The sequence below is a fragment of the Cupressus sempervirens genome, chromosome 5, assembly GCF_028749045.1.
Source record: "Cupressus sempervirens isolate cs-2001-9-10 chromosome 5, ASM2874904v1, whole genome shotgun sequence".
Classification (NCBI taxonomy): domain Eukaryota; kingdom Viridiplantae; phylum Streptophyta; class Pinopsida; order Cupressales; family Cupressaceae; genus Cupressus; species Cupressus sempervirens.
The window spans coordinates 1040203413-1040275501 of NC_143122.1; the positions used below are offsets into that span (position 1 = coordinate 1040203413).

Below are 72089 nucleotides of genomic sequence, written 5' to 3' on the forward strand. Positions count from 1 at the left end.
AGAGAGTAAGAGATGGGAGAGAAGAGAGAGGGGGGTGGGTGTGTGTGTGTGTCTATGAATGAGAGAGTAGGGGATTGGAGAGAGTGTGAGAGTGTGAGAGAGAGTAGGGGATGGGAGAGAGTGGTGAGAGTGTGAGAGAGAGTAGGGGATGGTAGATAGAGAGTATAGGATGGGAGAGATAGAGTGAAAGAATGGGAAAGAGTGTGAGAGAGAGTAGGGGGTGGCACAGAGAGAGAGTACGAGATGGGAGAGACAGAGTGAAAGGATGGGAGAGAGTGTGAGAGAGAGTAGGGGATGGGAGAGAGAGAGAGAGAGAGAGAGAGAGAGAGAGAGAGTGTGTGTGAGAGAGAGAGAGAGAGAGAGATAGAGAGAGAGAGAGAGAGAGAGAGAGAGAGAGAGAACTTGAGAGAAAGATAGTAGGCAGTGGGAGAGGGAGTGGGAGAGGGGGAGAGAGAGGGGGGGGTGGGAGTGTGTGTGAGAGATCTAGAGAGTAAGGATGGGAGAGGGGATGGGAGTGTGTATCTATAAAAGAGAGAGTTTAGGGATGGAAGAGGGGGAGAGATAGAGAGAGAGAGAGTAGTAGATGGGAGAGAGAGACTAGGTGGTGGGAGAGGGAGAGAGAGGGGGGATGGGAGTGTGTGTAAGAGATAGTAGGGGATGGGAGAGAGTGAGAGAGAGAGTAGGAGGTGGCAGAGAGAGAGAATAGGATGGGAGGGAGAGTGAGAGTGAGAGTAGCGGATGGGAGAGAGTAGGGGGGTGGAAGAGAGAGAGAGAGAGAGAGAGAGAGAGAGAGAGAGAGAGAGAGAGAGAGAGAGAGAGAGATAGTAGGTAGTGGGAGAGGGAGGATGGGAGTGTTTTTGAGACATCTAAAGAGTAGGGGATGGGAGAGGAGAGACCATAAGAGAGGGAGAGAGAGTAGGCGGTGGGAGAGAGAGAGAGAGAGAGAGAGAGAGAGAGAGAGAGAGAGAGAGAGAGAGAGAGAGAGAGTAGGGGATGGGAGAGGGGAGAGAGATTAGGGGGAGAGAGAGAGTAGGGAGGATAGAGAGTAGGAAGGATGGAGAGTGATGTGTTTTGACATTGGGCGTATGCACTATAGTGCGTATGCGCTATGTGAAATCACCTAAAAATGGTCAAAAAGAAACTTTGGGGCCCATTTCATCTAGTCTCTACTTTTGGTCTATTGTACACTCTGTTAGTCTGAAAAAAATCATGGGTTTCAACATAGAAAACACTATTCCAACACTTTTTGAAGCTAGCAAACACCAAATTCAATCATTGGATATGTGATTTGAAGACTTTTTGAATATTCCTTGTATAGAAAAGGTTAGTGCAATCCATTTTAAATATTTTTTGTTGATATATAGATACAAATTTTATTATAATCTAACATGTTGTTTAATATATAGTGAATTCATTGAAAATTGTATGTTTGAATGAAATGTTATTTCAAAATGGTTAGAAATTTGACAAGTTTTTTGGTATATATTGTGTAGTCATTCAAATAATTATAATTTTTATATGTATTTGAATAATTTGTAATTTACACATTGTAAGTAATTCAAATGTTTGAATAATTTGAGAAATCATCATCATGCCAAGGAAGAAACCAAAAACTCAAACAAATGAAGATAGGGAGAGAGATTTGGCAATTAAAAGAGATAAAATGAAATTACTATGTGAACAAAGAAAATTGCAAAGCAATAATGAACAATTGAGTTTTGAAGAGGATCAAGAACCACCAGTACAAAGAAACAAGGAGGAAGAATTGGAAAGACAAAGAGAACGAATGAGACTATTACGCTCAAGAAGACAATTGAATTGTGAAGCTACACCATCTTCCAATGTTGAAGTCATATCTTCCGCTACACCATCTTCCAATGTTGTAGTCATATTGTCCTCTCATGTTGAAGAGACACTGATTTGTAGATCCAACAATATACACTCCATCATGTCATGTTGAAGGCACAACATCAACACATCGAGTAGGTGATATTCCATCTTTTGCATCTTATTGCCAAGGCACATCATATTTAGTTCAAGGTTTGCAATACACTCAACCTTATGTTGATGTTCAAAATGTTGAGGGAATTGAAGAGATTATAACACCTTCTAGAATTGGTTTTATAAGACCAAAATATTTGATTGATATTGATACTAACATTTTGAAATCAATGCTTGACAAGATTAGCAAGCATACTTGTCAAAGAAAAGTTAATCATGTGGAGATTATTTTTTGAAGAATTAAATATTATAGGTCAATGCCAATTATTTTTTGAAATGATGAGAAATTTCAAATTTAGGCCTATCATGAAGATTCTTGGGCTAAGTACAATGGACGATTCAAATGAAAAAAGCATTGTAAAGAATCTAATGAGTGCTTATGACAAAGTTGGAATGTTGGAAAGGGTTAATACTTGATTATGTATATTCATCCCATGTGTGTTCCATGAGGTTTGTACTATTGTAACATCCTCTAGTGTCATCTTCCCTAGCATCTTATGTGGAGATTTGTTGTATGTGTATACTATTGTACTACATGTCTCTTCCCATAGGTAACAAGGCATGTCCTGGTCATGTAGCATAACACTTTCTACCCAATATATAGAATGATTCTTTCTCTCAACAATTCCATTCTACTATATATTTTAAGGAATATTTCAATTTCTTTTGATTCCTTCCCTGGTATTCCCTTTGTACTAGATCAAGAACAACCTCAAATCTAGTGTCACCCATTAGAAAAGATGCTTTTGTAAACTTCCCCAAAAAATATCCTTTACATGCATTATAATGATCTATGCTTATCTCTAGAATACATGTCACTATCTCTTGAAGAAATTTAAGTTATCCATGATGAATAAGGCCCATCCTCCTATTCCATATCTCTCTCTAAGATCTCAAGGATTATTTTTACTCATGAGTGCCGTAGGAGTATACAATTGCAACCTATAAAGGAAATCACTCCTAACTCCAATATTTATGGGCAATATCCAATCCTTATACTTGATTAGAACATATTCCCCTCTAAAGAGTACATTATACCCTTTATCGTGAAAGGTAGATATAGAAATCAAATTCCTAGCTAAACTTGTAACATAAAACACACCATGAAGCAAATTATCTTTCCATTGTCCCTCTAAAACTAAACAATCTATTTCATAATTGGTTTGGAAAAGTTCCCATAGAAATATGGAGACATGTTTCCTCCTCTTTATTAATGGATAAGTACTCTCTAATTCATTTCATATGTTATACAATGACAATGACACCCAACTTCTACACTGTGATACAATGACAATGCTAATGGATCAGCATTAATTCATACAACTAGACACTTAGCAAAGGGCCACAATATATTTTTACCTCTTTAGACACCCTTTAATCACTTCTTAGAGATTCCAAAACATCAAACTCTGACTCTATTCCAACACCAACTAACACCCACATTGAGTCATAGACCTAACTGGCCAGATTAGGATGGGTTACAAAGGAAGTATGAGTAAATGAGTTCATAGATCTAACTCCACCCCTTGGAACTCTTCTTCACATCCAATAAATACTCCTACACCCTTCACCTAGGTCAAATCAATCAGTTTAGAAGCCTGGACCTTCTTTCTTCTTCAAATCTAGACTAGACATAATGCAATGTCCAGTTCAGTGCTGCTGGTAAAAATAGGTAACCTACACCTACAATTCTAAATATATGCCATCTTGAATTACCCTCTCCTAAATTGCATTCCCCAGAGTGGCATTGAAATTCCATGGTGGAATTGAAAGTTAGGAGGTCATCTTGAAGAAAACCTCAGATTTAGGGTAAATCTAACCAATCTCTACAAAAACTGATGTAACTTTTGTTGTAGATAAGGTAAAGACTTAAAACCAAATGCAATGGAATGCTAACTCAATCCTCTATCCAACCATTCTGAAATTTCACTACTACCAATCCATATAGACCATTCAAAATTGAAACAACAGAGAAAAGGTAGAAATTCTAAGTTTTATTCAATTTTTGCTGCTCATTGTTCAAGTTGATCACATATAAGTATGGATATCTAGTATGGTTGGATAGCTTTGTGAATCTTCTTTCTGTTGCACTTGGAATGTGGTTCTAATTCACTCTACAACTCAAGATATTCCCATTTTACTAACTGTTGTCCCCATTTTGTGCAATTTCCTAGGGTTTCATCTATTTTCCCTCATATCTTGAGATTCCACCATGGGAAATTAACAACCCATGGTGGAATCTGAGTTAGGACAATGTGTTTTATGTTTCTTTTGGTTTTAGGTCAGAAGAATGAGGCTAGAGAGAAAAACTTGATGCCCTAGGCATGCAAGATCCATGTGAATGCTAGAAATTCGTAGCAACATCTTCCATAACTCACTACAAAGAAGGTTTCAAGGCTTGAAAATTAGGATGTGATCATCTTACATGATCTGTTCAAATTTTTGGATTGAATTTTTGCTCAAGGGGTAGGGCATTTCCTTTGTTAATGGATGCCTAATTTCCTACATTCCTAAGTGAGCCTTAAAAATTTTAGTTGCTGCATACTTCTCTTGAGATCCCAAGGCTTTATTATGTTGTACAAAAACCCAAAAGGGTATCCAAATTAGTGATTCTTTTCTTTGTGTTGTGAGGAGATGTTTGCAATTTTCCATGTTCAAGGCTACAAGCCTAGTCTTGAGTTTGTGAAGCAACTAGCCAATGAAAGTCACATAGTTTGAATCTAAGGTTGGATTCATGTTAGTTTGCACCTAAATAGACCCTTTCCATGCTTGGAAGTCAGCCCTAGTCATTATTTGTATTTGTGGGGTTTTGTGTCAAATATGCCTATGGGCCACTTTTTATGCATATAAATGAGCAATATAGGTGATTTTTAAAGGTAAAAAAGAATTTTATCTTTCTTAGAAGGTTATAAATGTCCTTAGGATCATTAGGTTAAGTTATAGGCATCTAGGAGTTAAGATGTCAAAAATTGCAAAAAATTGCAAAAGTTGTGAAAGCAAAATTACAAAAATGCTAACAACTTTGAAGGAGCTTGGGAATTGGTGAAGGGCTAAGCATTTGGAAATAAGTTATTTTACTATTTTTGAACCTTTTCTAAGTCATAGAATTGAAATCAAGTGAAAAATGTAAGAATTGCACTTTTTGTGCAAAATTGCATTGTTGAAAGTTGTAAAAGTTGCACAAATTTGCAACTTAGTGGAAAAAGGGTCGTGGGATCGGACTATCTGCTCTGTTAGCTTCAGGTGGCTAGGTAAATCCTATCCCCAACCTCATCCCATCCCATTTAGCACTCGAACATTCTCGGGCACGCCCAACCAAAACATCCCTAAGGGTCACTAAATGCCAAAGGGCTGCGATCTTTGACAGGGCATATCTCATAGCTCGTCTGAGGTATGGATGTGATTCAAGTTCCTACAAGACCATGTTGTAGAGACCTATAATAACCTCTCTCTCTCTTTGGAGATCACACACCATTTTAATTTTATAATGCCATCTCAGGTGATGCTGAAACTTGTAGTGTTGGCCAATATAAAGTTGCCAACTGCCAAATCTCTCTCACCTTTCATCATGGGATCAAACTATCTACTCTATTAGCTCTAGATGGCTGGGTAAACCCTATCCCTAACCTTGTCCCATCCTATTCAGTGCTTGAACATTCTCGAGAATGCCCAACTAGAATGTCCCTAAGGGTCACTAAATGCCATAGGGTTGCGATCTTTAATGGGGCATATCTCAGAGCTTGTACGAGGTATGGATGCAATTCTAGTTCCTACAGGATCATGTTGCAGAGACCTACAATAATCTCTCTCACTTTTTAGAGATCACACTTCATTTTGATTTTACACTGCCATCTCAGGTGATGTTGAAACTTGTAGTATTGGCCAGTACAAAATTGCCAACTGCCAAATCTCTCTCACCTTTCATTGTGGGATCAAATTGTCAGCTCCATTAACTTTGAGTGGCTGGGTAAACCCTATCCACAACCTTGTCCCATCTTGTTCAGTGCTCGAACATTCTCGAGCATGCCCAACCAAAACGTCCCTAAGGGTCACTAAATACCATAGGGCTATGATCTTTGACGGGGCATATCTCAAAGCTCATGCGAGGTATGGATGTAGTTTTAGTTCCTACAGGACCATGTTACAGAGACCTACAATAACCTCTCTCACTTTTTGGAGAGCACGCTTTGTTTTAATTTTATGATGCCATCTCAGGTGATGCTGAAACTTATAGTGCTGGCTAGTACAAAGTTGCCAACTGCCAAATCTCTCTCACCTTTCATCGTGGGATCGAATTTTCTACTCTATTAGCTCTGGGTGGCCAAGTAAACCCTATCCCCAACCTCATCCCATCCCGTTTAGCACTCAAAAATTCTTGGGCACACCGAACTAGAACATCCCTAAGGGTCACTAAATGCCATAGGGCTGCGATATTTGATGGGGCATATCTTAGAGCTCATGCGAGGTATGGATGCAATTCTAGTTCCTATAGGACCATGTTTTAGAGACCTACAATAATCTCTCTTTCTTTTTGGAGATCACACGCCATTTTGATTTTACAATGCTATCTTGGGTGATGCTGAAACTTGTATTGTTGGCTAGTACAAAGTTGCCAACTGCCAAATCTCTCTCATCTTTTGTCATGGGATCAAACTGTTTGATCTGTTAGCTCCAGGTGGCTGGGTAAACCCTATCCCCAACCTCGTCCTATCCCCTTCAGCACTTGAACATTCTTGGGCTTGCCAAACTAGAACATCCCTAAGGGTCACTAAATGCCATAGGGCTATGATCTTTGACAGGGCATATCTTGGAGCTCATGTGAGGCATGGATGTGATTCCAGTTCCTATAGGACTGTGTTGCAGAGACCTAAAATAACCTCTCTCACTTTTTGGAGATCACACTTCATTTTGATTTTACGATGCCATCTCAAGTGATGCTAAAACTTGCAGTGTTGGTGAGTATAAAGTTGCCAACTGCCAAATCTCTCTCACCTTTCATCGTGGGATCGAACTGTTTACTCCATTTGTTCTGGGTGGTTGGGTAAACTATATCCCCAACTTTGTCCCATCCCATTTAGCACATCTCTAACCTCGTCCCATCCCATCAAGTAAATTGCATGATATATTAATCCATGGTGCAAGGAATATTCTTAATGAGCATGGACTTACTGCTACATATATTAAATACATAGGAGAAGATATAGAAAACCTACTTAATAGAGAGATTAATCTAAAATAAAAGGACATTTTATAAGAAAACAGTTATCTTGGTGCCATCTAGGGTATGTCAATTACTCAAGATGAAGAGACAAAACCTACTGTTAATGGGAAAGAGTGGGAAGACCTTCTTGGACCCATGAAAGAAGTTACAGATAATGAGGAAGAGCTAGGAAGGGGAAAGTGACAAAGGAAAGAAGTAACATATGCATGTAAGCCTATGTCATATGATGATAATGAACACTTACCATCTTCTTATAGCTCAAGTAGTGACATAAGCTCTTCAGTGCACATGTACATAGACACAAAAAATTTTAGACAAAGAAGTAACAAGTGCTATAGAATTATCCACTGAGCAATGTGAAGTGAAGCCTCAGATTGGATGATTATGCATTTCATTCTAGCACCACATATGTTCCAATTAGAAATGTCTATTCATCAATGCCCTTGCATTTATAGGACTTGGGAAGCTAGGATACTCAAGCTGGGCATAATCCCTCAAAGTTTTTGTCAAAATATATTAATGATCCTAATAGAACAACAAAAAGTTCATTGTCACCTTTGATGAGGCAGTCTCACTCATTTTACAATGAAGGTCAGCCATCTACAATCCAAGGTTTTAATTTAGCTAACAAATGGAGAGCTTCTCAAGCTACTAATTTCTTTCATGGAGTTCCTAATAAATCTTAAGGTTCTCATTTAGGTGACCAACTACTAGGAGGTCCACGAATAGAGCCACTGATTTCCCAATCTGGCAAAAGGATAGATGCAATTCTGGAAAAAGTATCCCAATCAAAGAGAAATGGAGATCTTATTGCAGATCAAATGGGTCTATCTCCTTCATTGACAAATATAATTGCTTCCAGAGACTTGAGTTTAAATGGAGATTTTTAGTTCCCAAACATATCCTAGTCAAGTAGATGACCCAGATGCTGCTTGAGTAAAGGGGATACTAGTTTATTAAGGTATCTTTCTGATCCCACTTGCTTTCAGTTACTATTTTTTGAGCACCTAGCCAATTGCTTCGGTGTGATTTTTGTAATATATAATCTCCTCATAAAAGTACATGTCATTTTTTGTAAACATTTTTTGTTGTAAAGGTTTAGTGAGAAATATCTCTAATGTTCCTTAGTGGGACTAAAGAATATAACTATTAAAATTGCAAAGCTTCCATGCTATTGTAATGGAGATTATGTACAATCATTTTGCTAATTCTGATTTGGTCAATAATATTGTAAGTGTATACATATGTAAGGATAATTTGGTTCAGTTTAGGATTGAAATTAGTTTAAATGTCAAAAAGTGCAAAAATTACAAAAGTTGCATTAGCAAATTTTTGCAACAAATTGACAACTTTTTCAAAAACCACTCCCAATGGCTAAAACTACCATGGGGTGGTTCTACCTTCCTAGTAAAGGCCTATAAAGGCTCTAAGCATCCGATGGATGAGATATAACATTTTACTTCTATTGTTTCTGAGTTATTCTGACTAGTTTTTTCATACACTATGGCTTGAAAGGACTGGAGGATGAAATATTTTTTCATTGGTTAGATAGTACAATTTATTTGTGGTGTTTTGGAGTTGGTTTTAGGGTTCCATCAATCCAAGAGTTCAAGTTATAGAATTTTTTTGGTCACTGCCTGAGAAACCCTCAAAACAAGGGTTTGGCCAAAGAAATGGTCCTAGTTTGAAACTCCACTGTTGGAAATTCTTCTAATTTTGCATGGAGTAGGCTAGGCTAGTGTACTATCATATTTCAAAGGCCTAGAGACAGGAGGTTGCAGCAAATGTTTATGAAGGCAAGCCCTAGGTCTAATATTGCCCATGTATTAGACCTTGTTTGTGCAATTTGATAGAGAAATATGAAGAATAGGAGTTAAGGACTTGATGAAATAGTGAAACACCTTCATTTGGGTTAGGAGAACACTTTGGAGTTGGAAGACTCATCCCATGAACCCATTTCTTGATCATTTCCTTGTAGACCATGCCTAAACTTGCTAATTAGGCCTGAGTGTATGGTTGGGATTAAGACATGATGGAATGGAGTAGGGTCTTGTAACTTTAGAGTCCTTTAATACTTCAAAAAGGGTATCTAAAATTGTCTTTGGCTTGCCAAGTCCTTTGAAATAGTTTTGTGTAAAATGGTGGAAAATAGTGATAAGAGACCTAATAGCCTACTAGGTCTGTTACAACAATTTGCATTGTAGGTTGTTAACAAGGGTTCTAATCAGTGTTTTACCTTATTTTGGTTTTATTGAACTTGCCCCAAACCACTTTTGGTGTTGGGAGGTCTTGGAACGTCAAAACCCACTTTATATCTATGTTGTCTTCATTTGGAAGTGAGTCAAAACCCTTGTTTAGTCCTTTTGGAGTTAGGAGAATTTGGGTAGTAGGTTGATTTTTTTGGTGCTTCCTTGTGCATACTTTGCATCATCCCCAATCTTGAATCCTTTCTATGACATGCAAGCGAAATATTACATAGTCCAATTCTAACTTTTTTAAATATTGAAATTGTTGATTGACACTCTTCTCTCATAGCAATTTCAAAGTTGACTCAATGCATGTTTGTGCAATAATTTGTTATATGTTGGTAATACAATATATTAATTTGATAATATTTAAGATTAACCTAAATAATTAAATTTACAATTTTTAAACATAGAAAGAATCATTTATGACCATTGCATTGTACTAAAATGAATCTAATCTACACATTAATCTAGGACACCTACATGGTTGATTATTGTTTGTATGAATACAAAGTTGGTGTAGTTGAAGAATTTGACCTTGGATAACACAAGATAACACAAGATAACACAACTCTTGCGATCTACTGATCCCTCTCAAGGTATTTTCCATACCACTAATCCTCACAGAAATCTTAAGACATAAAATATATGGGTGAAATAAAGGGTAGGAGCATAGTTATAATATCACTTTGCGCATTGGGTTAATACTATAAAGGGTAGGATTGGTGCAATGTTAATTTGTAGGTAATACCATTATAGATCTTGCATTGTTACTGTGCTTATTAGGGCCTGTATTATATTATCAGTTGTTTTATCTAATGCTTAGTGTATTTTGAATTTGATTGCTTTGATTTGGAATAAACTGGAAGTAGATATTTATTTTTTAAGGGAAGTGTTAGGTATATTACAGTAATGGATTTCTTTCTATGGCATTTGATCCTTTTGTGACTGCCTTAGAAACAAATCAAGCTATCAAGCAACGCCTCTTAAACTTTGTGAGATTGATCTTGATTGATAAAGTTTATTGCTGATCAATATTGTATCGAAAATTCAAACTAATTAAGTATTGAATTAAACTTGATAAAAAAATGACAGAGAAGGAAAACTTTAAACATGAACAAGATCATAAATCATATGATGATTACATATTGGAAATGATTAACTTATGCTTAAATAATGATAAAGTTTATTGTTAATCAATATTCTATCAAAGTTTTGACCATATTAGGTATAGAATTTAATGTCATACATGAACATATCAAATTTAATGTCATACATGCACATATCTAATTTAATGTCATACATGAACAAACATATCATATATTAACCAATAATGTCATAAGTCAAATAATGTCATGCATCAAATAAATGTCATATATCAAATATAAAATGTCATATATACATCAAATGTATATCAAATATGTCCACTAATGCCTATATATATACATTTCTATCAACTATATCTTTTCCTTTCCACTAGGGGAAGGAAACAAATCTCTCGAGGTCTTCTATCATCATGTGGAGGGAGATGGTGGAGATGATGGGGTCCTCCTGACACACTCTCTTGTCCTCTTGTTGAGTCTCTTCTCTAACTCGAACTGATATAAACAAAGTAGATATGAATCAATAATTATTATATGTTGAAATCAAATATATGTAGACACAAAATTAATTATTTTCTTACCGCCATCAAATAGTCACTCTACAAGTCCACCTCGAAGGCTCATGGAAAATCAAGAATAATGAGACCCTACAACAATTCAATCAATATAATCACTTATAAATAACATTAGAAATTTTGATACTAACTATTATAAACAACAACTAAAACCAAGAAAATTCTTTCATACCTCAGTCAATAGTTGTGAGCTAGCCATAGCTGCGGCCACTCCACAATCGATGGACTATCACAGATGAGGAGTTTCCAACATCAAGAGTTGCACATAATATAATACATGTTACATGTAACATGAAAAAAATGTACCTCTACATAGCTCATATGATGTCTATGTTGTGAGTTCGTAGTAAATGTTGATGGTCTTGTAGAGAATTGATGCACATGCATAATTTTTTTCATCAATCCTTAATATTATTACATAATAAATATATGTATTAATTTAAATGATTAAATTGATACATACCTCTGGAGTCATGGATAGGAAAAAATATAGGGCCAGAGGATCGTTGCTAGGCCCACCAACACTCTAACCCTAAATTTTGAACAATGTCTAGATGCTAATTAATGAATCATTCACTATCCATATAAAATGTGATCAAATTAGTAAATTATAATTGTAATTTACCTGTGTGTCAATGCCAAATGTGTCATTGAGGAACTGACCAATGATGAGCTCGTCATCGGCACCATCTCCAGCATGAGTGGCAAATGTGCTTAAGGATCTGCATGATGTGCACATGTGACCGTGATGCGTAGAAAGCTCCCCCTCAATTAATGGGCTCATGCAATGGATGAGGGTTTGCATCAAAGAATTAATGGTCCTTGGAGTGTTGGCCTCTACATGTTCCTTCAAAACTGAAGGAATAGTCACATGCTCACCCTATGGCTTGACCATAGGTGCCTATTATATATTGTGCCCCTCGCCAAATATTTGAATTTTAAATATTTGCCTGCCCAACGGTCACTTCCTAGTTTAATGTTATTTTAAACATCCTAGGAATATTAAAAAAAAAATGATCAAACCTTATGATATTCCTTATTTCCTAGGTTTATTTCTATGGGTCCGCAAGTCCCCATGGTGAAATCTTGAAATATCCACGGTCGGTGCTATCTCACTATGGGAAGTTGCACGTTGTTTTACCATAGTGACATAGCGCCTATTGCTCGTGTGGCCAGTGGGTCCTCCTTTTCCTTGTTGTTTCTCTGGCACTGGGTTTTGATAGATCCACGGTGGGCGCTAATGCGCTATCAAAAAATCTGTGTTCCTCACTGTTAGCGACATAATGCCCAAATGGAAAGTGATACTATGGTGACATCAAAAGAAAGGTGGGTCCCAAGCATGCCCTGTCAAATATCAGTGATGAAATTTGGCACACACAGTGGGACCTTAGGAAATGTGGAAGGATGACTATGCTTGGAACGAGGATTTGATTCATCACCAGCTGGGTAGTTCGTTGATGTCAGCAGTTACCTGGACTCACACCCCTTTCGAACGCATGAAGATTTCCTCACCCTTAGATCAGTCTAGATCAATGGTGGGCGCTATCTCGCTATGGGAAGCTGCGAGGATATTATCCATAGTGACATAGCGCCTTAGCGACACATGACACAGATGACATCATGGGCCCGCCCTTCTCCAAAGTAATATTATGGCTCATTCTTGGTGGTAGTTGTTAGGTGGGTCATAGTACAGTGGTGATATTTCATTGGTCCACTCAGCCAACTCGGTGTGTAGTCATGCAATTTTGTTGATCACCATAGATCTAAGGAAAATCGACGGTGGGTGCTATCTTGCTATGGAAAACTATGAGGATATTACCCATAGCGACATAGTGCCATTATGCCACATGGATCGGTGGGGCCAGGTCACACCGAGATGAAGATGCTAGGTGGTTGCTAAGTGGTTTGTGGGCCCAAGTTTTCAAGTTTCTTTTAGGGAGATAGCACAGTAATATAGCAAGTCTTCATGATTGTTAGATCAGTCTAAATCCACGGTGGGCGCTATCTTGCTATGGGAAATTGCTCGAAGAATATGTATAACGACATAGTGCCTTGGTGATGCATGGCAGGGTGGGGCTGAGTTTTATGTGACCGTCGGTTGGTGCTAGTTAGGATCACGGGGTCTGGCCAGGGTACAAGCAATTAAGGCACTGGCGGTTAGCAGTCGACGGTTAGTATAACATCGTGGTCAAGGTTTGCAAGGTGGCATGATCAGTTTGAATATCTAGTCAAATTTGGGGAGACTCGCAAGGTGGCATAAAGAAATAATACTATTGGTCCACGTGGTGCATTTTCATTGTAAGATTCGGCTGACTCGCTAACTCTACTGATTCATGCACCAAAATGATAAGAGGTTAGGTTTTCTGCACGATTTGATATTTATGATCAATCCCAACCACCTTTGAATGAATGTTGAATGCCAGAGAACACTCCACCACCTTTGATCCTATCTATCTACTTGGTCAGAGTACAGTTATGGTGCTACTTTTATCTTCTCAAGGCACTATTTTAGTTAACAGTCAGATTTCGTGGTACCTAAAGCTATACTTAGATCAAATTTCTTCAGATGCCCATGATTGTTCTTGGCAGAGCCTTGATGGCAGTGGTTGCAAGATAGTTTAGAGGGAAAATATCAGTTATGCCTGAACTATAAAGGAAATTTTTGTAAATTTTGTAGAGGTTGACCTTTCTTTGTTTTCTCTGTTATTGCTCTACAGATTCTCAGTGTAAATTCCCCCGTGCCTCTGAACTACATAATTTTTTGCCTTATCTCTTTCAGCCATTGGTATGAAAGTGCAAGAACTCTTTGCCTCTTACTAGTGTTTTGTAGAGATCTATGATCTACATAATTGTATCTCCTTGGCCTATGAATGATAATATAAGTGAATCTCTCTTTCCTTGTGTCATTCATCTTAGTCTTCTGATTTGCATGTGATTACTAGATTAAAGCAAGTCTGAATGTGTATATCCTTAGTTTCATTCTGGTTCAAAAGTGCATATATGGACAGAGATTGGTCTGAACACTCTATTTTGGTGCATCACCTCTTTAGATTAGATTAGGTAGATTTTCTTTCATGCTCTCCTTCTCCCTTTTCCTCTCCAAGAGTAGTTAGGTGCATCCTGATAGTAAGAGGAAGCCGGCCTTCTTCGGAGACTCAACCTCATAGTTCAAGTCCCACAACTTGGAGGTTGTTTCCATGTTTCACAAGGTCATGCTTAGGTAACAACTTTGGGCAAGGGTTCAGACTTCAATGACAACAGTTCCCTAACTACATTAGGGTTATGACGTGCTCCTAACCTCTCAAATAATGACCCTCCACCTCTACCCTAAGAGTCTAATTTATCAAAATAATTGGGGATCTCCCCAAGGAAAAACTCACAATACAATTTCTTCAAAAAATACATGGGGACCTCGTGATTGTTGCAAGGAGGGGCATCTAAAACCATCCACCATCTATCCCAAAAGTTATTCCTAATAGCATCATGTATGCACCAATAGATGGGGAACTTTTTAGTACCCTCTCTAATAGTATTTTGCTCACCAGGTTTTCTAAATAATGCACATATTCTACCTTTTGGTATTTCTTTTTTTTTAACATTTTGATATGACAATTTATTTGCATAAAATCTTTTTTGTTCATCCCTCTTGACCTGCCAAACATCTAACTGACCACTAACTGAGGCTATCTAGGTCTTAATGGATTCAAGGGATGATGCCAATTGAGCCCTCATTGGATTGGTTTGTCTAGATTCTTTCAACCTACCAATGAGTCCTTCTAATTCACTTTTGCCTCTTTCTATTTCATTTATTATATTTTCTTGTGTGCCAAGCAGAGCTCTTCCAATTGGTTTAGGATACGAAATTTGTTGTTCTTCTTGGGGAGGGTTTTGGTTTTGATTTTCTTAAGGGTTTTGAGGTTCTTGGGGATTTTCCAGTTGATTATTGACATTTCCTAATAAAAAATCAATTGAAATGTAAATAAATAAACAAATTTAAAGAAAAATTGTAAAAGCCCTACAAAACAATATTAAAAAAATCAAACAATGCAAAATAAGATTTAGATCACATACGGCATGCTCGTGATCATGAATTTCGTTGGTGAGGAGGCATATCAGCAAGGTGGGTGGTGAAAAGCTTTGTTTTGTCCAATTCGCATATGCCCTGCTGTTGGAAGAAGGTTAAAAACAGAGATAAAATAAATGGGATGTGGGTATGTAGCCCATTTATAAAAAAAATCTTTTCTTAAAGTGTGTATGTATGCTATAGCACGTACACATTATAGCGCATACGCGCTATGGCTTAGGTTACCCAAGCCATAGAACGTACGCATTATAGGGCGTATGTGCTATTGAAAATGGAAAAATAAAATAAAATAAAAGGTTGTCACCTTTTTGGGACTACAACTCAGTGCATATACTTGGGTATGATAAAACTCAAATATAGCTTGCATACACTGCTTTCTCATTCTTGAAATTATAGTGAGTGTAGAGTTCATTTGGGATACATATAGATTCATACTTTTGAAAAGATATATTGTTTATGTTGGTGTAAATAAGTATTTACTATTTACACTTGAGTTTACTTAGCTTAATGCATATTTTTATTTTTTAGCCACCTAGGAGTATGCATACTCTTGTGAGTTGTCATGTTAACAACACAGGAGTTCGCACCTTTTTTATGCACATGGTGTCTACAACATAGGAGTTAGTACACTAATTAAGCACATGGTGTCTACAACCTTGTCATTCTTATCCACTCATCTAAAATGATGGATAAGGCATGTGCTTAGTTGTCATAATGTTGTCGTAATGCTTATCTTATCTCCTGGTTTCTTCTAGAGACATTCTAGGTGCTTCCTAAGAGGCCTTTATATACAGGCACTCCTAGTGTGTTTGTACATATTGAAAAGAGAAATGTATTAGGACATACTCTAATTAATTGATAATATCCATTTTTGGTCTATAGCTATGCTTGTGTTGAGTTCTACAATCTTGGGTGAATCTTACCCTAAAGAAAATTCTTACATGGTATCAGAGCTCGAAAGATTCTCATCACTATCCATTCGAGACCATAATTTCTTCAACACCTTGACCCAAATCTGGAGAATCTGTAGAAATTGGGAGCATCTAGAGCCAGATCTAACCTTGCCATTGCATCCTTTGCCTTAGAGAAAAATTCATCCAAGATCAAGGAGCACAGGAACAAGCACACAATAGACCAAAGAGTATGATCAATATAAAAATGCTTACTATTATCATAAGCATGTAGAAACATGTACATTTTGAGAAAAGTTCACCCAGCTTGTCCTCTACTCCTCTCCACACCTCATACACTGTGGAGACTAATAGTGACACCAGCGATAGGTTTTCAATAGATTTAGACACATGGGGTTTTATCGACAGTTGTAGTGAGTGGTCATGACATTAGTTTAGTCCACATGCATATATTGGCTCAATGATATTGTCTTTTAGCTTTAGCTTCAAATGATGACTTCCTAGCAGACATTGCAAGTTTGTTTGTGGAGTCACATACCGCAAAATTGAGAGACAGTCTTACTAATTTGCATCTTCTCTTTGATGAGGTAGATCCTTCTACAGTTGTTGTGAGGGCTTACTCTGACCCTCATTTCCATTCTCTACATGATCAATCTTCACAAGTTGGTATGATTGTGGATACTTATGTATAGTAGTTGGAGGAGGTCTCTTTGTTAGTAGAGGAGACAGTTCTAGAACAGGTTCTACATACTCTTGAGTAGGTTCTAGCACCACCATACATCTTCAGGGTTGTACCTTTGTCTTGGTTTATTCCAAAGGAGAGGAATGTCATTCTGCACTCTTGGACCAGCTTCTACCTTGGAGTGGCTTTCACTGACATACATTCTTCATTTGGGGGTGGGGGGACTACCTTGTCTCTCTTCCTCTTCTCTCTTATTGGGGGGACTTTTTCCTCTTATGAGGTTTTTTTCTTCTCATTTCTCTCTCGTATATACTTGATGCATGTCTTAATGGGAGGGTCTTGATTACTCCATCCATCCATGCATCCCTTTTCATCTCTCTTTTTGGGGAAAGGTTTTTTCCATGAGGTTTTCCCTTTTTCTCCACTTTATGAGAGATTTGCATTTTCATTATGTACATGGGTACCTAACATGGCCTAGTAGCTAGGACCCAGCATGCATTTCATCCTAGTTTTTGTAAGCTTAAGGGCATTCCCCTAAGTTGCACTTAAGGGGGGGTGTTGGTGTAAATAAGTATTTACTATTTACACATACTTAAGTTTACTTAGGTTAATGCATATTTTTATTTTCTAGCCACCTAGGAGTATGTGTACTCTTTTGAGTTGTCATGTTGACAATGCAAGAGTTCGCACCTCTTTTATGCACATGGTGTCTATAATACAGGACTTAGTACACTAATTAAGCACATGGTGTCTACAACCTTGTCATTATTATCCAGTCATCTAGAATGATGGATAAGGCATGTGCTTAGTTGTCATAATGCTTATCTTATCTCTTAGTTTCTTCTAGAGAAATTCCAGGTGCTTCCTGAGAGGCCTTTATATACAGACACTCCTAGTGTGTTTGTACATACTGAACAGAGCAATATATTAGGATTTAATCTAATCATATCCATTTTTGGTGTACAATTGTGCTTGTATTGAGTTCTACGATCTTGGGTGAATCTTGCCCTAAGGAAAATTCTTATAGTTTAGATACGTATAATATTTTCATAAACCTCATTTATATCTTGTTGTGTGTTTGACATTCAACTTATATTTTAAAAATATTGATGCACTACTACATAAAATGGTAGCTAAAGACAATTATTGTGGCCATTGCCTAGTTAATTATCTTAATTTGAGATGAATTTTTTGTTGTTTATTGTCTCAAATGTTATTGTTAACCCTTTGTATTTAATTGTCATATTTAAATATTTTCTTTTAAAGACAATATAAAATGAATTTTTTTATTGACTCTTTAAGACAATATCACTTTTGTCTTTCGAGAGACAACTATTCTTTATTTGTAACTATTATCTCTAAAAAGACAATATGTTTTTAAATCTCAACTAATGACTCTTTAGAGACAATGTGAAAATATGTATTAAAAAATAGCTCCATATTATTTTTAATGATTTTTAAATATAATTTTTAACATTTAATATTTCTAAACATCAACAATTATTCAAATATTCACTATATCATAATATTTAATTGTTGTAAAGTACTCAAAAAAATAGTATAAGATTGGATTTACTTGAATACCATATTTATTGTATTTATTCTCAATATTGTGCCATAAAATAATGTGGGATTTTCCCAACAAAAAAATAAATACATCATGGACACAATATTAAATATAATTGAATAATGAATCAATTTCTCAAAAACTTGGCAGTTCTTTCCAAAAAAAACTCCATACTATATATTTCCATGAATTTCAATGGTGTAGTAGAAATGTTTCTTGATTTAACATATTTTAGAGCAAACCAAAAGTTTTTCATTTTCAACATGTAAATGCAATTGCCCAAAAAAACATTTCAACCGAACAAGAAGCATATCTATTCTTCATTTTTTTTTCGATACCCACAGAGATTAAAAAAGAGAGTGTAAGAATGAAACATAACTAATCAAATGATGCTCCTTCTATGTGCAAAATTTGTAAATAGAATTAACATCTTATAAACTGCACAAATAACTACAAATAACTAAAATACCTTCATAAACTAAAATTTGGGATCAAACCAGAACAATTTCAAGGACTTAGACAAAAAAATGTATCTAATGTTTACTATTTATTTGTATATATTATCAAATAAAATTATGAATGGAAAAAAAAATATTTATTTTGAATAAAACTATAAAAAATTTCAAGTATTGAGTTTTAATGCAAGATTCTCAAAAGTGATGATTTAGTTGTGAGTTCAAGAAAATTGTCTTCTCTTATTTGATATGGGTACCAAAGACACTCTCGTAGATATTCTATGTTGCAAATACACCTTCTCAAAGGCTTTTTGATAAATAGGTAGCAAGTTAGAGCATTTAAGTGGAGAGTTTCTTTTGTACAGGTCTGCATCAGAATTCATCATCTTACTTTTGCTAAATAAAAGCCCTTAAGTCAAAACAAGTGAATATTTTTTTAACAATTTCTTTTTGCGAGTCAAACTAATTTTAAAACCATGGCTAATAATTGGGATAAACAAACCACCCATGGTTTAAACTTACCAAATTTGTGTTAATAAAAGATATAAGATTTGTAGAATCTATAAGGATTCTTGTTATAGTTAATATATTTGGTCATGTGTGTTCATTTTTACATATAATTCTAATTCACTAATAACAACAAGGAATATTTTGCCAGTCTGAAAGAAGACATCAAGTGTTGGTGAATATTTAGCTTGAAATTTTATTTTTAATTTAAATTGATTTCAAATCCACAACTACTAAATGGGAAAAACATACCTATGTGTGGTTTAAATATGCTAATATTATGCCAATATGGATTAGAAGCCATGTGAAAGACATGATAGTTACTCAAGAAAACCCTCATATTTGATTAAATTGGATATGAAGTTAGGGAAACAAATCATATTTAACCAATCTATATGTCAAGAATGCAAAGCTTAAACCATAAAACAATCTTGGAAGAAGTTAGAAAGGGACTATGAATTTCATAATCAAATCCTAAACCCTATAAAAATTTAATCTCTCTTTTTAGAAATTTGTACAACACATCATTTTTCATCACAGAGTTAAAAAAGTGTCCATGTATAATATGTTGCTTGGAAAATCTCCAACCTTCTTATAATTTTGTGTACTTCACAAGTAATTCTTTTTAAAAAATAAATCAACCACTTCAGTGATCTATAGTTGTTATGAAATTAATTTCACAATTTTTTTTTTGAAATTTTAGCTTTAGTCCTCTTTTTCACAAGGTAGGTTTTTTTGGACTCTATTAGAATTATTTCCCTCAATCCAAGTCAACCTGGGTCAGTAGTCATGTCTTTTGGAATCCATGACCATATAAGAGAGAATCAAACTACCTTAGTACAAGAACAAAAACAAATCTAATCCACCATTTGTAGAGAATATCAAACTTCTGGGACCAAAAATAATGTTTTAGTAATTCAAATTTGGAAAAAATCTTGAATTTTTTGCAAGGGTAGAATTATATAGAGGAATTAAAGGGATCGATTTGATAAGAAAATTAGGTTTTCTCATTTATAACCATAGGGGGTGGCTATATAAAGTTCCATGTCATAGTAGGTAGAGGTTGAAAAAGGCATTGAGAACTCTTCAAACTAAACAAATTTAGGTTGTTTATACTTCAATTTTCACGAAATTTATAATATCTCAAGATTATTTTGGTTGCCATCATGTGGTTTTCTCTGGGTTTAGCTAAGAATCTTGCGACTATTCCAACTGCCAAGGCAATATCAGGCCTTGTGTGAACTACATACTGTAATTTCCCAATCATTGATCTATATAAGGTCTGATCTACTTCTTTGGAGTCATCATCTTTGGTAAGCTTTAGTCCAGTACACATGGGGGTACTGACTAGTTTTGAATTTTCCATTCCAAACTTCTTGAGTATCTCTTCGATATACTTAGATTGAGTAATATAGATACCATTTTTGTTTGTTGTATCTGTAATTCAACAAATAATTTTATCTCACCAAACATGGACATCTCAAACTCTTTGTTCATTTGTTCTAAAAATGCTTTACATAGGTCATCATTCCCTAATATACAGACTACTATTATTGTTAGTGTAGTTTTTTATTTTTTCTATTTTGGTAGGTTTTTCCTACACTTTTAATAATCTCGCTTAGGTTAATAAAGCATGTCTTATTAGGTGAATGGTTGTGAGGTGTCACCTTCTTACATGTGAGCATCCATTAGTTATCTTGGGAAGATACTTTGCTATCTTTAGTCCAATAGATGGTTGCTCCTCATTGGTCGGTGTTGCCACCTCCTCCCTCTTCCTAGCCTATATAAGCATGCTACCTAGCTTGTATTTGCATCTCTTTTTTTTAGCATCCTCTTAATGCTATTTTGCTTCTTGCATTTGCATTACTCTCTTGGAGACTAACTCTATGTTGTTATTTTGATTTTGTATCATTTGTGTTCACAGTTTAGATATTTATTCTTTCCACTAGTTTTCTGGGTTATCAATCTTTTCAGATTCTAACATGGTATCAGAGTTTTTCTATGTGCAAGAGTAAATTTTAGTTTCCTTATTTGAGAGATTCGGAGGGGGGGGCTAATAAACTTTATTATAATTTTTTGAAAAACAAAGTATGCTCTTCTCTTGCATCTTTGGACAATCTTGAGAATCAAAAAAGTTTTGACAAAAATAGTTTTTCTCTGGGGTTTCAATCTCAAATCTAACAACCAACTTGTATATTTGGAGTTTTCAATCAATTTTGCAGGTTCCAGCATGCCATTGATGGACTTAAGAAGCTGATCTAGCATTTGAATGTCATATTCTAGTTGTTGGGGTCATTTTTTTATTTTTGGAGCCATTTTTTACTGTTAAAGGCATCTAATTTACACTACAGCAACATCTTCTTTTCATCATCAAGATAAACGCTTTCTAGGTTTTGTTCGCAGCCCTGAAAAACCATTTGGGTATCTTTTAGACTTTGCATGCAACCTGTATATTTTGTAGAATCGAGCATGCAAAGCTACAGCCATACCCCTCTCCATTGGCAGTTACAGATTTGAACACAGTTTTCAAATGTCTCGTTCTTGCTCATACGGACTCTAATTTTGATGATTCTTTTTATGAACTTGGCTATATTTTTGTGCTCTATCCACTAGTGGAGTTTTTTTTTTTATTTTCATGCATGAATTCTTCAGAAATTGTAGATTCTCAGTCGTGACTGTGCACAGTTCTTGTTTCGAAAACTTCGGAGGATCATAACTTTCTCATACGACCTCGTATCAAGGCGATTCTTTTTTTGAAAGTGCATGATTTTTTGAGTAGATCACAATGGTGCTATTTTTTTCCTTGATTATTGTGCCCAGGTTTCACTTTTAGCATATGCTCTTCATGAGGGTTTGTAATGCATTGAAATCAAGAACACTAAGTATTTCTTTCTAGTGGTAGTTGTAAACGCACTAAAATAAAGTGCCAAATCATATTTCTTTGCGGGGGTTCTTTGATTGAGTAAAAATGGGGGGGAATTATTGTGGCTGGGTTCTCTTCTTTTTAGCATTTTTCATCATGGATCAAACAAATATGCCCATCCTAACTCCATACAATTACTTTGAGTGGAAATCATGCATGAAAATTCACTTTTAAGGAAAGCTAGATTAAATAGGATAACTATGGGACTTGAAACTGAACCTGCTAAAGATGAAGACAAACCTAAGTGGTTTAACAAATGTGATGAGGCATATGGAACATTGTGTTTGTTTGTTTCTCCTAACTTGTTATTTCACATTGAGTCTTTGGATACACCAAATAAAGTATGGACAAAGCTAGAAACACTATTTGGCACACAAGATTCAATGAGGGGTCATATGTTGGAAAATGAATTAATTAGTTTGACTCCAGGCAATTTCAACACAATCCAAGATTTCTTCACCAAATTGAAATCACTAAGGTTGCAGTTAAAACGATGTGGAATTGAAAAGAAAGAGGAACAACTAATTCTCAGTATTCTCTCTAAGCTAAGTTCAGAATATTATGTGTTTGTCTCTACCTTCTATGCTACTAAGGGTGCACTTGGTACTCAATTCACCATGCCATCTTTAGATGATTTTGCTGTCAATCTCACTTGAGAATAGGACAAGCTAATCCAGATGGGCACTCTTAAGTCCTCTAAGTCACATGCCTTGGTTGCCAACCAAGGCACAAAAGAACAAAAAGGAAAAAGTAGTAACAACAATAGTAAGGACAAAAAACAAAAGAATAGCCAGGAGAAGAAGGATTAGATATCGATTTCTTCAAAAGAAACTATTGATACACCATCTTCCAAGGGCAATAAGCCTAAGAAAGAAAAGGTCAAATGTGCCTATTGTGAAAGACCTGGTCATGATGAACATAAATGTTTGCAGAAATAACTTGATTACTTGACATACATTCTTGAGAAGAATAATATCAGTGTTCCTGAGTCTATCAAACAAAGTTCTAATGAAGGGTCTAACAAAGAAAAAGAAAATAGCAAGGGGAAAGGAAAGGGCAAGGCTCTTTTTGCAGTTGCTTCCTCACCATCCACTTGGGTTCTTGGTTCGAGTACTTCACACCACATGGCTTCATCTAAGGAAGAAATTGCATCCTTGGAGCCATGTACTATGCCTTCTATGTTGATGGATGATAACACTCCTATTGAGGTGTGTGGGAGAGGGTCTGTTGATGTGGGGGATGACACATTCCATGATGTTCCTTGTGTACCCTCATTGTCAACTAATCTCCTATCGGTATACTAGATCACTCACACAAGTTTAGGAAAGCAGGTTGAGTTCACTCCTCGTTCAGTGGAGATATGTGAGTTGCACAATGATTCTACAGTTGCAGTTGGGAGAGAAAATCATTAGCCACGACTCTATATGTTTTCTCACTTTGTTCCTGATCCTCCTTTGACTATTTTTCTCACTCACTCTAATCATGTGAGCAGATTATGGCATGAGTGGTTTGGCCATCTTAACTTCCACTACTTGCATCAGCTTAACCAGCAAAGCATGGTCACAAGGTTGCCTTCTACTTTGACATTGGACTCACTTGGAATACATGATAGATCTTCTAATGGGTCAGATTCACTTGAGCAGTCTTCTACCTCCACTTTTGATGCAGAGAGTGATTCATAGGACTCACCTCCTTCCTCTCCTAGTCATCATTCACAGGTTGATGATTCTCCTCTAGATTCTCCATCTTCTGGTCCACTTTGGGCTAGACAAACCTTGCAGTTTGCAGGTGATTGGGTTGGGGATCCATCAGACACCAAGCAGACTCGTTCACAATTCCAGGATGCTCTACATATCTTCATTACTACTTCCTCAAATCCATAGTCCTTTCATGAGGCTTCTAGTATTTTTGAGTGGGATACATCGATGCAGGAGGAGTATAGTTCCTTGATGAGGAACCACACTTGGGATCTTGTCCCTTTTCCTAAGGGAAGAAAACTTGTTCGATGTAAGTGGATCTACTAGACAAAATTTGCAAGCTTTGTCGGGGGTGTGGGATGCTTCATGTTTTGGGGGGGCCTCTTCCTCTCACTTGGAGTCTTAATTTTCTTTGGGGAGTCTCTTTTCTCTCTCTTTTGCGGGAATTTTATGTACATGGATACCTCATTAGGCTTGACTTGCCGGGACCCATTTCAACATCCACCTAAGCTTCGCTTATGTGGGGGTGTTAGTGTAGTTTTTTATTTTTCCTATTTTGGTAGATTTTTCCTACACTTTTAATAATCTCGCTTAGGTTAATAAAGTATGTCTTATTAGGTGAATGGTTGTGAGGTGTCACCTTCCTATATGTGAGCATCCATTAGTTATCTTGGGAAGATACTTTTCTATCTTTAGTTCGATAGATGGTTGCTCCTCATTGGTTGGTGTTGCCACCTCCTCCCTCTTCCTAGCCTATATAAGCATGCTACCTAGCTTGTATTTGCATCTCTTATTTTTAGCATCCTCTTAATGCTATTTTGCTTCTTGCATTTGCATTAGTCTCTTGGAGACTAACTCTGTGTTGCTATTTTGATTTTGTATCATTTGTATTCACAGTTTAGATATTTATTCTTTGCACTAGTTTTCTGGGTTATCAATCTTTTCAGATTCTAACAGTTATCACTTGTTCTTTGAAAATCAATTTGTATCAGATAGTTATGTAATCTTTCATACCAAGCTTTAGGAGCTTGCTTGAGACCATACAATGCTTTGTGCAATTTGAAGATCATGTCCCTTTTGTCAAGATCAACAAAACCTTCTAGTTATTCAATGTAGACTTCTTCATCAAGAATGTAGATTTAACATGATCCATCTGATAGACTTTGAATCCTCCGTGTGTAGCATATGCAAGTAAGGTTCTAGCACGTTCTAGTCTTGCAACAAGGGTGAAAGTTTCACCATAATCAACACCTTCTTCTTGAGAGTAACCCTTACATACTAGTCTTGCTTTGTTTCTTGATACTTGAAGGATAAGTAGGTATCCTTATGGAGCAGAAAATTAATATTCGATCAGGAAGGATCAAATATAAGCAGAACAGAGATCTGAATTTAGCAATTCAGTTGCATCACAATCAGGTCATTTCATTTTTACTCTCTAACCAATGTAGCATTGATCTAAAATCTCTTAACCGAGTTGGTTTAACAGCTAGTTGTAAATCCTCTAACAAGGTGGCAATTCCATTGAATTGTTTTAAGACCTCTTACAAGGCCACTCCTAACAGGGTGATTAAATCCTCTAACAAGGTCAAATCTAATAGTTTTTTTTGTAACCTATAACCGGGTTGGCTCCTAATAGGGCTCACTTCAGAAGAGTGAAAAATAGTAACTAGCTACATTGGTGGTTTTTCCCATATTGGGTTTCCAGGTTAAATCCTGTTGTCTTATGTCTTTATTTCTTTTCTCTCATGAATGCTCAATAAGGTTAAGTAATTACTGATAACATCTTAAGGATAATTGATTACCAAGTTACAATATTTATGTTTGCTTACCAAGCATCAATAGTAATCAGTTTTGTTAGTCTGAATTTTAATTGACATCTAAGGGATCTGGGATTTATTTTATTGGTAATTGATTCACAACCGCTCTCAATTACTCCTCTTATATTTTCAACACGCTTGAGACAGGTTAGCAAAATTAAATTAAAAAAACCCTTGGTAAGGTTTTGCACAGCATCAATTCAAACACCGTGAGGAGTCCAACTCTTGTTAACCAATTCACGAAGCATGGCTTTAGGAGGAGTCCTACCCACAAAATATCCTATCAAGGTATGTTGTTCTAACCAATCAGAAGTAGCATCAAATTCTTGTAGAGGATAGATAATATCAAGATTACCTCGTGAAAGACCTTTGGGATGAATTTGTGAGGAAGTTTGTTTAATGGAGGTGCCATGGCCTTCCGAATCAATAGTGTGACTTCCAGTATCAACAACTGGGTCACCACTGGCCAGGGCCATTATAAACTAGCCCTAAAATAAATCCCGCACTAAATGTGGTATGACAAGTGGTGAACATAGAGCTCAGACAGAGAGTCGTGCGCAAGGAAATTGAAAGAATGCATGAAACCCTAGTAGAGCGAAAAAACTCCTCACATATGCCAGCGTTTCTCATCTCTAATTTAATATTTAAAATCATTATATTAATCCCAATCAGTTTTCTTATTAGAATAACTTGTTTATATGTGATTATTCTTCTTTTTAATATAGGAACACTTAAGAAGAATTGAAAGGAAATATATACAAATAGTCATTATTTTAAATAATTATTAAAAATTTAAATTTTCTTTGTTTTTATTAGTTTATATTGCAACCTATTAGTACAAAAATTAATTTTATTTAAAAAAAAAAAAATTTAACTTGTATATTTTAATGTATTCAACAAAAGTTACATCACATCAAATGTTAAATGATATATATTATTTTTAAAAAAATCTAAATTGAAATGCCTAATATTCTAAAATTAAAACTATTTTTGTCATTGGTAGCTCCTAACTCTCAATACTCGATCAAATAAGAAAATTCATGAAAAACAAGAAAGAACATAAAATTATTGCATTGTTAAAAAAGTTTATTTCTTTTAATTCAAATTTAATATGCAATCTCCCAACCCTAAGGAGCTCAAAGTTTTTAACAATAGAACAACCTTGATTGGAAGCGCCATAATAACCAAAAATTGGCTACAAATCTAAAGTTCAGAGAAATCTCAGCTTGTTCATTTTTCGAGGCAATCAAAAGCAAACACTTGTGTCGGAAATTTTGAGCTATATTTATTTGTTGTATAACATTGCATTTTGTAAGTAGGACTATAAACATCGAGGAAATGGGGACGAAAGTGGTCTATGCCGCGTCCTCGTGAGATCAGGCTGTGTGAGCAGCGGAGAGAATTGTGTGAGCTAATGTTGTCGTTATGTTTCAATCTTTTCAACGAGAAAGTAGATGGCATTTGCGCTATGAAAAAGACAAATTTTGAGTGACTAAGTTAGTGGTGGAAATTCGTGGGATGTTTCTGAGGAGAGTAGAGTTTCCAAGTTTAACACGAAACACTGGAAATGGCAGAGTTATTTATTTAAATTGGCAGAGTTTAGAGAAGAAGGGAGTTAGAAGCAAGAGATCGCGGATGAGAACTCTGAGAATATTTACGCTTATATGTGTTATAGTGGTTGCGAGTGTCAATCATGCAGTTCAAATGGAGACTGAATTTGGGGGCCATAGTGGATTCCACTTCTTATTCGGGAAAGATAGCGAAGACTGCTCTAAAGTTAGCGGTGGATGATGTGAACAATCAATCTCAGCTATTCAGAGGAGTTCAAATGTTTCTTCACCTCCGAGAGGCGCAAGAACCACTTGATATCGCTTCCGCTGGTATTTCTGCTAAACTGATCCCATGCACCAATTGTATATTATAGTCCTAGAGGTAAAACAGTGAAAGGGCTTTTATTATTTTATTATTTATATTAGAAAATTTTATGACAATACTATTATGGAGATTCAAGTGCTTAGTTTTGACTGAAATCTCTTGCTCCATATTTTATTTCAAATAGGGTTTCATTAATGAGAAGAAATGATACACTTAGCACATCTGAATTTTAATAGTGTTTGACCTTTGAGGATTGATGAAAGTGTTGAAAAGATAAAATAAAGAAGCCTACGCAGCTGAACAGTTTCATCTCTCTATTCCATCGATGGGCACACCAGTGACACACGCTGCTCACCATGTGGGATCTTGAGTTGATAGCGAGCAGATGTATGTGCTGATTTTGTATACCAAATGCATGAGTTCTTTTTGACTTTATGGTCTATTTTTAGAAAATGCATTCTTTACGAAGAATCATTTTTAAGGCCTAAATGGTTGTAAAAGACCTCATAACTGAAGCATTATGTAATCGGATCTGCAATATAAATAAAATTAGTGTGTTTGTGTAAAAATTGTTTCAGTGTTATGTTAAAATCTCTGTTTTCTTCTTGTGCTCTGTCTTTTGTGAATTCTCAGGTAGTCCTTTAAAAACCACAGACAAAAATTATGAGTGATCTCCCTTTGTTCTTGAAGAATGTGAAACAGGGGAAGAACAGAGATAAATATATACAAACAGATTTGACACACGCAAACAGAGATTTTTACACAAGCCCAGCTCTGCTACAACAGAGACCGATTTCTTTTTATTCCACACTAACTAATTATATTGATTAAATCACCTCTTTATATTATAGAGGATTGCATATTATCCATCTTAATTTTCTCATCTACAGCACTAAGCACAAACCTTCCAGGAATATATTAATTGAATACACAACAAATTCAATCTCTCTCCTAAAACTTCTTTTGACTGGCATCTAATGACAATGACTTCCTTTTCGCAAGCACCCTCATCCACACAAAATACCATTGTCACAAGTCAGCTCAGCTCGATGATCACAAAATGCCTGGTCTCAGTCGGCGTAGCAGTAGATGGTTAAGTACATTCAGTTAGCTGTTAATGAACTAGAGTTTGTTCATGTGTAAACAGTTACTAGCTTCATAAGATTGTTGTTGAGTTTCTCGAATCTATTTATTTATTTGAATAGTGAAACTTTGTGTTTAGAATCTAGATGCCCAACACTGATCCAAAAAACATTTGGATTCGTAGCCGCCTCACCATCTAAATATTTCTATGAAACTAAAATTAATTGACTTCACAAATATACATATACGAATGACAATTAATAAATTAATCAACTAGAGTTGCAGCTGTTTCATTTCTTAATTCTTTGCCTACTTTAAGCAACAAAAGAATTATATTGTAACCTGTTTTTTATTTTTTCAAATTTCATGTTGTGAAGAGACAAATTGCTTTATGCCGTCTACTAGAGATCCCGTATTTTCAATGATATAATTCTCTTCTCATTTGTAATCCCATCTATAAACTCTACGTTGAGATATAATTTTATGGGGTGAATGCAGCTGTTGATCTTTTGGCGAACAAAGTAATGGCAATAACACAAACGGAGGCTAGTCCCTTTATATCAGATCTTGCAGAGGTGGCCAATGTACCTATTCTGTCATTGTCTGACTCAAGTCCTGCCCTCTCCAACGAGAGATTCCCTTACTTTGTTCGCATGACACACAACGATCGCATTCAGATGAAAGCAATCACAGCGCTGATTCAGTATTACAAGTGGAGAAGCATTGCATTTCTTCACTCAGACATTGATTTTGGTTCCGGGGCTTTGTCCGCATTGAGTGACGCCCTCCGAGATGAAGATCTCAACTCTACTATTGTTTACACGTCAATGATTCCTTCAAATGCACAGAAACAAATATCAAGGGAAGAGCTTCATAAACTCAAGACAATCAAATCCAGTATTTTTGTTCTTCACGCCCCTTGTGATCTGAGCATCGATCTACTCATGGAGGCGCATGAGATGGGAATGACGGAGGCTGGCTATGTGTGGATAACAACCCAAGAGTTTACAAGCCTATGACACGGTTCTCACTATAGCTCGCGCATTTGGAAAGATGACAAGGAATGTAAGTTTTTCGATACCATCAACCCACCTTGCAGTTGTAGCAAATACCGAAATCCAGGTATTCCGGCAAGGAAGGAAGCTGTTGCAGGAGATTTTCTTAACAAATTCTTCTGGTTTAAGCTGACTTGTTAAGTTCCATGACAGGGAAATGTATGATTGTAATTATGAGATAGTGGATGTGGTAGGAAAAAGCTATCAAACAGTTGGGTTTTGGTCATACAATTCCTCTAAGTTGTTAAAACTTTATCTTTTAGTAACGAGGGGCTTCGATTTGTGATTTGGCCTGGTGGGCATTCCACGGTTCCTCACGATTGGGTAATTCCAAATGGACTGAAGATTGCAGTACCTGTGACTGGGTGGAACCAAATTGGTCAGCTTCTCTGCTAAGAACGAGAGTAGTAATGAGACTACATTCAGTGGGTTCATCATTGATGTATTTGAGGCTGTTGTGAAAAGGCTTGACTATCAACTGCAGTATGAGTTCGTTCCACTTGATTGGAGAAACAAAGCTTATTATGAACTCGTCCACGAAGTGTATCTCAAGGTCTGTACTTTTTCTGTTTTCTAATATTTAGAAGAAGACTAGAGAGTTACCATGTCAATTTAATATGTACTTTTTCTTTTAATCTTTGGCAGAAATACGATGCAGTTGTGGGCGACGTTACAATTACAGCAGACCGCAGTGAAATTGTTGATTTCACACAACCATTCACAGAAACGAGTTCAGTGATCGTAGCTCCCACAATCATAAGGGAAGAATTTAAGAATGGTTGGATATTCTTAGAGCCATTTACTCCAGCACTGTGGGCCACAATGGCGGCATTTGTTATATACTTAGGATTCGTGTTGTGGCTGCTTGAGCATACGATAAATCCAGACTTCAGAGGAACTCCAGCTAACCAAGTGCTTACTCTTCTCTGGTATCATGTTTTATCATTCATATAATCTTACCTCCTTTAATTTCTTTACGTGACTTTAATTTCAAATAACCGAAATTCTACAATGTAAATTTTTCAGGTTTGGGTTTTCTGCTGTCTTTTACGCCCACCGTAAGCATTTCCGTTTCGCCTTGTTTACGTATATTCTGCTTTAATTTATAACGCCTTAATATGGTTTCTGCATATTAAATATTTCTTTCCTATTTTGCAGGAGAGAGAGTCCGTAACAGTGTGAGTCGAATAGTTGTTGTAGTGTGGATTCGCAAAGGAAGGGGGAATTTCTCGTGATAGTCCACAATCAGAGAAACTCAGATACTTAAGTCTCCTCGGCTCTCCAACATCATGTGGAGGGATAGAAAGAGTGTCGAACTGATTGTGAGAGAGGTCCATGTACTCCAAATACAGCAGCTGGAATAGTCCCCCTCGAATCTCACTCCAATAGAGCCCACCGTTCAGATCTAAGCTGATGACGTGTCCAGTGCGTGGGTGGCAGCCGACTCCTTCCCAGGCGCAGCAGTTCACCCCTCTCCATGATTCCAGCGGAACAGCAAATCCACCTTCTCTATAATAAGTCAAATTAATGCCTTTTCTTGAAATTCAAGAGATATATTCTCTCCTCTTCCAAACAGGCAGTACTTAGCTCATGATGGGGAACAAAAGGAACACTGCCCAAAGTCCCAAAGCCATTTTCATGCCCCACTTTGCGAATCCCGAATGCTTCTGTGAGATGAGTTTGGAAGTGCACTGGAAATTCAACGGAGAGTAGAGAAGATGTTAAGAAAGAGTTAAATCTGTTTGAAGTCACAGGCACGGCATCAAGTGAAGTCAAGCATGGCTGTGGAAATCTGGGGAAGAGATAAAAGGGTTTGTAGAAAACAGTGAACAGAGAAGGAGAGATGAAATTAATATTTGTCCAGTCAAGCACGGCAATGGCCCATTGATGGCACAGTCTGTGGAAGACATAAAAAGATTAGTAGAAAAAGTGAACAGAGGATGACAGATGAATTAACATATGTTCAGTCAAGCACGGCAATGGCCCATTGATGGTACAAATATGTGGAAGAGAGAAAAAGATTGATAGGAAAAAGTGAACAGAGGCGATGAAATTAATATTTGTTCAGTCAAGCACGGCATAGAACTTAGATTAGATTAATATATATTTTTTTTAACTTTTATATTTTAAAGCATTCAATAAAGGTTACTTCACATCAAATGTTAAATGATATATATTATTTTAAAAAAATCTAATTTGAAATGTCTAATATTGTAAAATTAAAATTATTTTTGTCCTCCCAATACTTGATCGAATAAGAAAATTCATGAGAAACAAAAAAGAGCATAAAATTATTGCATTGTTAAAAAAGTTTATTTCTTTTGATTCAAATTCAATATGCAATCTCCCAAGTCTAAGGAGCTCAAAGTTTTTAACAATAGAACAACCTTGATTGGAAGCACCATCTTCATTAGAACTAACCAAAATTTGGCCACAAATTTAAAGTTAATAGAATCTCAGCTTGTTCAGTTTTCGAGGCAATCAAAAGCAAACACTGGTTTCGGAAATTTTGAGGTATATTTATTTGTTGTATAACATTGCACTTTGTAAGTAGGACTAAAAACATCGAGGAAATGGGGACGAAAGTGGTCTATGCCGCGTCCTCGTGAGATCAGCGGAATGAATTTTCCACCGAAACCTACGCGGTCAAAGAAGACCGAGACAATTGTGTGAGCTAATGTTGTCATTATGTTTCAATCTTTTCAACGGTAAGTCCCCCAGAAAGTAGATGGCATTTGCGCTATGAAAAAGACAAATTATGAGTGACTAAGTTATTGGTGGAAATTCGTGGAAATTTTGAGTGACTAACACTGGAGATGGCGTTGCAAGGCTCTAATGCCGCTTGAAATGGTTACTTATTTAAATTGGCAGAGTTTAGAGAAGAAGGGAGTTAGAAGCAAGAGATCAAGATGAGAACTCTGCGAATATTTCCGCTTATATGTGTTATAGTGGTTGCGAGTGTCAATCATGCAGTTCAAATGGAGACTGTGAATTTGGGGGCCATAGTGGATTCCACTTCTTATTCGGGAAAGATAGCGAAGACTGCTCTGAAGTTAGCGGTGGATGATGTGAACAATCAATCTCAGCTATTCAGAGGAGTTAAAATGTTTCTTCACCTCCGAGAGGCGCAAGCACCGCTTGAAATCGCTTCCGCTGGTATTTCTGCTAAACTGATCCCATGCACCAATTGTATATTATAGTCCTAGAGGTGAAACAGTGAAAGGGCTTTTATTATTTTATTATTTATATTAGAAAATTTTATGACAATACTATTATGGAGATTCAAGTGCTTCGTTTTGACTGTAATCTATTGCTCCATATTTTATTTCAAATAGGGTTTCATTAATGAGAAGAAATGATACACTCAGCACATCTGAATTTTAATAGTGTTTGACCTTTGAGGATTGATGAAAGTGTTGAAAAGATAAAATAAAGAAGCCTACGCAGCTGAACAGTTTCATCTCTCTATTCCATCGATGGGCACACCAGTTACACACGATGCTCACCATGTGGAATCTTGAGTTGATAGCGAGCAGATGTATGTGCTGATTTTGTATACCAAATGCATGAGTTCTTTCTGACTTTATGGTCTATTTTTAGAAAATGCATTCTTTACGAAGAATCATTTTTAGGCCTAAATGGTTGTAAAAGACCTCATAACTGAAGCATTATGTAATCAGATCTGCAATATAAATAAAATTATTGTGTTTGTGTAAAAATTGTTTCAGTGTTATGTTAAAATCTCTGTTTTCTTCTTGTGCTCTGTCTTTTGTGAATTCTCAGGTAGTCCTTTAAAAACCACAGACAAAAATTATAAGTGATCTCCCTTTGTTCTTGAAGAATGTGAAACAGGGGAAGAACAGAGATAAATATATACAAACAGATTTGACACACGCAAACATAGATTTTTACACAAGCCAGCTCTGCTACAACAGGGACCGATTTCTTTTTATTCCACACTAACTAATTATATTGATTAAATCACCTCTTTATATTATAGAGGATTGCATTGTTAATATGGTGAAGGCCAACGGTCATATTATCTTTCCATCCAATAAGTGTGTCTCTTGGTTTCATGAGACCTTTCATATGTAATATTATTGGAGCTTATTTATATGCTGCTCCTATTCATTTGTAATTATCCTTTTATATACTAATCCAATGCTCTGCAGTCTGGATGTAGCCACTATTGTGGTGAACCAGGATAAATCTGGTGTTGTGTATTTTGTATTGCGTGTACTTTTATTTCTCTATTTTTAATCCTTTCAATTGGTATCGGAGCCAGGTTGTGTAGATTGGAAATCGGTGTTGAATTTCTAGAAAGATGGAGGATACAAAAATAGAGAAATTCACAGGCAAGAATTACAGCCTGTGGAAAGTGCAACTACGCTCTTTGTTGGTTAAGCAAGACTTATCAGTTGCAATCGAAGGAAAGTCTAAGACACCAACTACAATGCCAAATGAAGATTGGCAAAAGACAGATGAGAAGGCGATGGCATCTATTTTTCTCTCGCTATCACAAATCATCTTGTTCAATGTCTCAAATGAGAAGACAATGAAAGAAGTTTGGGACAAACTTCAAAATATGTATCAAACGGTGTCAGCTGCAAATAAAATCTTTATTATGAAGAAGCTCTATAAACTGAAAATGAAGGAAGGGACTACGATATCCAATCATATAAATGATTTGAACACTCTAATATGTCAAGCAACCTCAGTTGGTATGACTCAAGATGATCAAGCCAAAGCCATCATCTTGTTATGTTCTTTACCTGACAATTGGGATTCCGTAGTTACAGTTGTAAGCACTTTGAACTCCACAAAGTCAAAGCTGGCCTACGATGAAGTTGTTTCCACCTTACTAAGTGAAGACATGAGAAGAAGTAACAAAGACTCCTCATCCGGTGATGCTCTCACCATGGTCAGCACCGAGCAAAGGGGAAGAAGCCATCATAGAGGTAATAACCATTACAATCAAAGAAAATCTAGATCACCCAATCATTCAAGATCTATAGGTAGAAATGGAGAATGTTGGTTTTGTGGTAAGCCTAGCCACACAAAGAGAAATTTTTTGGCTTACAAGAAAGCACAAGAAAAAGTGAGAAACATTGAAGCAAATACAACCTATGAGAAAGATGAAACCATTTTAGTTCTTTCTACAAGTGACTCAAAATCAAATTCTTGGGTGATAGATTCCAAAACCTCCTTCCATGCCACTTCATGTACGGATTGTTTCACAAATTACCATGAAAGACAATTTGGTGAGGTATTTCTTGGAGACAAAAAATCTTGTGAAATAGTTGACAAAGGTGACATTTTGTTACAGCTAGAAGACAGAGGACAATGGTTGTTAAAAGATGTTCGCCATGTTCCCAAATTAAGGTGAAATCTAATTTCTGTCAGTTAGCTTTTTGCACAAGGATATTATCCATCCTTACATCTAGATACTTGGAAAGTTACCAAGGGTTTGAGAATCATTGCCAAGGAAAACAAAGTTGGTAATCTTTACCTTCTTGAAAAGCCTGCTAAAGTAAGGGGTTGTTATGATAGTCATGGTCAGCGATGCGACACTTTGGCATCAAAGGTTAGGCCACATGAGCAAAAGGGGCCTTGAGATAATGCTCAAAAGGGATCAACTACCTAGTCTCCAATCAGCAAACTTGGAGCTTTGTGAACATTGCCTTTACAGAAAGCAAAAGCGGGTCAGCTTCTTGAAAGATGGACATGATCTAAAGGAAAAACTATTGGAACTTCTACACTCAGATGTCTTCGGTCTCGTCGAGGTAAGTTCCTTAAGAGGTGCAAAGTTTTTTGTTACTTTCCTTGATGATTGTACTAGGAAGTATGGATATATATGATGACCAATAAATTTGATGTTTTTTCTTAGTTCAAAGTTTTTAAAGCTCTTGTTGAAAACCAAAGAGGTCATAAGATTAAATGCTTGAAAATGAATAATGGAGGTGAATTTTGTTTGCTGGAGTTTGACAATTATTGTGCAGATAATGGTATTCGTAGGGTGAAAGTTCTCCCCTACACCCCTCAAGAAAATGGGGCAGTGGAATGACTTAACAGGACATTAATGGAGAAAGCTTGGTGTATGCTTTCAAATGCAGGTTTGGGAAAATAATTTTGGGCTGAGGCATGTAATACAATTGTATATCTCATTAATCAGAGTCCTTCAAGGTTGAACTTCAAAATTTTGAAAGAGGAATGGCAAGGCAAAAGAATTTCATACTCTCATCTTAGAGTATTCAGTTGTCAGGCTTTCGTACATGTGCCCAAAGAAAAAAGAAGCAAGCTAGATCCTAAATCTAAGCCTTGCATATTTGTTGGATATGGAGAGGATCAATTTGGCTTTAGACTATGGAGTCTAGCTAATTAGAAAATTATTACAAGTAGAGATGTAGTTTTTAATGAGAAAGTATTTCCTTATTCCAAGAATGAGATTCCTACCACAGAATACGTCCCTCTACTTGATATGATGAATAATGGTTCAAACTCTTAACATGATAATATGATAATATGCAGTTGTTGCATGATAATTTACATTGGTTAGGGGTAAGCCATAAAACTTGAAGTGATTAAGATGAGGGAAAACAATATAAATGCAGTAGCATTAGTGGAAGAAATTAAGGGGGAGTGTTGGTGGATAGTAATTTCTCCACCTACCCGCTAGAAAAATAGACCACACGCAACATGTGCAGCTGCCTACCACCATCCTTAGCCATAGACAAACAACCGTCAACAGTAGACAAGTAGCCGTCCAAAGCCATCTTTGGTCATCCAAGCATTGGCCAACAAACCATCCTCACCGTCCAACATTAATTATATTGTCAACTCTTTACTATAACATTTAATATGCATTTTCTTATAGATAGAATAAGCTAGGCCTATAATCAGTAAAGCCCATCTTGGGTTTCTCATTGTGGATCATGAGTGGATAGAATGTTGTAGCATTCTAAGGACTTGTAATAGATTTTGGTTATGTATGAAGTGTTGTAGCACATTGTGATAAGTCTTTGTATTTTACATACTAAATTGAATGCTTATCTTTTAGTTGGTGTTTGTCTTTGATCCACTCCATCCACCTCCTTCAGCACAAACCTTCCAGGAATATATTAATTCAATACACAAAAAATTCAATCTCTCTCTTAAAACTTCTTTTGTCTGGCATCTAATGGCAATGATTTCCTTTCTGCAAGCACCCTCATCCACACAAAATACCATAGTCACAAGTCAGCTCAGCTTGATGGTCACAAAATGCCTAGTCTCAATTTGCATAGTAGTAGATTATTAAGTACATCCAATTAGCTGTTAATGAACTAGAGTTTGTTAATGTGTAAATAGTTACTGGCTTCATAAGATTGTTGTTGAGTTTCTCGAATATATTTATTTATTTGAATATTGAAACTTTGTGTTTAGAATCTAGATGCTCAACACTGATCCAAAAAACATTTGGATTTGTAGCCGCCTCACCATCTAAATATTTCTATGAAACTAACATTAATTGACTTCACAAATATACATATAATGTGAGAACGATTCTTATGCTCCACATTGAAGTTAGTTAGAACTGAACTATATGTGTACGGTGTTCCTGAATATCTACTGTATAGTGAGCCACGTCTATCTATTAACTGGGCCTTACCTTATCTCATAGAACCAACCATGTCTACGTATCTAGAAGTTTCCTTTAGTTCTAATGTTGTAGGTAGTCTCTATAAATAGAGGCAGTGTGATCTTTGGAATGATAATTAGAAATGTTTTACTTGCAGAAATATTATAAATGAAAGTTATCTCTGTTATGCCTTTCTTACTATTTCTTCACTTATTATGTTCATAGCATATTTGAATTCAATTTGCATCATCTGAATTTTTCTCTCACCACTTTCTTCATAAGTTCTGAATTTATTTTATCATGGTATCAGAGCAAGGTTTAGCCAGGTTCAGCTGGAGATTCATTTAGAAGTTCAGCTAGAAATATTGCTGCAGGCAAATATATTGCTGGAAATGGTTTTTTTGCAGGGCTGATATATTTTTGGAGTGATACTTTGTTCTAGGGTTGTTTTGCTTTTGGAGTATTGCTAGATTTGTTTGAAAGCTGATTTTTTTGCTAACATGGGTTCTTCAAATGAATTTTTGCGTATCTTTGATGGAAGTGGTTTTGCAGATTGGAAGATTGCAATCAAGAATGCTCTAAGAGAGAAGGCTTTTTGGAGGATAGTAAATAAAGAAATTGGAGAACCTCAACAAACTAATAGAGAAAAGGAGTTGTGGAAATGCAAGTTGGAGCAAGCTAGAGGTATTATTGGTAAAGCTTTGAGCCCCAATCTAAATCGAAGATTTGTTGATAATAATAACCCAATAGAGCTATGGGAGACTTTAGAAAAAGATTATAAAGATGCAGACATTGCTAGCACGTTTAGTATAGAAGAAAAATTGATGAATTTAGATCCATCTGATTTTGAAAAAATGTTTGATTACTTCAATGAAGTTGCTTTTTTAAATGCTCAGCTAAAAAAATTAGGTGCTGAATATGCAAAAAAGGATTTTCAGTTGATTACAATGGTTGAAAGTAAGCTTCCCCAGCCATATAAAGTATTTAAGGAATCAAGGAAAAGGGTTCTCCAACTAAATCCCAATACCCCCGGTAAACTTTTGATCAATTTTGCAAATCTGTTTTAGATGAAGAAGTTCAGCTTATTAAAGAAGGGCATATTAAGAAGAATCATGCATATACAACCAAAAGTAAATTTTTTAGATATGATGGAAAAAAGAATTCGAAAGGAAATAATAAATTTTGAAATCATGAAGGTTCTAATCATTTTTCTAGAAATAATGGTGCAGAAAAGAAAGCTGGAAGAAAGCCTTTTATTTGCAAGTATTGTGGAGGTGAGAATCACATGGAGAAGTTTTATTTGAAGAAGAGGGACAATGAAAGGCAGCAATATAAGCCCAAGCAAGAAAGGTTTAAGGATGGAAAGAAGGATAATCATAGTTTTGTAGCTATCTCTTTAAAAAGGAAAGAGAAATCAAATGAGGAGGTAATTGCTACACCCAAGAGTAAATCTAGTGTTAAGGGGGGATACTTTGCTTCAGATTCTAATAAAGAATGGATTTCAGATCCGGAGCCATCATCTCACATGACTGGGGATAGATCTTTGTTTATTGATTTTTATAAAGGGAAGAATTCAGATCAAGAAATTTCTATTGGCAATAAAATGAAACTTCCAGTTTTAGGAACAGGAACTGTTAATGTAACCAATGGGTCTTTGAAAAATGTTTTATTGGTTGAAGGATTGGGGGTGAATCTTATTTCAGTATACAAAATAGTTCAAGCTGGATATGAGTTTGCTGTCAATGCTGATCAAGTTATTGTTAGAGATAGAAGAGACCCAAGCAGTATAATTGCTATTGGTAGAGTTGATCATGAAGCGAATCTATTTAAATTTGTGGGGTTTCTTGATGATAAATATACACTCTCTCATGCTTTTATTGCTTAGACTGATTATATATCACAACTTTGGCATGCTAGACTTGGACATTTAAATTATAGAAAATTACAAGATATGGTTAGAGGATTAACAAAAATTTCAGCTTGTCAAGGTGTGTGTGAAGGTTGTGTGTTAGGGAAACATCATCGAGATCCTTTTGACTCAGGTAAAGCATGGAGAGCTAATCATCCATTACAACTCATTCATAGTGATTTATGTGAACTAGGATATCCTTCACTTTCATGTGCCAGGTACCTTCTCACTTTTATTGATGATTATAGCATGAGAGTATGGGTTTATTTTCTTGAAAGGAAAAAAGAAGTCTTTGAAGTGTTTCAAAAGTTTAAGGCATTAGTTGAAAGTCAAAGTGGAAAAACAATTAAATGTTTAAGGACGGATAATGGGGGTGAATATTGCAATTATGCATTTGAGTCATTTTGTGAAAACTATGGTATTAAGGTGCAAAGAATAGTTCCTTATACTCCTCAACAAAATGGGGTGGTTGAAAGAATGAATAGAACTCTTTTAGAAATGGCTCATTGTATGTTGCATTTTAAAAGTTTGCATGATAAATTTTGGGGTTTGGCTGTTTCTTGTGCTGCACATATTATAAATAGAATACCCACCAAAGCTCTCACAAATATCACCCCTAAAGAAGCATGGAGTGGTAAGAAACCTCACATTCGATATTTTAAAGTATTTGGGTGTATTGCTTGGGCACACATTCCTGATGCACAAAGTGAAAAGTTAGAACCAAAGAGTCATAAGTGTTTGTTTATGGGTTATAGTGAAGAATCAAAGGCTTATAAGTCATATGATTTGACAACAAACAAGGTCTTTGTTAGTAGAGATGTGAAGTTTGATGAGCATTCATAACTTACAGTCACTCCTTCTTGCTCTACAACAATAAATGCTTCTCATTTTTCAGATATTTTAGGAAGAAATAGAGACTACATTGATGAAGATGAATTGTGCACTTCTACAAATGATGAAAATACTAGTGAAAATAACACAACTAATGCTTGTAATCAGACATTTTTTGCAGGTAGTGATGATGAAGAAGATGACTTTTTAGCTAGACAAAAGACAAGGAGTATTGAAGAAATATATAGGCAAGGCTCAAAGATCTAAGGGAGGAATGGTAGTGCTCTCATGGCCAAAGTATTACAAGTAAATGACCCAAGATCATATGAGGAAGCTAGAAGGAAGAAAGAATGGGAGCAAGCTATGGAAGAAGAATATGATGCTTTGGTAAAAAATAAAACTTGGGAACTTGTGCAACTTCCCAAAGGTAAGAATGTCATTGGTTGCAAATGGTTTTATAAAACAAAATTTATATCATATGGTGCTATAGAAAAATTTAAAGCTAGATTGGTTGCTAAGAGATTTAATCAAAAAGAGGGTGTTGATTATGAAATTTTTTTTGCTCCTGTCATTAAAATGAATATAGTTAGAATTATTCTTTCTTTGGCTGCAAGTCTTGGGTGGCATATTCATCAAATGGATGTAAAAAATGATTTCTTAAATAGAGATTTATATGAAGAAATATGTATGGAACAACCACCAGGTTTTGTAGATCAACAACATCCTAATCTTGTTTGCAGATTAAAAAAGTCACTTTAGGGGCTTAGACAAGCACCAAGAGCATGGAATGAGAAGAGTGACAGGTATTTTCAGTTTCATGGGTTTCAAAAATGCAAATTAGATCCAAATCTTTATGTGAAGAGAGTGCAAACTGAAATTATTTTTGTTGTAGTTTATGTGGATGATTTACTCATAGCTGGGCCAAATATTGGGCTAATTAGTGATTTGAAATCAGATCTTAAAGAGGCATTTCATATGAGTGATTTGAGTGAACTAAATTATTTTTTTGGCTTGCAAATTAGTAGACTTGCAGATGGGTTATTTATCTCTCAAGCAAAATATGCTTTGGATCTTTTAGAAAAATTTAACATACTTGAATGTAAGCCAGCCCCTACTCCTTTTCAATCTAAAACTAAGCTTACTAAAGAATGTATTTCCAAGAAGGTGGATGCTACTTTATATAGACAACTTGTTGGTAGCCTGGTTTATCTAACATAGCCTAGACCAAACATTTGTTTTATAGTCAATTTTGTATCTAGATTTATGCAGGAACCAAAAGAAACTCATTGGTTTGTTGCCAAAAGGATTTTACGATACATTCATGGAACCATTTACTATGGCATACATTATAGTTACAAGTCCTTAGTTTCTTTGATTGGCTTCACAGATTCAAACTAGGGATGTGATATAGATGATAGAAAATCTACTGGTGGTTATATTTTTCAGCTCGGGTCAGGTCCAATTACATGGAGTAGCAAAAAACAAACTACTACATCATTGTCCTCATGTGAAGCAAAATATAGAGCAGCAAAAGAAGCTGGAAAGGAAGTAGTTTGGATTCGCAACATTTTATTTGGGCTTGGTTTTGTGCAGAGTTCAGCTACTACTTTGTATTGTGATAATCAAAGTGCTATCCAAGTTGCAAATAATCCTATTTTTCATGCTAAAACAAAACACAATGAGATTGATGTTCACTATATTCGGGATCTTGTTCAAGCAAATTTTGTTAATCTCCAATTTTGTCCAAGTGAACACCAAGCAGTAGATATATTTACTAAGAGTATGCTTGAGGCCAAATTTTTGAAACTACAGGGCATGCTAGGCATGATTGAGGTGAACATTAAGGGGGGATAGTCATATCATGTTCCCCTCTCTTCTTTTTTTGTAAATAGGTACCTAACAAGGCTCAATGCCGGGACCTATCCTATGTATATTTTTTTATTGTAATTTCTCCCACACATTATCATTAGTGGTAGAAATTAAGGGAGGATGTGAGAACGATTCTTATGCTCCACATTGAAGTTAGTTAAAACTGAACTATATGTGTACGGTGTTCCTGAATATCTGTTGTATAGTGAGCCACGTCTATCTGTTGACTAGGCCTTACCTTATCTCATAGAACCAACCATGTCTACGTATCTAGAAGTTTCCTTTAGTTCTAATGTTGCAGGCAGTCTCTATAAATAGAGGCAGTGTGATCTTTGAAATGATAAGTAGAAATGTTTTACGTGCAGAAATATTATAAATGAAAGTTATCTCTGTTATGCCTTTCGTACTATTTCTTCACTTATTATGTTCATAGCATATTTGAATTCAATCTGCATCATCTGAATTCTGCTCTCACCACTTTCTTCATAAGTTCTGAATTTATTTTATCATATACGTGACAATTAATAAATTAATCAACTAGAGTTGCAGCTGTTTCATTTCTTAATTCTTTGCCTACTTTAAGCAACAACAAAATTATATTGTAACCTGTTTTTTATGTTTTTCAAATTTCATGTTGTGAAGAGACAAATTGCTTTATGCCGTCTACTAGAGATCCCGTATTTTCAATGCTATAATTCTCTTCTCATTTGTAATCCCATCTATAAACTCTACGTTGAGATATAATTTTATGGGTTGAATGCAGCTGTCGATCTTTTGGCGAACAAAGTAATGGCAATAACACAAACGGAGGCTAGTCCCTTTATATCAGATCTTGCAGAGGTGGCCAATGTACCTATTCTGTCATTGTCTGACTCAAGTCCTGCCCTCTCCAACGAGAGATTCCCTTACTTTGTTCGCATGACACACAACGATCGCATTCAGATGAAAGCAATCACAGCGCTGATTCAGCATTACGGGTGGAGAAGTATTGCATTTCTTCACTCAGACACTGATTTTGGTTCCGGGGCTTTGACCGCATTGAGTGACGCCCTCCGAGACGAAGATCTTCACTCTACTATTGTTTACACGTCAATGATTCCTTCAAATGCACAGAAACAAATATTAAGGGAAGAGCTTCATAAACTCAAGACAATCAAATCCAGTATTTTTGTTCTTCACGCCCCTTGTGATCTGAGCATCGATCTACTCATGGAGGCGCATGAGATGGGAATGACGGAGGCTGGCTATGTGTGGATAACAACCCAAGAGTTTACAAGCCTTTGGGATTATGTATTAAATGCTTCTACAATGTCATCCATGCAAGGCCTTCTTGGAGTTAAAACACATATCCCCAATTCCAAACAGCTAGATGATTTCACTAAAAGGTGGGAAAGACAATTTAGGCTTGACAACCCCAACATGAGAGTGAGTGAGCTGAATGCATATGGCTTGCTGGCCTATGACACGGTTCTCACTATAGCTTGCGCATTTGGAAAGATGACAAGAAATGTAAGTTTTTCGATACCATCAACCCACCTTGCAGTCGTAGCAAATACCAAAATCCAGGTATTCCAGCAAGGAAAGAAGCTGTTGCAGGAGATTTTCTTAACAAATTCTTCTAGTTTAAGCGGACTTGTTAAGTTCCGTGACAGGGAAATGTATGATTGTAATTATGAGATAGTGAATGTGGTAGGAAAAAGCTATCAAACAGTTGGGTTTTGGTCATACAATTCCTCTAAATTGTTCAAAACTGCATCTTTTAGTAACGAGGGGCTTCGATTTGTGATTTGGCCTGGTGGGCATTCCACGGTTCCTCGCGATTGGGTGATTCCAAATAGACTGAAGATTGCAGTACCTGTGACTGGATGGAACCAATTGATCAACTTCTCTATGAGCAACACGAGAAATAATGAGGGTACATTCAGTGGGTTCATCATTGATGTATTTGAGGCTGTTGTGAAAAGGCTTGACTATCAACTGCAGTATGATTTCTTTCGTGACGAAACCTTTTCCTATGATGAACTCGTCCGCCAAGTGTATCTCAAGGTCTCAACTTTTTGTATTTTCTAATATTTAGAAGAAGACTAGAGAGCTGTCAATTTAATATGTACTTTTTCTTTTAATCTTTGGCAGAAATACGATGCACTTGTGGGAGACGTTACAATTACAGCAGAGCGGAGTGAAATTGTTGATTTCACACAACCATTCACAGAAACGGGTTTAGCGATCGTAGCTCGGACGATCATAAGGGAAGAAGCTAACAACGGTTGGACATTCTTAGAGCCATTTACTCCAGCACTGTGGGCCACAATGGCGGTATTTGTTATATCCACAGGACTCGTGGTGTGGCTGCTCGAGCATAAGATAAATCCAGACTTCACAGGAACTCCCGCTAACCAAGTGGTTACTCTTCTCTGGTATCATGTTTTATCATTCATATAATCTTACTTCTTTAATTTCTTTACCTGACTTTAATTTCAAATAACCTAAATTCTACTATGTAAAATTTTCAGGTTTGGTTTTTCTGCTGTCTTTTACGCCCACCGTAAGCATTTCCGTTTCGCCTTGTTTACATATATGCTGCTTTAATTTATAACGCCTTAATATAGTTTCTACATATTAAATATTTCTTTCCTATTTTGCAGGAGAGAGTGTCCGTAACAGTCTGAGTCGAATAGTTGTTGTAGTGTGGATGTTTGTAGCCTTCGTTTTAACGTCGAGCTACACAGCTAATCTCGCTTCAAGATTGACTGCCCAGCAAGTTTCGCCAGTCATTGATGGTTTGAGTAATTTTCAGGGTCCATACGCTGGTAGTTTTCTAATGGACAATTTGGGAGCACCCAATAAAAAACTGAAGGCATATAGGTCTCACCAACCGTTTGGGGAAGCTTTGTCAAATGGAGGTGCGGACGCGATCTTAAGTGAGCTGCCATATGTTCGTGCTTTCCTTTCTGGCCGATGCGGTTATTCTACAGTGGGGCACACGTACCAAAGTGGAGGCTTTGGTTTTGTAAGTTTTCTTCCAATTTCTATATTTTTATTATATACATATATTATTGTTTTGAAATGTAGAATACTCACAATTATATATTTTTCATATTTTTTTTGTTTAGGTTTTTCCTAAAGCTTCACCTCAAACACAAGACTTTTCTCAAGCAATTTTAAATCTTAAAGATACTGGTGAGATTCGAAAGTTTGAAGACAAATATTTCAAAGACTCTTCTAATACATGTCCTAACTTTTCGGAATATTCAAGACTAGATGTAAGAAGTTTCAAAGGACTCTATTTAGTCATAGGAACGATATCATTTTTGGCTCTAATCATCTTCCTTTCTGGAGAGTTATTCAATTTCATCAAAACCAAAATTTCATATATGGAAATATATCAAGTCTTTTGTAAACTATATGTACCAAGAGTAGGTTCTATCCCAAATTTGTAGGTTAAATCAGTTTCTTCAATTGCTAAATAGGAAATTGGTTGTTTGAGTCGTCAATGAGACAAAAATCGCTCTAAAATGTGCAAAATTGGAGCAAGTCATTGTGTTTCTCCATTAAGAGAGAAGAGGGTTGAGCTTCAACCCATAGTGCTTATGTTAAAAATATAAATTGTGTTTATAGAATCAATGAACAACAATTAATCTAATAGTATTCAAAATTTTCATGCCAATTGTTAGTGTCGTTATTTGAATTATTTATTTTATGGGCAAATACTATTCCTCTTATTTCTTTCTTGCTTAAGCATTTATTGTATTATGTTTTTCCATGAGTTTAAGTTTTATGATCATCACAATGAATTGAAAAGCTTAAGCTGAAAGTATTTTGTCTATACATATTTATTATTTTCAAGAATTATAAAGTATGCTTTTATAGAATCAATAAAAAATAAATATATTTAATTTAATATTTAAAATTGTTATGTTAATCCCAATCAATTTCCTTATTAGAATAACTTGTTTTATATGTGATTACTCTTCTTTCTAAGATAGGAACACTTAAGAAGAATTGTGAGGAAATATATACAAATATTCATTATTTTAAATAATTATAATAATTTTTATTTTTTTATTAGTTTATATTGCAAACTATTAGTACAAAAATTAATTATTTTTTTAAAAAAACTTGTAAATTTTAATGTATTCAATAAATGTTACTTCACATCAAATGTTTACTAATATATTTTTCATTGATATGTATTATATTTAAAAAAAAATCTAATCTGAAATGCCTAATATTCTAAAATTAAAATTATTTTTGTCATTGGTAGCTCCTAGCATTCTAATATTCTAAAATTAAAATTATTCTAATATTCTAAAATGCCCAATATTTGGTAGAACTAACCAAAATTTGGCCTCAAATGTAAAGTTAAGAGAAATCTCATCATGTTCATTTTTCTAGACAATCAAAAGAAGACAATTGTTTCAGAAATTTTGAGCTATATTTATTTGTTGTATAACATTGCACTTTGTAAGTATGACTAATTTTTTTTTTTTTACCTATTGGAGTTCCTCATTTGAATTTTTTTGAGAATTTCATATCATAATGTACTAAATTTTGGTATGACTTCAAATCCTTCTTGCCTATTATTTTCTTATTGATTATCATAAAAATGTTTAGCTATCATTACTCCTATCTACCAAATACTTTTTCTTTTATAATCTAAATAGTGGACCTAGTAAAGAAATGGATATGATAAAACTCAAATATAGCTTGAATACACTGCTTTCACATTCTTAGAATTATAGTGAGTGTAGAGTTTTGTTTGGGATACATATAGATTCATACTTTTGAAAAGATATGTTGTTTAGATATGTAAGATATTTTAATCAACCTCATTTATATCTTTTCATGTGTTTGACATTCAATTTATATTTTTAAAATATTGATTCACTACTACATAAAATGGTAGTTAAAGATTATTATTGAGACCATTGCCTAGTTAATTGTCTTAATTTGAGATGAAATTTTTTGTTGTCTATTGTCTCAAATGTTATTGCTAACCCTTTGTCTTTAATTGTCATATTTAAATATTGTATTTTAAAGACAATATAAAATGAATGTTTTTATTGACTATTTAAGACAATATTAGTTTTTTCTTTCGAGAGACAATTGTTCATTATTTGTAACTATTATCTCTAGAAAGACAATACGCTGAACAAATGTACATAAAAAAATAGCCATATTATTTTTGATGATTTTTAAATATAATTTTTAACATTTAATAAATTTCCAAACATCAACAATTATTCAAATATTCACTATATCATAATATTTAACTATTGTAAAGTACTCAACAAAATAGTATAAGATTGGATTTACTTGAATACCATATTTATTGTATTTATTCTCAATATTGTGTTATAAAATAATGTGAGAGTTTACCCACAACAAAAGAAATATATCGTGGACACAATATTAAAAATATTATTGAATGATGAATCAATTTCTCAAACACTTGACACTTCTTTCCTAAACAAACTCCTTCATACTATATATTTCCATGAATTTCGGTGGTGTAGTAGAAAAGTTTCTTGATTTAATATATTTTAAAGAAAACCAAAATTTTTTCGTTTTCAACATGTAAATTCAATTGCCTAAAAAAACATTTCAACTGAACAATAAGCATACACACATTTCTTTTCTTCATTTTTTTTTGATACCTAGAGAGATTAAAAAAGGGAGTGTAATGAAACATAACTAATCAAATGATGTTACTCATATATGTGAAAATTATAAATAGAATTAACATCTTATAAATGCACAAATAACTACAAATAACTAAAATAGCTTCATAAACTAAAATTTGAGATCAAACCTGAACAATTTCAAGGACTTAGACAAAAAAATGTATCTACTATTTACTATTGAATATCATATATTATCAAATATAATTATGAATGGAAAAATATATTTATTTCAAATAAGACTATCAAAAACTTCAAGTATTGAGTTTCAATGCAAGATTGTAAAAAAAGATGATTTAGTTGTGAGTTCAAGAAATTTTTGTTCTCTTATTTGATATGGGTACCAAAGACACTCTCATAGATATTCTATGTTGCAAATACACCTTCTCAAAGGATTTTTTATATATAGGTAGCAAGTTAGAGAATTTAATTGGAGAGTTTCTTTTGTACAGGTCTGCATCAGAAGTCATCATCTTACTTTTGCTAACTACAAGCCCCTAAGTCAAAATAGGTGAATATTTTTTTAACATATTATTTTTGGGAGTCAAATTATTTTAAAATTTTGGCTAATCATTGGGACAAACAAACTACCCATGGTTTAAACTTAACAAATTTGTGTTAATAAAAGATATAAGATTTGTAGAATCTATAAGGATTCTTGTTATAGTTAATAGATTTGGTCATGTGTGTTCATTTTTACATATAATTATAATCCACTAATAACAACGAGGAATATTGTGCCAATCTAAAAGAAGACATCAAGTGTTGGTGAATATCTAGCTTGAAAAACTATTTTCAAATTAAATTGATTTCAAATCCACATCTACTAAGTGGGAAAAACATGCCTATGTGTGGTTTAAATATGCTAATATTGTGCCAATATAGATTAGAAGCCATGTGAAAGACATACTAGTTACTCAAGAAAACCACCATATTTGATTAAATTAGATATGAAGTTAGGGAAACAAATAATATGTAATCAATCTAGATGTCAAGAATGCAAAGCTTAACCCATAAACCAATTTTGGAAGAAGTTAGAAATGGACTATGAATTTCATAATCAAATCCTAAAACCTATAAAAATATAATTTCTACTTTTAGACATTTGTAAAACACATCATTTTTCATCATAGAGCTAAAAATGTGTCTGAGTGTAATACACTGCTCGAGAAAATCTCTACTCTTCTTGTAATTTTATGTATGATAAGAAAGGGTTGAAAATAGTCACTAAGGGGAAATGACATAGTGGCTTCACACAAGAGTGTGAGGTGCCATGTAATTTTACTTCACAAGTAATTCCTTTATTTTTTAATTCAACCACTTTGGTGATCTATAGTTGTTATGAAATTAATTTCACAATTTTTTTTTGAGATTTAGCTTTAGTCTTCTTTTTCACAAGGTAGGCTTTTTTGGACTCCATTTATTTCCCCTAATCCAAGTCAACTTAGGTAAGTAGTCATGTCTTTTGGAATCTATGACCATATAAGAGAGAATAAAACTACCTTAGTAGAATCCATCATTTGTAGAGAATATTAAAATTCTGGGACCAAAAATTATTGTTGGTGTAAATATGTATTTACTATTTACACTTACTTAAGTTTACTTAGGTTAATGCATATTTTATTATTTATTTATTAGTCACCTAGGAGTAGACGTACTCTTGTGAGTTGTCATGTTGACAACACGGGAGTTCACACCTCTTTTATGCACATGGTGTCTACAAAATCTCCACTTGAGATACACCTTGCCATTCTTATCCTATCATCTAGAATGATAGATAATACATGTGCTTAGTTGTCATGCTTATCTTATCTCTTGGTTCTTTCTAGAGACATTCTAGGTTGCTTCTTGAGAGGCCTTTATATATAGGCACTCCTAGTGTGTACAATCATCACATACAATACAAAGAAATGTATGAGGACATACTCTGATATATTGATCATACTCCTTTTTGGTCTACATCAGTGCTTGTGTTTGAGTTCTATGATCTTGGGTGAATCTTGCCCTAAGGAAAATTCTTACAATTACTTTTTAGTAATTCAAATTTGGAGAAAATATTGATTTTTTTTGCAAGGGTGGAATTATTCAGAGGAATTAAAGGAAGATTTGATAAGGAAATTAGGTCTTCTCATTTATAACCATAGACAGTGGCTATCTAAAGTTCCATGCCATAGTAGGTAGAGGTTGAAAAAGGCATTGAGAAATCTTCAAACTAAAACAAATCTAGGTTGTTTATACTTTAATTTTCAAGAAAATTATAATATTGGATGGTTGTGAATAATCATTATGGACATGAAAAATAAATTGTAGAAAGAAAATTTCATCGGATTAAGGAAAATTATTATGCGAGGAACCTTGAAATTCATCAAGCTTAGAGGTTGAAATTAGAACTTTTTGAAGATTAGTAAAATATATAATATTACTTCTCTGTAGACATGTAGGTGGAGAGTTAAGATCTTCCATCAACACTAGGGTAATCTAATTTCGGTAAGACTTTTGAACATAGAATCCAATTCTAAGGGTACATAGTTTAGTAAGATTTAACTTAACATAACAAAGTAGTCAAACTTTGAAAAGTTGAACATTGATTTCAATAAGATTTTTGTTAAATGAAATCCACAAATTTATCCTAAAAAATGAAAGTTTCTTAAGTTGTGGTTACTCACCTTGTCATAAATTTGAAATATGAAAATCTAATAAATAATGTGTTGATCTTATGTTGGTTTTGATAAGGCAATGACAAAACAACTAGTCATTATCTATCAAAGAATAGTGCAAGCCAAGTGCATAGTGTATGTCGATCATAAGTGTCTAGACAATACATGTTGAATGATATGATAGTAAGTGTCCAACACTAGTAGTTTCCAAGTAGTCAATGTTTGTTGAGTCACTCATGTGTCAAGAAAACATAAGGTGTTGAGAAAATAGTGTGTGCCAAGTGATTAAGGTGCCAAGAAATAGTAAGTGCCGAGCCATTCATAAGCTAAGCATAAAAAAAAAGAGTACAATGAAGGCCGAGCATCAAAGCCTATTGATGCTGAGTAACCAATCAATGACATAGTTGTTTGTTATGGAAAAAAAAACTTCTATGTAAACCATTTTTGGCTAACATGAACATGGATTTTTGATAATAAGAGACAAGGATCAAGTCATATGATGCATCCCAATGTATTACATTCATCCAATCAGAAAAAGTGAAGCAATTAGGCATCAATAAGGATCAACCCCAACTGTTGATTATGTATTAGCCCATCTCCACAATGACTATTTAAGGAGGTAAAACCTAAGGAGGTGTACTATGCATGAAGGAGATGAATGCTAAGAGTATAGAGGGTATTCATGGTGGAGAAGATGGCTAAGACAAAGTTATGAAATGTAGAATCAGTTTGAGAAGAACAAAGACAAGTAGTGAAAGGTTCGAGAAGATAGACCTGCTCAAAAGGATCAAGAGATAACTAGTAAAGAGGAGATCTGACATCAAGTAGAAAGGTGCTAACCAAAGGATCAAGTGTTGAATCATTTTAACAAGTGATACAAAGTAAATCTCTTAATAGAGTAGTCCTAACAAGCTATTGTAAATCGCTTAATTGAATGCTTACTTAATTGTGAGTTTAATCCCTTAGCAAGGTGAGACCTAACAATATTTGTAAGCCTTTAATAGGGAAGACCTTTCATAGGGTAGATAATAGTTTATGATCAAAACTTTGTAGCCATAATTGGCCACACTTTATTGCTATAGTGATGAAGATTTGTGAGTGTCATCCCCACCCTAGTTTTACCTTCTCATTAGAGGGTTTCTTGGTAATCAATCTTTTATGTTATGTGTTGATTCACTTTATGCTATGGATGTGATGCATGCTTATTTATTTTAGTTTACATGTTAAGTTATGAGATGTATGAATGGTGAAAAGTTTTAAGTGTTGATTCATCCCCCTCCCCCTCTCAGAACTTACTTTCCCATTTTTATTTCCATCGATTGGTATTAGAGATGAGTTCTCTTAAAAGGAAACCTTGACAACTTAAGAGGCAAGATCTTGAAGATGGAAGTCTACAAACTGGGAAAGATTATTGACAACCAAAAGTTTGAAATATAGCTTGTATTGCATCAATTAAAGGAAGTAAGAGATGAATTACAAAAATCATTAAAGAGAAGAAAGGATATGGCCATTAAGAAAAATGAAACTCAATATCAAGAGATAGACACTACAAAATTATTTGAAGACAATGACTCCAAAGAATTTAGTGAAGCAATTGCATATCTAATAGAAAAGACTGGTGCCCTAAATGAAGAAGTTAGGAATTTGAAAAGAGAACAAGAAACTCAATCAGTTATGATGTGTGAACTATCTAAACAAAGAAAGAAATTTGAGTAAGACAAAGTCATGATTGAAGAATGTTGTGATATGGAGCATAATCAGACACAAAGGTTTATTCAGTGCTACTTTCCCCAAGATTATTTCTATAGGGGTTTGGGGGCAGCACCCCCAAGATGGGGTCAAGGGGTAGTGCCCTAGGTGTGCTCCTTGTCATAATACATGGTGTGCCCCTAAAGCCAAAAATGACCTTATAGTGTAAAAGGCGTCAGCTACTATTCTATCCTAATTTTGTAAGCGAAAAAAGCTTGTATAAAAAGGCTTAGAGAAAGGGATTTCATAATGTATGGTGCTATTGTAGCTTCTTGTGGTGGTATTGAGATATAAGGAGTTGTAGATTGTAATCACTAGATAATAATAATAATAGACTTGTTGTTGATGGACATAGCTTAGGGATGGGGTGGACCATGTTAAATCTTTGTGTCTTGTATTATCTTTTGTGTGATCTATTATTTTATGATATTGCTTATATTTGCATGTAATTGTTATTTATATCCATGTTTGATCCTAACAAAGAAGACAAAAGGATACTAGAAAATAAACTTGAATAAAAGACATTAGATGTGCAAAAACTTGCAAACATTCAACTAGACATGATGAATCAATTGATGCTTTCAAATCAAGAACTGAACAAGAAAGACATTGAGATTAGAATTTTGAAATTATGGAATGACCTATTGCAAAATAAATTGAAAAGAGAAAAGGAATTCATTGAAAGGCTCAACAAGCCTAGTGAAGCCAAAAAGCATTTTGAAAAATCAATAAACTTGTCAAGGAAAAATGGTGATACTACTAGATTAGGATATTCTACTACTAAGGTAAGAGAATCATCTAATAGTGGTGAGAGGAGTAATTAGGGAAAGAAAAATAAATCTACTTGTCATCATTGTGGCAAATTAGGTCATACATCAAATGTGTGCAAGAGAAACATAGACAATCAAAACCCTAAGAAGAAAAATAGAGGATACTACTATAATTGCAAGAAGCAAGAACATCAGGCACATGAATGCTAGAACAAGACCATCAACCACTACTACATTTGGACCTGAATTATGATGATTTACTTTCACCCAAGAGATAGAACCAAGAATTGGCTCTAGTTGGATAGGTGTTGGATTTTTGGCATCACAAATTGTGATGGAAAGCTCCTCCATCACAATTGTGATGCCAAAAGCCTTCATAATTTGACAAAAGGAAAGGCTAAGAGGTCATTGTGACAGTAAACCATTGCAATTATGACATCATAAAGTTTTACCAGGTCATCGCAATAGTGATGTCCATGGTGTAAGGCTGGCAGTAATCCATCAAAAGTGTGACTGAATGTGATAGTAATGCCATGGGTACAACGATTATCTGTTAGATTGAGCTTTCACAAGTGCGATGGATGTGGGACGACAATGATATTGGGTCTGATGGCTTTCCATCTAAATATCTATCGCAATTACAATGACGTGTTGATATATGAAAAAATATTTAATTATTCTTTGTTGGAAATACATTTTACTATGTTGATCACATGCATACACTGTTTAGCGCAGGTTATGTAGTTTCCTCTTTGGCCCCTCTCACAAAGATTCTGTTTGACATTCTTTTGAGTTATTTGATTGATATTTCTTCTACTCAAGCATTTCACAGATAGTGTTGCATTTTCATTTCCTTTTTTTATATTACTTGTTAGTAATTGATATGGTCACGGTTTTAAAACTTGCAACTCATGTTTTCAAACCACTTTGAACCTCAGTTGAAAGTAGTTTGAAGTGGTTCAATTGTTCGATTGACCCATCCTGGCTCAAAATTGTCAAGTTCAATGATTTAGAGCAAAGGTATAAGGATCATTTAATCCAGGTTCAGAGGACTTCACAAGAAGTTTCACAGTTTTAAAACTCTTAGTTTCAAATGTTGAACCTCTTCGAACCACTTTGAACTGAAGTTCAAAATAGTTCAAAGCGGTTCGACAATTCAAATGCTTTTGGAAATGCAGATTGGTTAATTTGAAAATGTTCAAAATTCAGTCCCTATTCATCATTTAGTTTCGGATGTTGAACCTCTTTGAACCACTTCGAACTAAAGTTCAAAGTAGTTCATAATGGTTTAATGGATCAAATAACCCATCCTACAGGTTCAATATAAATGAAGTTCGGATTCTGGGTTCGAAATAAAGATTCATTAATTTAGAAAAGTTCAAAGGTAGGCCCACAAACCCAAGGCATATATGCAGGTAGAGAGACATGTTCAAAATAGCATTCAATGATTAGTAGCTGGGAAGTGTAATTCAGCAAGTTGGATTTTCTGACAGTCATATAGACCCTCAAATAGTGACCTGTAACTTTTGACTGAGACATTATTTTTAAAATTTCCTTGGTGAGGATGTGGAAAACTAGGATTGTGACAACTTATCAAAAATTAAGCAAGATCCAACAGTGCGATAATTAGTTATGCCCCCCGAAAAAAGGCCTATTTTTACTACCAAAATTACGTCAAATCTGCCCAGCATCTTGAATAGTCTGTTTAAAATTAGATCTTTCACATGACAGGTGGCATATGAAAACTCTCTCACACAATGTTGGTATATGACAGGTGTCAATTAAGAGGAATGGACAACGTTTAAACATTGTAAACTTTTATATCAACCTTTAACATCTATCACAGGAAAGGTGGTATTGGAAAATAATAACACATGGAGATTATTATTATTATTTGAGCACAATGAAACATAAGCTACGGGGCACTTACCTTTTATGAAATTTATTTTCTTTTTCAATCTGGGAAAGTGACACCTGTTCTTGCATGTATTATAATGCTTCCCAAGAATCAGTTATAAAAACAGAATAGTCTCCAACAGCAGGGAGGAGATAAAAAAAGGCAACAACAAGAAAAAGGGGTTCTAGTTTTTCTGAGTTTTGCTGTGAGACTTTGAGCAGCAGTAGGATTGGGAGAATTGTGAATACAGTTAAAGAGGGTTCCAATTCTTTTTCCTCTTCTTCCAGATTGGAGACTGTGTGTTTCAGGCAGGAGGAGAGGAAGTTTTTGACAGGATGGTTTCATCTTCTTGAGGGGCCAAATGAGTGCAAAGCACGAGCATAGTTCTTTTCTTTTCAAAATTGTGTGTCTAAGATTGGGTAAAAGTATTTGATGCTTGATGTAATATGATAGGAAGAATTTCTATTTTCATTGAATATTAGTTGGATTGTAACCTGTGAAAGAAGCTTTGTGGTCTACATAGTCAGAGAAGGGAGGCTGGAGGTGAAATGCATTTAACTTTGGCTATAATGTGTTTTTCCTTCCACTGAATTCGTACTTTGAGTCATTTTCAGTTTTCTCTGAACATTACAGTTCAATTTCATTGTTCTTTTGTCATGTTAAAGGCTCTGATTTCAATTCTTTCAGGAAGATGAAATAGTCAGTTTTATTCTTATTACATGATGCAACATTCAGCAAATGAACTTTGTGTCATTTGCTGTTCTTTAGTTTCTTTTCGTGCTTTAGTATAGATTTTCACATCTACGCTGTACTTACGAGTGGATGTTCAATATCCTTTTATGCTTTCTAGTAAAATCATTTACATTTGATTCATTGAATACCTTGTACGGGAAACTGTACCCAATAAAAATTCAGAGAAAGGTTATTAACCCATGATAACATATCCAACTGTTGGTGTTAGCTTGTTCTGTCATTTGGGCATCCAGGGTCATATTTGCATGTTTCTTTAAAGCGGGACAATCTATTCACTAACATTACTATAGATAAGAATCCCAATGTTGTGATTATTTTTCAATGTAGAAAGCCATGGATTCAACATATATTTTCTGTGCAATGGTTCATGCCTTAGTGTGCAACATCAAATTTTAGGTCATTGAGGCATGAACCATTGCATACAAAATGTATTGTGAATTCATGGCTTCCTACATCAAAAAATAATCACAACATTGGGCTTATTATCTTTAGTAATATTAAAAGTAAATGGAAATGCAACACTATCTGTGAAATGCTTCAGTTGAAGTAGTATCAATCAAACAAATTTGAATAATGTCAAACACAATCTCTATGATAGGGGCCAAAGAGGAAACTACATGACCTGCACTAAACAACATACACGTGTGATCAACATAGTAAAATGTATTTCCAACAAAGAAGAACATTTTTTTTATAAAAATATCTTCAAATGATTTCCTTGTGGTATCATTCAATGTTTGTTATATCTCATGTCTTGACACATTATGAGATATTTTGTTGTACATCTACTTATCTACACATCTCCTAAGGGATTTACCATTCCTTTTTATTGCTCAACATTTCTTTTTTAAGGCCCTTTCAATGTGGTGCAACTTCATTCATGTAGCACAAATTTCCTCTTTCTAAAGCACACTCCATTTGGTCTCCTTCAGGTTTACATAATATTGCAAACATCCTTGATTGCACAAGGTCTACTTTAACTATTTTCTTGTAAATCTATTTGTCTTTTATTATCTTTTTATAATAGTTTATTTCAATAGAAAATGCTTAATACAACATTATATAAGTATCCCCTAAAATCAATGAGAACTGAATGTGATTTTGTAATACTAACATATTGTGAGTATGATCTTAAAATCATACTTAATAACTGAAAAAATTATGTATAAGATCATGTGATTCATTAACCCACTATGATGGTTTCAGTTGCTTCTACTACAGTTCAAGTTCCCCTTGTTGTTGATGGTGTCACCAGAGCTCGTTTCCTTGGTCCTTGCAATGTCATCTCCACTCTTCCTATTGGTGTTTCAATGGGGAATGTGTGTCTTCCTTGTTATTCTCTTTCTTGGAGGCTCCTCTTTCTCATATGGTTTTGGTCACAACTTTTGTTGGTGTGGTTGTCCTTGTGGTTGCTAATATTTGAACTCTACAAGCATGTATATTCCATCTTTGAATTAGTATATTGTGACAAGGCTCTATTAGTTTGTGGTGACTAATCAAGGAAGTATTGTACATACTTCATAAATTCTTTGGGGTTTGGGCCATTAGCCTGAATTTTTTTTTTTGGGCTACTATTCACTAATGGTGGGCTACTATTCGCCAATGGCTAATATTCACCAATTAGCTATTGTTTATATTTGCCAATTTATGGCTGACATGTTGTAACTAGTTTTAACCCTAAATTGGAAAAAATACTTGTATAAAAGGGCCTCGGGTTAGTGATTGTTTGATAAGGTGTGATGCAAAAATTGTTTCTTGTAGTGGTATTGAGCTATAAGGGATTATAGAGTGTAATAAGGTTGTAATCACTGGATTGTAATACTATTGGATTTTCTGTTTGGTGGACGTAGCCTAGGGATTGGGTGAACCACATAAAATCTTGGTGTCTTGTGTTCTTTTCTATGTGATCTATTATTTTATGATATTGTTTATATTTACATGTAATTGTTATTTTTGTCTGCAGTTTAATCCTCACAAGTGGTATCAGAGCCTAGTTTTTTTTCAGTTATCCTCTACAAAAAAGTCTTGTGGTTGAGTGAGAGTCTCATAGTTGAGTGGGAGCGATGGTAGAAAAGGGTAAGCTAACGGTTGAAAAGTTTAATAGGCAAAACTTTGAGTTATGAAAAATGCAAATGGAGGACTATCTTTATTAGGAGGATTTATGGAAGCTGTTGGAAGGAAAAATAAAGAATCATGGATCTATGGCAAATGATGACTTGGATCTTTTAGACGGAAAGACACTTGGAAGTATTTGATTATGTCTGACACTATCAATGACATTTAATATTACAAAAGCAAAGATGATAGAAGAGTTGATGCAAACCCTATTGAAATTGTATGAAAAGCCCTTTGCTTCAAACAAGGTATTTCTCATGAAGCATTTATTTAATATGAAAATGGTAGAAGGTAGATCTATTGTAGATCATTTAAATGTGTTTAATACTATTACTAGTTAATTATCTTCTATGGGTATCAATTTTGATGAAGAAATTAGGGCTTTCTTGATTTTGTTTTCTTTGCTTAAAAGCTAGAATAGCTTGGTAATGACTGTGAGCAATTTTGTTTATGGATCTAATGCCCTAAAATATGATGATGTGATCAGTATTATTTTGAGTGAGGACACTAGAAGAAAAATCTAAGGTGGATCTACATCAGGAAGTGATTTGAATACACAAAGTAGAGGAAGAATGATTGAGAGAGGAAATAATTCTAGAAAAAATGGGAAATCAAGAGGAAAGTCAAAGGGGAAGAGTTCTCAATCCAAACAACCAAGAGATTACTAGTACTATGGAAAATTAGGGCATAAGAAGAAAGATTACTGGACTCAAAAGAATAATGAAGGAGATAAACTAGAAGGGAACAAGGAGGAAAATTTGGTAAGTAACAAATCCGAAGAAGTTGCTTTGCTTCTATCTTTAGAAAGTGTTGATGATTCATGGGTTTTAGATTTTGGTGCTTCATTTCATGCTAGACCTCATATAGGTTATTTCATTGATTATGTCCAAGGGGATTTTGGACTTGTTTATTTAGGGGATAATGAACCTTGTTAGATTGTTGAAAAGGGAAAAGTTAAGGTTAAGTTGTAGAATGGGAATCATTGGCTACTACATAAGATAAGACATGTTGCAAGGTTGAGTAAGAATTTAATTTTAGTAGGGCAACTCAATGATGAGGGTTCTGTAGTCACTTTTAATGATCAAAATTAGAAGGTTTCAAAAGGTTCCCTCATAGCAGCAAAAGGTGTGAAAGTAGGCACCTTATATATTTTCATAGGTCATATTGTTTCTTCTGATTTGATTGTTTTAGAGAAAAATAAATGTTCATGAATAGTTGCTATAATTGAGCAAGGAGAACAAACAACTACTGTAGAATCTAATATAGTGTTGTGGCACAATAGAATTAGGCACATGAGTGAGAAAGGTATGAAAGTACTTCATTCAAAGGAAGTTTTACCAGGTCTAAAATGTGTTAATACAATTTTTTGTGAAATTTGTGTGTATGGAAAAAAGAGAGAGTGAGTTTTGTGAAGATTGGGAAGGAAAACAAAAGGGAGAAATTAGAGCTTGTGCATATAGACGTATGGGGACTAGCTTAGGTATCTTTTTTTGGTGGCTCTCATTATTATGTTACATTTATTGATGATGCAACTAGAAAAGTATGGGTTTATTTCCTTAGAAAAAATTTGATGTATTTCAAACTTTTAAGAAATGGAAATGCTTGGTTGAAAATGAGATTGGTAAGAAATTAAAAAATCTCTGATCTAATAATGGTGGTGAGTATTGCAGTCATGAATTTGAAGATTATTGCTCCACTAATGGTATTCATAGATAAAAATCTATTTCAAGGACTCCATAGGAAAATGGAGTGGCTAAACGCATGAATAGGACTATAATGGAGCGTGCAAGGAGCATGAGGTTGCATGTAGGGTTTCCCTTAAACATGTGGGCAGTGGCTATTAATACTATTGTATATTTGACTAATAGAGGTCCCTCTACTCCTTTGGGCTATGGTATTCCAGAGGAAACATGGACTAGTAAGAAGGTGAGTTATTTTTTTCTCAAAACCTTTGGTTGTGAAGAATTTGCTCATATAGATTTTGAAAATAGAACCAAGATGGAAGCTAAGTCAAAGAAATGTGTATTTTTTGGACATGGCATTGATGAATTTTGTTATAGGCTTTGGGATTTTAAAAACCATAAAATTGTAACTAGGGATATCATATTCAATGAGAAAGTGTTGTACAAAGATTTGTTGTAGCAACATAGAAGAAAGAAGATGATTATGTAGTGCTTGGTGATACTTCAAAAGATGATGTTCCAATAATTCCTCATGATGTGCAACAACTGCAACAAAAATAACCACACACACTAGTGAATTTTAGATGTTCAACAAGGCTAAGTAGACCTCCAAAAAGATTTTCTCCTTCTTTGCTAAAAAATAAGACTTGAGATTTATGCAAGTTTCTTGTAGGTAAAAGGGCTTTAAAAAATAAGTGGGTTTACAGGTTGAAAGAAGGGGATGGAGGTAAGAAAATATTTAAAGCCAAATTAGTGGTAAAAGGATTTGCACATAAGAAAAGGTGTTGATTTTGATGAGATATTCTCTCCTATTGTTAAAATGAGTTCTATTCGCACTATTTTAAGTATTGTGGCTACCAAAGATTTGCACTTGGAGAAATTTGATGTTAAAACAACCTTCCTTCATGGTGATTTGGATGAAGAGACATATATGGCACAACCATAGGGATTTGAGGTCATAGGTAAGGAGGACTTAGTGTGCAAATTGAAGAAAACTTTATATGGCTTGAAGCAAGCACCTTGGCAATGTTATCTAAAATTTGGCAGGTTTATGCATGAGCATGGATACAATAAGTGTCATCTAGATCATTGCATCTATTTTAAGAGGTTGGATGATGATAACTACATTATTTTATATTTTATGTTGATGATGTTATTGTAGCTAGGTCTAACATGGATCATATTAAGGGGTTGAAACACTAGTTAGCATATGTAATGCCCCGCCAAGGGATCCAAAAGAATTAAACTAGCATTTTACTAAGTTTGCCAAACTTTTTTTTTTGAACAAGAAGAATAACATACACATCAAACATAAAGTAGCAGAAGCAATAACATACAATCATCTATAAGCATACATAACATGTTACAATTCCTTAAGGATCCCATGACGTTGAATCACATATAAATTTAATTAATACTAAGTCCATCCAATACCACATCCATATAAAAGAATAATTAAAAAGTCCAATATCCATTTAAATAATATACATTTGTTTCAAATGCCTCTTGAAAAATGAAATTTGGAATGCTCAATCATCCACTATACATGTCATAGGGTATGAAAGGCTTAAAAGAATATACATATATAGAACTAGAAATACATCTTCCTCCTTAGATCCATGATACAAGTACAATAAAATAAATGAAACCATCCACCATACATGATATATCCATCCATCATAAAGATATAAACATCTATCATAGAATATAACCATCCATCATAATGATACATAGATAGAATGAAAGAAAATACAGACAAAGAAGCTCTAGCCACGTTGACTACAGACGGATCTCAATGGTAAGAGTAGAAAAAACACTACCACCCGACCGTGTGGAACCTAAATGGCCCACTCCCACTGCACTAAGGAGATAGTCTCAAGTCTCAAATAGGATATCAAACAAAATCTCAAAAATACTCTCTAAGTCTAGGAAATCCTAAAAGTACTCTAACTCAAGGGTTTTAAGATAAGTCAACATCTATACCTAGAGGCACACAAGACAAATAGGAAACCTACTATGCAAGTAGGTAAGTGTCATTGAAGGAATCACACTAGAGTTACCCTAGGAATCTCTCAGGACCCCAACCCCCTAGTGATCCCTATGCAGCCACGAGTTTTCTCTCATACTGATAAGGCATACTACAAAATGTAAGGTTGCAACCAAGCGTTATCTCTACTCCCATCCTAGTTTATACTAGCACTCGAGGCATGAGCGAGAACATACAAAGACTCTTATTAGGTTCATTTTAATCCCCATGTAGTGTAATGTTTTCACTTATTAAACAACTTACAATGAGTTACCCTAGGAACCACTTAGGGCCTTAACCCCCATTACAAGCCACTTTCTGACACTACATGTAGATAACCTACCCTAGACTCATAAAAGTACAAATCAATAATCATATAAAATCACCTCAGTCTTGTACAAGTGACTAGAAAGCATCAAAAGATAATCATAATAATCACATCAGTTCTCTATGAGAAACTGAAAAGCATCCCAAAAATACTAATCAAAGACTCCAAAATGGTCAAGTCAATTATGTCATAACATGACATCATCAAGAACAAATCATTCAAAACAACTTAGTCCTATCAAAGTGACTAGAAAGCAATTCAAATATAACTAATCGAGGACTAAAATGATTAAGTCAAGTAGGTCATATATTCACCTCAATGTCTCACAAGATCACTGGAAAGCAATAAAAAATAGTAAATATAAACATATCATAGAGCATACGAGAAACATTACCATGGTTGGGTTATAAAGATTGAGATCAAATCAACATAGCATCATAATCACATAACCCACAAGCCTCTGGTAACATCCTAGGACTGGTCAACAATCTAGTCAAACTCTGAAACCCAAATCATAAAATACGCATCACATACAAAACACAAACCAAGTAACTTTCTTACTACATTAAGTCTTGTAATCACAAAGGTTTAATTTTATTGTAGGTTTCAAGATTCTATGTTGCAAATTACCAAATTCACTAAAGTTCTTATTTTCAAATAGAGACCAATATGTGTCTATATAGAGTATAATAATTATTAGGGTTTTCGAATCATAAAATTCCTCTAATGTTGGTGGACATCCTTATCTTTAAAATTGACTCATCTAGGGCAAAATTTGAATTCCTCAAAATTGAACATCTTTTTCCAAATCATAATTCTTAATATCACATCGCTCCTACATTCATGGAACAAGATTAAGTAGTAATTATTTAAGTAATCAAATAATTATTAAATAATGAATAATACCTCCTTAATAGCATAAAAGTAGTTTTCTAGTACCCCATCATAATCTACAATTTTAAATCATTTTAATAATAACTTAATTAAATATTATTTAAAAAAATCACTTAATCATTAAATTATTATCGATAATAATTGTTTATTTAAAAATAATTTACATTAAACTATTACTATACAATTATTAACAAAATGCTAATTAGTGATGGTTTTTTTTAACATTTCATAAATTAGGATTTAATATATTAAACAATATATTAATTAAAATTTAATAATAGTCAATATATTAAACAATAAATTAATTAACATTTAATAATATTAATATTACTTAATAAATATATTAATAAATTAAATTTTATATGAATTAAATTCTAATCATAACATAAGTTTAAACTTTAATAAAATTAAAAAAACATGTTTATAAAGGCCCGTCGGCTTGCCATGCATGTGGTCTTGGCAGCTACTTTGTTGCTACCATAGTTGAGTGTGCTATGTCAGTAGCTGTACCTGCTACATCAGCAACAAAATCGGATGACTGTATGTGCATGAGAGAAAACAAAAGGAGGTAGGGGGTGAGGGTTGGTGGCCCCACCCACCCCATTTTATTATTATTTTGAATATTTATTTTACAAAAAATTTATTTTATTTAAAATTTATAAAGTTTATTTCAAACAAAACTCCACAATAATATTTTTTTAAATATATATTTTTAATAATATTTACAATTTTAGTCTAATAGGAAAAATGTGTTTAACCATTCAAATTTCTAATTTCTAATTTATTTATTTATTTTTTCTATATCTCAAAACCCTCCCTATTTTAAAACAATAAATTCTTTAATCTACGAAATGAGGGTCTTTAATTACTTTTCTAATCTGCATGTATATAGAAGGTATTGACATAAATTCAATAATTGCAATATTGAAATGTTCAAGGATTCATCACAGAGAAATTTGAATTCACAATCCACAGGCACGAAGAAGACAAGAAATGAAATTGCGTAATTAAATATGCAAAAATCACAAGCATCTACCTAGAAACTGATGCTAATTGCTACCCCGCAAAAAACTATAGAGAAAATTCCTCTTCTCAAAACCTTCTCCTTTCTGAAAATTTTTTCCTTCTCCAAAATTTGCGGTCCTTCCCCAAAACTTTTGTCCCTTGAAAATGAACCCTCAATTGGTGATAAAGAGTTCTCTACTCAAATTGGGGCACTAATTGTGCAATCACCTAAGAGGACTCTGTGCTCACCAAACTTCAACTCCCTATTAACTTTTCTTAATCTCTTCTTTTATCTTTTCCATGGAAGTTTATTGAATTATGAAATTACTTTCTTTAATTTTTACTTGACTTCTCTTTTAATTAATTTATTTTAATCTCATGCACGCATTATGAAATATATTTATTAAATTCACTTGTTTTATCTTTTTGATTAATTTCTTATGTTTTAAATCTCATGCATACATCATGCAAACTTAAATTTTTTAATAAATTAATATATTTTCACTTTTTAATTCATTTTCGAAACTTAATTGATAAAATATTTATTAATTTAAATAATAATAATATTTAGCATATATTTTTAAAAATGAACTCTAAATTTATTGTTATTAAATTAAATAAATATTATCACATCCTAAATTTATTCTTATAACTTTCATCTTCAAATTTAATTCTTTTTATTTAATTAATTTTCTCATTAATTAAATATAATTAAATATTAAACTATCATAATAATTTTCCCTTAAATCAAGTCATTAATTTAATCTTTTAATTAGACTTAATTAATAGAAAAATACCAAGGACTAATAAAACAAAATACGAAAACCCATCATAGAAAAACACATACAAAATCAAACTAAGGGGTTATAATCACGAATTAACATCATTCAACACATTTGGAGGGTAGACAACTTAGATACTTGTGCTAACTTTTTAGGACAAATGGCTTAAAGGTTTAGGATTTGTACTTAAGAATTTATCTCCCCTCTCTTACCATTGAGATAATGCAACATGGTACGCTCATCCTAACAATTTAGGGAAGTCGATACTTGGTACTCACAACTTGTATAAAATCCATGCATGTACAAACATAATATTCTAAGCTAAATAGGAAATGGCAGGAAGTGGTGCATTGTGTAAATCTCGACTATTAGGTGACTACGACCCCCTTCCTTAACCACATCAGAAACACCATACATAAAGAAAACATACATGCACACCATACACATGCAGTATGGGGTAAGTATCCATAAGAAAACACATATGATAATCCATCTAACTAATCATCATCAATTACTAGAATCACTAAATAATCATCATGCATACATGAAATATAGAATACCAAGTAATCTTATCATATATTCAACTAAATATAAAAGAATATATGATAATCTCAAAATAATACTACTAATAATCAAGCATAAAACTAGCCTAAAAGAGTTGAACAATGATAATAGAAATGCGAACTATGGGTAGGCACTACATCCACCCCCCCAGACTTAGGCTTACTCGTGAAAGCCTACAAGAATGGTAAAACTAAAGAGCTCAATGTGTGGGTCCCATTAGACCCTTTCCTCCTGTAAGAGGATATGACTCCACTGAGAACACTACAATAATAGTATCTGAAATAACAAGGTGCTATAATAACTATAAACCATACTACTATAAGCATAGATAAAAGACACATGTTTTGCAAATAGAATAGTTTCAATTTTCAATTTTCCTATATTTAGGTTTATGCATAATTTTAGTTTTAAAGTCTAAGTGTTGAAGTATGAAAAGTATATACAACTAAAGTTTAAGTTCTGTTTTAGTTTAACTAGTTCAAGTTTCAGTTTGAAAAGGATATATATATATATATAGATAGATATATATATATCACAATTTAAGTTTTCATTTTTGTTCAACTAGTTAACAATAGTGATGCTCCAAAATACCTAGAGCTTCCAATGTAGAAACTTAGGCTCTGATACCAGATGTAATGCCCTACCAAGGGAACCAAAAGAGTTAACCTAACATTTTACTAAGTTGGCCAAACGTTTTTTTTTTCAACAAGAAGAATAACATACATATCAAACATAAAGTAGTGGAAGCAATAACATACAATCATCTGTAAGCATACATAACAGGTTACAATTCCTTAGGGATCCCATGATGTTGAATCACATATAAATGTAATTAATACTAATTCCATCCAATACCACATCCATATGAAATAATAATTAAAAAGTCCAATGTCCATTTAAATAATATACATTTGTTCCGAATGCCTCTTGGCAAATGAAATTTGGAATGCTCAATCATCTGCTGTACATGTCGTAGGGTATGAAAGGCTTGAAAGAATATACATAAGTAGAACTAGAAATAGATCATCCTCCTCGAATCCATGATACAAGTACAATAAAATAAATGAAACCATCCACCATACATGATATATCCATCCATCATAAAAGATATAAACATCCATCATAAAATATAACCATCCATCATACTGATACATAGATAGAATGAAAGGAAATGCAAATAAAGAAGCTCCAACCATGGTGACTACAAACATATCTCAATGGTAAGAGTAAAAAAGGCACTTCCACCTAACCACATGGAACCTAAATGGTCCACTCCCACTGTGCTGAGGAGATAGTCTAATCCCAAATAGGATATCAAACCAAATATCAAAAATACTAAGTTTAAGAAATCTTAAAAGTATTCTAACTCAAGGGTTCTAAGATAAGTCGGCATCTATACCCAAGGTACACCTACTATGCAAGAGGGAAAGTGTCATCGCATGAATCACACTAGAGTTACCCTGGGAATCTCTTAGGATCCTAACCCCCTAGTGATCCCTATGCAGCCACTAGTATCCTCTTGTACTAACAAAGCATACTACAAAATGTAAGGTTGTAACCAAGTATTCTCTCTACTCCCTTCCTAGTCTGTACTAGCACTTGAGGCATGGGCGAGAGCATACAAAGACTCTTATTAGGTTCATTTTAATCCCCATTTAGTGTGATGTTTTCACTTATTAAACAACTTACAATGAATTACTCTGGGAACCACTTAGGGCCTCGAACCCTTTGCAAGCCACTTTTCAACACTACATGTAGATAACATACCTAAGGCTCATAAATGTACAAATCAAGAATCATATAAAATCACCTTAGTCTTGTACAAGTGACTAGAAAGCATCAAAAGATAATTATAATAATCACATTAGTTCTCTACGAGCAATTGGAAAGCATCCCAAAAATACTGATCAAAGACTCCAAAATGGTCAACTCAATTATGTCATAACATGATATCACCAAGAAGAAATCATTCAAAGCACCTCAGTCCTATCAAAGTGACTGGAAAGCAATTCAAATATAACTAATCGAGGACTAAAAATGGTTAAGTCAAGTAGGTCATACATTCACCTTAGTATCACACAAGATCACTGGAAAGCAATAACAAATAATAAATAAAAACATATCATACAACATACTAGACACATTACCATGGTTGGGTTAAAAAGATTGAGGTCAAATCAACACAGCATCATAATCACATAACCCCCAAGCCTCTGGTAACATCCTAGGATTGGCCAAACAATCTAGTCAAACTCAGAAAACCAAATCATAAAATACACAGTGCATACATAGCACAAACCAAGTAGCTTTCTTAATTTATTACATTTTATAAACACACAGGTTTAATTTTACTGTAGGTTTCAAGATTCTATGTTGCAAATTACCAAATTCACAAAAGTTCTCATTTTCAAATAGAGACTAGTATGTGTTTATAAAAAGTATAATAATTATTAGGGTTTTCGAATCATAAAATTCCTCTAATGTTCATAGACATCCTTATATTTAAAATTGACTCGTCTGGGGAAAAATCTAAGTTCCTCAAAATTGAACGTCTTTTTCCAAATCATAATTCTTAATATCATGCTCCTCCTAGGTTCATGGAACAAGATTAAATAGTAATCATACAAGTGATTAAATAGTAATTATACAAGTAATTAAATAATGAATAACAACTCCTTAATAGCATAAAAGTAGTTTTCTAGTACCCCTTCACAATTTACAATTTTAAATCATTTTAATAATAACTTAATTAAATATTATTAAAAATAAAATCACTTAATCATTAAATTATTATCGATAATAATTATTTATTTAAAAATAATTTACATTAAACTATTACTATACAATTATTAACAAAATGCTAATTAGTGATTTTTTTTAACTTTTCATAAATTAGTATTTAATATATTAAACAATATATTAATTAACATTTAATAATATTTAATATATTAAACAATAAATTAATTAACATTTAATAATATTAATATTACTTAATAAATATATTAATAAATTAAATTTTATATGAATTAAATTCTAATCATAACATATGTTTAAACTTTAATAAAATTTTTTAAAATGCATTTATAAAGGCTCGCCAACCTATTGCACACGTGGTCTTGGCAACTACTCTATTGCTACCACAGTAGAGTATTCTACATCAACAATATAGTTTGCTGCCTATACATGCACAAGATAAAATAAAAGGAGGTGTGGGGGTCGGTGGCCCCGCCCACCCCATTTTATTATATATATTTTATATTATTTTTTAAAATTTTATTTTATTTAAAATTTATAAATTTTATTTCAAATGAAACTCTACAATAATATTTTAAAAAAATATATTTTTTAATAATATTTACAATTTTACTCTAATAAGAAAAATACATTTAACCATTGAAATTTTGAATTTCTAATTTTTAATTTTTTTTCTAAATCTCAAAACCTTCCCTATTTTAAAACAATAAATTCTGTAATCTACGAAATGAGGGTCTTTGATTACTTTTCTAATCTCCATGTATACAGAAGTATTGACATGAATTCAATAATTACAATATTCAAATGTTCAAGGATTCATCACAGATAAATTTGAATTCACAATCCACGAGCATGAAGAAGACAGGAAAGGAAATTGCACAGTTAAATATGTGAAAATCACAAGCATCTACCTGGACACTGATGCTAATCACTACGCCCCATAAAAATGTAGAGAAAATTCCTCCTCTCAGAACCTTCTCCTTTCTAAAAATTTCTTTCTTCTCCAAAATTTGTGGTCCTTCCCCAAAACTTCTGTCCCTTGAAAATGAACCCTTAATGGTGATAAGGAGTTCTCTCCTCAAATCGGGGCACTAATTGTGTGATACACTTGAGAGAAATTTGTGCTCACCAAAATTCAACTCCCTATTAATTTTTCTTAATCTCTTCATTTATCTTTTCCATGCACGTTTATTGAATTATTAAATTACTTTATTTAATTTTTGCTTGACTTCTCTTTTAATTAATTAATTTTAATCTAATGCAAGCATTATGAAATATATTTACTAAATTTTCTTGTTTTATCTTTTTGATTAATTTCTTATATTTTAAATCTCATGCATACATCATGCAAACTTAAAACTTTTAATAAATTAATATATTTTCATTTTCTAATTCATTTTAAAAACTTAATTGATAAAATATTTATTTACTTAAATAATAATAATATTTAGCATATATTTAAAAAAATTAACTCTAAATTTATTATTATTAAATTAAATAAATATTATCACATTCTAAATTTATTCTTATAACTTTCATCTTCAAATTTAATTCATTTTATTTAATTAATTTCCAAATTAATTAAATATAATTAAATATTAAAATATCATAATAATTTTTCATTAAATCAAATCATTAATTTAATCTTTTAATTAGACTTAATTAATAGAAAAATCACCAAGGACTCATAAAAATAAATATGAAAATCCATCATAGAAAAACACATGCAAAATCAAATCACGAATTAATGTCATTCGATACATTCGAAGGGTAGAAAACTTAGATACTTGTCCTAAATTTCTAGGACAAATAGCTTAAAGGTTTAGGATTTGGACTTCAGAATTTATCTCTCCTCTCTTACCATTGAGATAATGAGATAGGGTATGCTCATCCTGGCAATTTAGTGAAGTCGATACTCGATACCTGCAACCTGCATAAAATCCATGCATGTACAAACATAATATTCTAAGCTAAACATGCAATGGTAGGAAGTGGTGCATCATGTAGATCCCAACTAGTAGGTGAATACGACTCCCTTCCTTAACCACATCATAAATGCTATACATAAAGAAAACATACACGCACACCATAGACATGCAATATGGGGTAAGTATCCATAAGAAAACACATATGATAATCCATCTAATTAATCATCATCAATTATTGAAATAATTGAATAATCATCATGCATACATGAAATATAGAGTACTAAGTAATCTCATCATTTAATCAATTGAATGTAAAACAATATATGATAATCTCAAAACAATACTACTAATAATCAAGCATAAAACTAGCCTAAAAGAGTTCGGTAATGATGACAGAAATGTCAAATAGGGGCACACACTATAGCACATGCATTTACTATGAAGGATTTGTGGGCAACAAAAAAAATCCTTGGTATGAAGATTTGCAGAGATAGGAATAATAGGAAATTGACACTATCTTAGGCCGATTATGTTGAGAAGGTGTTGCAATATTTCTCTATGGAGAATGTTAAAGTTATTAGCTCAAATTTACCTGGTCATTTGAAGTTGACTAAGGAGATATGTCCCAAGACACAAGAAGAGGATGATAAGATGTCAAAGGTAGCCTATCCTTCAACTATAAGAAGCTTGATGTATTCTATGATATATACAAGGCCAGATATTGAACTTGTAGTGGGAGTTGTTAGTAGGCATATGAGTCATCCAAGAATTGAGCATTGGAATGTAGTTAAATGGATTCTCATATATTTGATAGGAACATCTAGTAAGTGTTTACAGTTTAGGGGCTCTACTACTGATTTACAAGGATGCATTGAATTAGATTTGACAGGGGATATTCATACTAGCTGGAGTACTATAGGTTATGTATTTACTGTTGGTGGCAGTAGTGAGCTAGGTTTCTAGGTTACAAAAAGTGGATGTTTTATCCACTATAGAGGTTGAGTATGTTGCTACTACTAAGGTAGCTAAGGAGATGATATGGCTTCAGTTCTTCTTGGAAGAATGAGGACACCCTCAGAGGGATAATTATTTGATTATAGATAGTTAGAGTGTCATTCATTTTGCAGAAAATGTATCTCTACATTCAAAGACAAAATACATTCAGTTGTAGTACTATTTCATTTGGTCAATTTTGGATGATGGACAATTAAAGCTGGACAAGATACATACAAATAAAAATCCAACAGATATGTTTACAAAGGTAGTGACAAGGGAGAAATTAAATTCCTCTTCAGCTTCAGTTGGTCTTCTAGACTAAATAAGAATAAAAGAACAACAAAGTCTAGAATGGTTTGATCCAATAGGAGCCCCATGTGGTAGCAGTATTGCTACAAGATTAGTCTCCAATTGGAAATTGTTGTCTAGTGTGGAGTTTGATCAATCCCCAAGTGGAAGATTGTTAGTTTGTGGTGACTAATCAGGGAAGTACTATACATACTTCATAAATTCCTTGGGGGTTTAGGGCATTGGCCCGAAATTTTTTTTGGGCTACTATTCGCTAATGGTGGGCTACTATTCACCAATGGCTAATATTCAGTAATGGCTAATATTCACCAATTGTTTACCAATTTATAACCAACATGTTGTAACTAATTTTAACCCTAAAGAGAAAAATAATACTTGTATAAAAGGGCTTAGGCTTAGGGATTGTTTGATAAGGTATGATGCAAAAATTGCTTCTTGTGGTGGTATTGAGCTATAAGGCATTACATATTATAATTAGGTTGTATTCACTAGATCATAATAACATTGGACTTGCTATTTGGTAGACATAGCCCAAGGATTGGGTGAACCATTTTAAATCTTGGTGTCTTGTATTCTCTTCTGTGTGATCTATTATTTTTTGATATTGTTTATATTTGCATGTAATTGTTATTTTTGTCCATGGTTGAATCCTAATAGGCCCATTGAATAGAACACATATCAAACTAATATTCAACAGAGGTTAATTGAAATCAAATTAAAAAAATTAATTAGAATGTAGTACTCTTATTTTAGTACTTAGCCAATGGGAAAAGTGGTATTCGAAGGATTGAAAATGTCTAAATTATCATATGGAATGATTGTTAAAGCACCTTACTTAGAACTCTGCAAAAATTATTAGATTAGGAATGACTATTAAAGCACCTTCCTCCATCCATGACAAAGCATCTAATCCTAAGTTGTTAGAAAAGAAATGATTGTCAATGCTCTAATCCTAGATTTCTTAGATAATGTTGTTATCTAAATTCTACACACTTTACCATCTTTTTTCTATTTTCCACACCATTCTATTTAGTTTCTAATTAAAATTATTTGAGTGGACAATGAGATAGATTTCATACTATACACAAGTCGGTCTAAGTTCTATTGTTTTATTTTCTATATGAAGTCATGACATGAGAAAAATCATAAAAAGTCATGAAAAACTTGACC

The 72089-nt window shown here is 34.1% G+C and overlaps 1 protein-coding gene, 1 long non-coding RNA gene and 1 pseudogene across 4 annotated transcripts; all 3 read left to right on the forward strand.

Annotated features, from left to right (window-relative positions):
• The first annotated feature begins 27174 nt into the window (after window positions 1-27174).
• On the forward strand, window positions 27175-28233 carry LOC149559494 (uncharacterized). Of its 2 annotated transcripts, none has more exons than XR_016365169.1 (2): window positions 27175-27669; window positions 27901-28233. It is a non-coding gene; the product is annotated as an uncharacterized LOC149559494 (long non-coding RNA). The 2 variants fall into 2 exon arrangements; XR_016365170.1 differs by having other exon boundaries at window positions 27183-27669; window positions 27849-28233.
• Window positions 28234-29271: 1038 nt separating this feature from the next.
• Window positions 29272-30904, forward strand: LOC149559495 (glutamate receptor 2.7-like). Its single transcript, XM_089831462.1, has 5 exons — window positions 29272-29750; window positions 29847-29924; window positions 30187-30355; window positions 30448-30731; window positions 30829-30904. The coding sequence occupies exons 1-5, from the start codon at window positions 29272-29274 to the stop codon at window positions 30902-30904; spliced, it is 1086 nt and encodes a 361-aa protein (XP_089687588.1).
• On the forward strand, window positions 29774-45449 carry LOC149559496 (glutamate receptor 2.8-like; annotated as a pseudogene). Its single transcript, XR_016364798.1, has 9 exons — window positions 29774-30355; window positions 30448-30731; window positions 30829-30860; window positions 30961-32958; window positions 42793-44075; window positions 44163-44446; window positions 44543-44574; window positions 44675-45039; window positions 45143-45449. The product of XR_016364798.1 is annotated as a glutamate receptor 2.8-like (transcript).
• The last annotated feature ends 26640 nt before the right edge of the window (window positions 45450-72089 follow it).

Bases quoted from the DNA above. Each gene is read 5' to 3' on its own strand.
- LOC149559495 (XM_089831462.1), top strand. From the start codon at position 29,272: ATGGCAATAACACAAACGGAGGCTAGTCCCTTTATATCAGATCTTGCA. The intron at 29,925-30,186 runs GTTTAAGCTGAC...CAAATTGGTCAG, and splicing joins TTTCTTAACAAATTCTTCTG to CTTCTCTGCTAAGAACGAGA. The intron at 30,732-30,828 runs GTATCATGTTTT...TAAATTTTTCAG, and splicing joins CAAGTGCTTACTCTTCTCTG to GTTTGGGTTTTCTGCTGTCT.